The 72,089-nt window shown below is 42.1% G+C and overlaps 1 protein-coding gene across 4 annotated transcripts; it reads right to left on the reverse strand.

The window, feature by feature from the left end:
* Positions 1-4,799: 4,799 nt before the first annotated feature.
* LOC144264106 (kynurenine/alpha-aminoadipate aminotransferase, mitochondrial-like) lies at positions 4,800-44,164 on the reverse strand. 4 transcript variants are annotated; one of them, XM_077815462.1, is made up of 14 exons: positions 43,993-44,164; positions 40,526-40,594; positions 29,298-29,466; positions 21,680-21,812; positions 20,756-20,830; positions 19,203-19,409; positions 18,091-18,156; positions 16,599-16,681; positions 15,027-15,123; positions 13,907-13,968; positions 11,709-11,773; positions 8,331-8,437; positions 7,637-7,738; positions 4,800-6,305 (listed from the first exon to the last, which is right to left on the reverse strand). In XM_077815462.1, the coding sequence occupies exons 2-14, from the start codon at positions 40,590-40,592 to the stop codon at positions 6,264-6,266; spliced, it is 1,275 nt and encodes a 424-aa protein (XP_077671588.1). In that variant the 5' UTR covers positions 40,593-40,594; positions 43,993-44,164; the 3' UTR covers positions 4,800-6,263. The 4 variants fall into 4 exon arrangements, with proteins under 4 accessions (XP_077671588.1, XP_077671587.1, XP_077671590.1 ...); XM_077815461.1 differs by having other exon boundaries at positions 40,526-40,644; XM_077815464.1 differs by lacking the exon at positions 19,203-19,409 and having other exon boundaries at positions 40,526-40,644.
* Between the last annotated feature and the right edge of the window lie 27,925 nt (positions 44,165-72,089).

The raw sequence follows: 72,089 nt of genomic DNA on the forward strand, positions 1-72,089 counted from the left end.
AATAGATAGTTGCAAATTTTAGCTTGGCAGAAAAAAAATGAGAGAAAAAGAGGGCTGCAAGCCAGAATGCTGTCTGAATGTGAATACCTTCATATGAACAACAAATCAGATGAATTTGTTCACCTTGGGGCTGCTAAGCAGGGTAAACTGCAATTGCCTGATCTGTCTGCTCTTGAGAAGGGAAAGAAGCTCTCACACAGAAACTGGGATCTGAGCTACTGGTATTATATACTTGCTCAGATAACAGCAGCATCTAAGAAAAAAGATAATACTGGTATTTTGAAGGGTCACAACAAGTTTAACACAACTCTTCTTTCTCATGATTTCAGTCTTTTTGGTTCCATGTTTTGAGCCTATTGCTCATGCTAATATTCCAACTCAATTTAAAACCATAGTTCACCCAAATCGAATGTGGGTCTATGCTCCTACACTGCTCTCCCTCTATGAGCCAGTTGATGCACATTGCCACAGTTGAGAGAATTTTTTAAAAAAATCACTGCAGGTCACCTTGAATTATACCAACACTGAAGCAATCTACATCTTTGGAAGCTCATCTGGAATCTACTAACTCTGGGCTAGCTGACTAGGAGGCATTAGATCTCTAGAGCCAAACTTTAAAAACTCAGGCCTCTCTCTCTCTCTCAAAAGTGAGTGGACATGCAGACTAGTATTTGTATTCATGAAACAACCATTTGCATTTTCAAATTGGGTAAATATTCATACGCATAGATATTTGTGCACACAAACACACGCTTTTCATATGCAATATCTTTTGCACATGTCTGTTTTGGAGCTCAGGTTTTGAAAGTTTTTCCCTAAGAAGGGCTAAAAGGCTCTCTTGGTTTATCTTTTACAGCTGGAGAAAGGTTTGACCTAAAGTGATAGAAATAAAACACAGTTAATTGGGTACCAGGTGCAGTAAATAATTGTCTGCATAGGAAACTCCTTCATCTGGCCTTAGCTATGGTCCAATAATTTGCAATGACATCACTTGTTTGTTAAAGGGTATAAAAAAGTAAACTCTTAAAGGGTCATTGCTTATACCTGCCTGAACCATTTGGAGTTGGGGTCTAAGTACCTTTGGCTTTAGCCCATTTGTAAGTATCTTGATCAAATGCTTACAAAAGTTTTGTTATCATTTGGATGTAGTAAACTGCTTAATTATTTAGGCTTTTCTGTCATGTTTAGAGCAATTGTATAAATACCATTTGGCCTTTGGATTTAACAAAGAATTTATGGTTAAATTACCGTCCTAGTAATATCCTGCATAATAAATAATAATAATTCCAACAAGAGGCAATTCAGAATATTAGTACTTTTTTTGTTTCTTTTGAGGTATAACTTTGATCACTCAATCCTTCTCTGGGATACCTACGTATGGACCATGAAGGTGATAGCACATTAACCACAGAACTCTGCTTGAGCTGCCCATAGAAATCAGGAAGATGCTTTTTAAAAACAAAACTTTATTATCTGGTTTGGCCCTACATGTTAAAGAGTATAAAACAATTAAATAAAAAACCATTGAAAAGAGCATTGTGTTAATAACAAACAAAATGGCACTTATTGTATCAGAATGCTTCATAGTATGGCTCTATGTTCTAGAAACTGGTTACTGCTACATCAAGGCTGAGCTGGCAAAAGTGGGATACTACAGTCATTTAAAGATAGTTAAAAAAGTATCACACCATCAAATGATTTTTAACTAGCTTTATTGCAAATTAAAAAATATTTTGATTCAAATGATGCAGTCTGGACCTTTTGAAATATTCAAAACAATGAAAGTGATTTTTGCTTTTATTACCCATGACTAGACTGTTTTTTTTTGTCTAATATAACAGGACAAACTCAGCAACCTCTCCTTGAGGCCCCACTGACAACCACTCCCAAAGATACCCTAAATGCTACTTTACATAACCATCACCTTCTGATAAGCTTAGCGGACACTGTCCAGCTTCCTTCATGTATAATTTTTAAAGTAAATTTTAAATTTACCAATTTTTATCTAAAATAAATACATTTTCTCATTTTAGTACCTTAAATTTTCCCTGTACTACTTTTTGCTTCATGATAAGAAATATCTTGACAGACAGTGAGGTAATCTAACTGCAAATCTTTAGTTATCTAAAGCTGAGGTCTGTGGGCTTCTGGTGGTATGTGGCCCAACTGCTGGTTGTGTGCGGCTCAGACTTGAAAGGTGCTGAACACTCTGGGCCAATACAGCAGAGCACTTCAGTTATTTCACTGAAAATCAGTGGTCTAAGTCAAGTCATAATGCTGCTGGCTCTCTTCCAGCTGCTAAGAGACAATTAGCAATACATGAAATACCTTTGCAATATTACTTTTTCATGTAAGCAATATATGAAGCTGCTGTAGAGATTTGATGTAATAGCAAATGGGAGGGAAGACAGGCTGAACAATTGTGTAGATGGTGTGAAGGCCAAGAGACAATCTTTCTGTTAAAAAGGCCAGCCACACTGCAAAAAAGTTTGAGATCCCCTGATTTAAAGGGACTGTGTGAATCACAGAATATTGATATAAAGAAAAGTTACATTGGCATAACTACAACTCTCAGGGGTGTGAAAAATCCACACCGTTGACAGACATAGTTAAGCCATCCTATCCTCCAATGTAGACAGCTCTAGTCAATGGAGGAATTCTTCCGTCGACCCAGCTACTGCCTCTCTGAGTTAGCCCTGTCCCCTCGTCAAGGGATTCTAAAGAGATTAGGGCTCAAAGGATGGCAGGCTACAGCCTTGTTAGGAAGCTCTCAGCCTTGTATAGCAGGCCGCTGTGCTTAGCACACAGCCCCCCAAACAGACCAGACAATAAACTTCCATCAGGAATCCAGCCCAGTTTCATCTCTCAGAGACCAGAAACCCTAAGATCTCCCTGGTATAGTAACCACCTCCTAACCTTTGAAATCAGCCAGTTCCCATCTGACATCCATTTGGAAATTAGTTAGTTTCCAGAGAGTTAAAGCACCACAACAGGGTCTCTTAATTGCCAGGATATCTGTTCACCAGTGTGTATTGACCTAGTGCTAATAAGATTTACTTGCACCAATGGAGAGGAGAATATACAGAACCCCACAGCAGGTACAGCTTTGCATGCTACAGTGTTCCTTATACAGCATTCTTAAGCTGACCTTACCCAGGAGAGAGTATTAGACATGGACTCGCCCATCAACATCCAGTGAAAGAAATGTTGGTGCCAATGGCTTAAAAAGTAAAGAGTAACTTAGCAATGTGCCAATTTGGTACCAAAAAAACATCACTAGTCTACTTTCATCAGCTGAAGAAACAACAGATACTACATGACAATGATCACTTCTACAGAACGCCAAAAGCCTGTCACTGGAAGGGATCTTCCAAAGGAAAGTGAGTGGCAAGCCAATATCAATGATTTTTAATTCGATATTGGCTGAAAAATAAGCCAGATAATTGTTTATCAGTGGTTGATAGATTAGCAAATTTAACATTATACACCAAGAATGTCAATACGCTACAAAGAGAGAGCTCTATAGCTCTGCATCCTATAAGTCAGCTTTTAAAATGTCTAATCTTTAGATAAAAGATGCTACGTGACCGTCAGTCTTTAGCATAGTTATTATTCAGTTGTCAAAGCACTCCATTTTTACCCCTTGTGCTTCAAACTGAGCAGAAACGAAACACTTTCTGATTTGCACCTGTAAAGAATTTCTTTCAGGGCTTCTGGAATAATAAATACCTCACTGGTCCCAGAGGACACTGAGGATGTTACCGCACAAAAGTCTTAGCTGCTGAAGAAAGAAAACATGCAAGATACAAAACTCAGTCAGACATAGTGAATGATTCTATCAGACCTGATCATTTAGACATGTGCTGTAATGCTGGACTGATTTCAAATTTAGGGCCATTGTGACGGGTTTGGTCACAGAGATCCCCTTGGGACTGTCACCTAACGTGCTGAAATTGCCTCTGAGCCCATTTTCCCTGCCAGCTTGGGACTCCAGAACCCTGTCTCGTTGACCCAGACAGGCTAGCCTGCTGCAGCACAGACCCAGGGTCTGGGCCATGCCCCCAAAGCTGCAGACTTTAACCAAAAACAGCTCAGCAGGTTACCTCTCCAGCACTCAGACACCCAGTTCCCAGTGGGATCCAAACCCCAAATAAATCTGTTTTACTCTGTATAAAACTTATACAGGGTAAATTCGTAAATTGTTCACCCTCTGTATCACCGATAGAGAAATATGCACAGCTGTTTGCTCCCCCAGATATTAATCACTTACTCTGGGCTTGTTAATAAACGAAAGTGATTTTATTAAGTATAAGAAGTAGGATTTCTGTGGTTTCAAGTAATAACAGACAGAACAAAGGGTTAACAAGCCCATAGATAAAAGGAAAGGAGTGGACACCTGACAAAAAGAGCCAATGGAAGGGCTAGAACTTTCTAAAATTGGGAAAAGACTTCCCTTTGTCTGTGTGTGTGGTGTTCTCCTGGAAAGAGGGGAACAGGGAGCAGTTATGCTGTGAGAAGCTAAAGGCCAGATATGAAAATCATCAGATCATGTCTAGAACTACTTATTTAAACCCAGATATGTAAGTAGATCAGAAATGTCTAGAAAGACGTGATTAGGTTTATTTCTTTTATTTTGTAAGGCTTGTGGACTGCTCTGTGCTAAGCCCAAATGCTTTTGTTTGCTTGTAACCTTTAAACTGGACCTCAAGGAGGTTATTCTTGATGTTTAATTTTTGTAGGTAGGTTTTTTAAATCTAGCAAAAGCCTAGTTTCTTTTTTCTTTCTTTTTGTTTTTAATAAAATTTACCTTTTTTAAGAACAGGATTGGATTTTTGGTGTTCTAAGAGGTTTGTGCACATGTTGTTTAATTAGCTGGTGGCTACAACTGATTTCCTTTGTTTTCTTTCTCAGCTCTTCCCTGGACGGGGGGTGAAAGGGCTTAAGGGTATCCCAAGTGCTTCTTCCTGGGTCCAAAAGGGTTTTCTGCACTTAGGTGGTGGCAGTATCTACCCATCCAAGGTTAGAGAGAAGCTGTAACCTTGGGAGTTTAATACAAGCCTGGAGTGGCCAGTATAAATTTTAAAATCCTTGCAGGCCCCTACCTTCTGCACTTGAAGTGCCAGAGTGGGGAATCAGCCTTGACACAGCCCCTGCCCCAAAGAGCTTACAGTCTAAAGCCATGTCTACACTACCACTTATGTTGGCAAAAACATTACTCAGGTGGTTCAGATCAAATTAAAGTGTCCCAAGGCAAAAAGTGCAAACTAATTTCCTTTTATTTGTAACCAGAGTCTAATTGCATTTGCTCAGGTTTAAGTTTTCAAAAGTGCCTAAGTCAATTTACTCTGACCAAACATTAGTTAAGTTTCATACTTTGATCTTCACACTTTTATAGCCAGAATCCACATAGAGAGACAAAAGGAAGTGCAAAAAATTAAAACATAATTTGCTAGTGCAATGTGATTTTAGGGTTTAGGAAGGGTTGGGTTAAGAGGGTCCTGAGCAATTCCAGTGAAACACTTCCTGATCAATACAGTTTTCCCAGTTTGAAGTGTGCACCTAAAAATAGCATATGTATGGTATATGGTTATGTGCGCAATAGCAATAGTGTAGTTGAAGTAAGAAGATAATTTACTGTACCAAGTATACCATTTTTAAAACTTAACTACTTTAATTCAAAGTCCTTTCCCAGCCAAATTTAGCAAGGATGGCATATGTCACTCATGTCTCATGCCATGTCAAAAGTTCTGTAGTTCATCCCTAAGTTATTTCAAAAGTTGCTTTTATTTGCTAAGTAGAAAAGGTATTCCCTCTGCCAATAATTCAAAATGACTGAATAGATTTTGTTCAAACCTTCTTTTAAAATTCACTTTTGGAAAAGATCTGGTGTGAGAAGATTCAGCACAATTTTGAGGAAGTTATAGGAAAATGAAAAGTGATTTATAATGGAATTCTCTTCTTACTTCAACTACATTATTGCTATTATGCACATAAGCATATACTATCGCTGCATTATAATTTGGAATAATAGTCTTTTTATATGATATTGCCTGTCATAAAAAGGAGTTAATAGGTTGAATGAAATCATTTCTAATTAAACTATAATTTTCTGCACTCCCTATCAAAAGGCAGGTTCTGAGGTCTTTTGGTGATCTTCTATCCATGCTTGCTCCTTAAATGTCATTATAAAATCATCTTTTAATAAAGGTGCAGATTTTTTGAAGGAGACTTTTAATTTGCTGGATGGTTTTCATTTGCTCTCTTCAGACAGCTTCTTTTATAAGCTCAGCCAGCCTCTGAAAAGCCTACAATGAAAGCAAGATGGTTAATGTTCACATCGCAGCATTAGATAAGCAGGCAATATGCTAAATCTTAAGTAGAATTTCTGAAACTGTTTTAACCACAGGTGAACCCAGCTGTGTAAAGTTTTAGTACTTTATTGTAAAGCTTCAGATTCCCTATTCAGTTTGATATTAATAGTGCGTTAAATGTTCAAGAAAGTGGGGAGAGCTTCCACTTAAATAATCTGGCATGTTCTTTCAACATAAAAAATTAGAAGAAAAGATGGAGTTTTTTTGAAACAGGACAAATATATTAATCGACAAGAGTACTGTTATGTCACAACACGGCATCTATAATCTAGTGGGCATTAATGGACCCTAGCAGAAGGATTCTCATAACTGCAACAGTAATACAGAGGGGTACAATCTCATACAGGAGAGAGAAAAGGAGGAAGAGAGGTGTTATAAATCAAAGTCATGTGCAATCCCAGCAAGATGCAATTTGACTAGAGACAATATGATTGTGAAATTCTTTAGGTAATGATGAAAGGGGTGACCAACAAAGGAGAAGCATAACTAGACATCAGCTACACACCTTAACGACTGAAATAAAGTAAGACCAAAGACATAGGAAAATTCCCAAGGCATTGAAACAATGGAATGCTATACTCTGGGCAGCTAATTGCTCCCCGCTCCCTCTATACAATGATGTGTGCTCAATCACAAATACAACCATTATATCCAAGATGTTCTTAAATAACATAGATTAGTTCCGAAATCGTGAAGTATAGAGAGACTGTACTGCAGGAGAGACCACCTCCAATGTGCAACTGACTACTCAGGAGAAAGTGAATGTGAGAATAATGGGGAGGCCTGATACTGGTCATCCTGAGCTTGTTTAATAAGGAATCAGTACACAGAAAACAGTGGAGTAAAGCGAATTAGATTTGAGGATGGAAAACTTTGGGAAATAAGACAGGTGGTTGCTCCTGCTCACACTAAATGAGTTGCTACACTTGCACTGACTTTAGTGACTGCTGGATCAGCGAGTGAGATCTGATGGGAATAAATGAAATTGAAGAAGGTAGGTGCATCTTAAGAGACACTAAAGATTCAGCACACTACTATTCTTCTAGATAAGAATATGTGCAAGGAACAGGTAAGGGAGTTTCAGAAGTACTGCTCAAACAGTACTTACCCAAACAAAAGCCTACTGGAAATGGAAGAGAGGGAGATAACTATACAATCCAGAGAGCTGGTTAACACTTGTAGGGAAAAAGTAAGGGAGCAAAACAACAATTACTACATGAGGAGTAGTCTTTTCAGGAATGTACAGCAAATCGTACTGCACTCACCTGATCCATTTGGGCTGGAGAAGACAGAGAGAAAGAAGCTCTGACATAAGAACTAGGAACGGAGCTATCAATGTTAAATGCTCCCCCAGGAACCAGTAACACCTAAAAGAAATAATTAGCCACTTAGTTACAAATTTCTTCTTAATTTAAAAATAAAAATTAAATAGCTCATTGATGAATAATGGTCTCACAAAGAGGCTTAATCCATTCCTTCCTTCCAAAAAAGGAAGGCAGACTACAAAAACTGGAATCAGATATTTCACAACAAAAAGACAGAACCTAGTTATTTGTAATTTAAGGCAGGTTCTATCTTATCATTCTCGTGTTTTATAAGTATCAGAGAAGTAAATCTCTAGGTTCCTTTCTGACTGATAGCTGATGTCTTTGCGTAACACTTGTCTGTACAAATTGTTGAATAAACCACAATCAATTTTCTCTTATTAAAATGGAAACAATGGATAGTTAGGCTAGCTCTCTCTGTATCTGTTTTGGGGCAGAATTAAACAAACATATTAAAGATGTAGATTAACCATGCAGATATTTCATTAGTAAGGAGAGTTATCTGAATATGTTACTATATGCCTGTTCAAAATCTGCAGTCCTAATGAAGGCACAGTTGGAGTTGCACTCAAATAGTAGTTTATTTAACCCTTCCCTCCCACTACATTTTAAGATCAGCAGACATTTTTCATACTTCTTTCTGCAAAGCTTTTTCCATGATCAGCTGTTGTGTGTCAGAAACTCCCTTAATTTTAATCCATAGAAACATGCCAGCAGCAGGAGCATGCCAGTCTGCCAGACCTGGAGAGAGAAAACAGAAAACTTAAAGATACGCTCTGTCCTTTCTGCAATAGGTACACCAAAGACACAAAGATAGGGTAAAATCCTGCCACCAATGAAGTCAGTGGGAGTTTTGCCATTGACGTCAATGGAGCCAAGATTTCACCTGCAGAATTTAAGGTCCGGCCTGACAAAATCAATACAGATGTAATTCAGTAATGTTGACACCACTTTGTTTTATGGTATTTTTGAAAATGGATGCTCTGGGTTCTCTCACAGTTGGATTACAGACAGCCCAACAGGTGCACTACAGGTACAATGGTAGGCTGATTTCTGAAAAAGCAGCTAAACACATTGTGCTGTAATAAAACATCCTTTTTAAATGCCAGCTCCTTTAGTACCATAATTACCATAAATGCAATCTTAATGTGTTGCATAATATAGACATGGTTAGAGAAAGAATATTTGTTTCATTTTTATTTAAAATGTTATGTTTTTCTACATAAGAAAAGAAGGGATCGAAGGCTAGGAAGAGCACAGAAAGGAATCTTACTGCTTTAGTAGGCAGTGTTACTGTACGCGTTCCCTTGTACCTCGAGGCAATCATTGATCAGTTTTTGGCTGGACAATAATCCAAACACTCCTGGTTTTTTTGGCTCCAGTTTTATAATGTGTACATTGTATGAATATACTGGGTTGTTTGTTTCACTTGCCATTTGCCCCTGTTCCTATTAGGTACATTTGATCATTACCAGCAACTTAATTATAAACTACTCTATAGAATAAAGACCTCTCACAGAATACTCCAAAGCCTCAACTTGCTAGTTATGTCAATCTTCATAAAATAAGAAGCCAGTTACTTCAGCCAGAGGAAGATTTTCATGGCTTTAGCCTTTTCTGCTAAATGGCTTTACCAGATTTATTTTTCTTCTTTAGTTTGGCTGGATAGGTGAAGGTCTTTTTCCATTAGACACTCCAACAGCCCTCATCACCATGTATCAGAGCAGCTCCCAAAATTAACAATGAAAACTAACAAAATTCTCTTTCCTTTCCACGTACAGTAGCAACTTGAAAGGTAGCAGAATTGCAAAAGGTTTTTTTTGTTTAGTTTTCTCCTTTTCTCTTGCCCTCACTTCCCTCTATGACTAAACTGTGAGAAGAGTTGGTCAACTAAAAGGGGTTGCATTTGGTTCCGAGTGCAGTGAGGCCCATTGTCACTCTTCGCTCCTGGGGGAGTGAGTTCCATGGGCCGAGAAGAGGGATGTTCCAGTACTCAGGGTGTTAGCTTGGGACTTGGCTGGGAGACCCATGTCTACGCTAGAGACCTTACAGAGGCACAGCTCTCCTGATGCAGCTGTGTTGCTGTAAGATCTCTCGTGTAGCTGCTCTATGCCAACGGGAGAGAGCTCTCCCATCGACATCATTAAACCACCTCCAATGAGCAGTGGTAGCTGTGCACACTACCACTTATGCTGGTGAAACTTATGTCACTCAAGGGGGTGTTTGTTTTCACACCCCTGAGCAACATGAATTTTGCCAACGTAAGTGGTAATGTAGACATGGCCTAAAACAGGCTTCCTGTGTTCCCTTGGGCAAGTCACCTAGGTTACATCTACACTGCAGTAAAAGATGTATTCTTAACTTGGCTTAAAGCAGCAAGGAAGACACATCAATTTGGCTTTTAACTCAGGTTAGCAGTTTTTTTTTTCAATCCCAGGCTTCCCTATAGGCTTTAGCTTGATCTGTTAATCTGAGCTAAAAGCCAAACTGCTGTGTTTTCATGGGTATTTTAAGTCAAGTTAATAACCTATTATTTATTTATTGCAGTGTAGACTCTCCCAAGTCTCTCTGAGCCTCAGTTCCCCATCCTGTAAAAGCGGGATAATAATGCTTCCTTACCTCACAGGGGAGGGTAAAGATGGGTGAAGCTCTCAGATACTATAATAATAGGGGCCATATAAATACCACAGATAGATGGGTTAGGTCCAGCTCCTGTGAAAGTTTCAGCTCCTGCTCTCACAAGTCCCTGCTGGCTGACAGGTTCATGGTTCCAGTGGAACAAAGCTGCTGCTGGAGATCTTGGTTGTGAAGGGAGAAGCAATCTCTTAGATAGCTATGGCCAATGCCATGCTGGGCTCTGAATATCAGGACTGAGGTACTGATATTGACTGTGTTATTGTATCTCTCTCTAAATACATCAGAGGGATAAATACCAGGGAGGGATAGGAGTTAAGTTCAGTGCCAGTGTGGACACAAGAACAAATGGCTATAAAGCGGCCACCAACAAGGTCAGGTTTTTTGCCCTCACTGCTCCCCTTGGAAGGCTGTTCCAAAACTTCACTCCTCTGATGGTTAGAAACTTTTGTCTAATTTCAAGCCTAACTGGCTTCAAGACCGAGCCTGATAGATGGAGGGAGTGACTGCAAGTAGCAAAAATCCCCAACTGCTGAAGATGGGACACTAGATGGGGAGGGCTCTGAGTTACCACAGAGAATTCTTTCCCAGGTATCTTCCTGGTGGGTCTTTCCCACATGCTCAGGGTCTAACTGATCACCATATTTGGAGTTGGGAAGGAATTTTCCCCCAGGTCAGATTGGCTGAGACCCTGGAGTTTTTTTGCCTTCCTCTGCAGCCTGGGGCACAGATCACTTGCAGGTTTAAACTAGAGTAAATGGTGGATTCTCTGTAACTTGAAGTTTTTAAACCATGATTTGAGGACTTCAGTAACTTGGTCATGGGTCTATCTGAGGAGCGTATGGGTGAGGTTCTGTGGCCTACAATGCGTAGGAGGTCTAGATGATCACCGTTCTGACCTTAAAGTCTATGAGAATCATGTTACTCCTTTGCACTGTGATTAACTATCACAATCTGTTACAACCCTGAGAGCTCATCACGTACTATTTGTGCAAATTTTTTTAAAATGTTTGTCACTAAGGTACAGCTTTTTACATAGAAAGAGGTACTGTAAATAAAAGCGTACTGAACATACTGCACTGACATATGTGTTGTTTGCACGGCTACTTGCCACAGCAACCTGGGGAGGCTTTCCTCTGAGCACTCTCTCATTTCAAATAGTTTAGAAAATAGGAGAATCAGATAATCTTAGGTTTGGATATTCAATGTTCAAACAAAAGGGGAAAAAAACACCAAGAACACTTTTGAATTGTCCATGTTGCCTATTTATCACTTAATACTGCAGATATACCTTAGTGATTGTTCTTGAAAATGGAGTTGATTAACAGAAGTCAGAAAAACCAGCTTGAAAATATAAACTGTGTTTGCATTCACTAACCTTTTAACCACTTGTCTGCTGCAGCAAGCATTGCATCTTGCTGGGTCTTGTAGAACTCCACTACCCTGGAGACCAACAATTCAAAATTTTGTATAGATATAGAGAAAGATCGCCCTACCTCCCATCTGAGCTAAATCCACAAATGGTTAGGTATAAATAACTTTATATAACTGTCATATGCCTATTACAGAACTGTGCAGATTATGTTATGCTGCCCAGTGCTGTGAGACCTTCAGGTAACAGATCCTAATATTGTTCCAGTTCCCTGTGATGCTGGTAAACCAGGTGCCAGCTCTTGCCAAGTTTGTAGGTGTCAGCTGAGCACCGACAACCTCATAGCTGGAAACCAAACCCTTTTACCTGTTTGCTAGTTTTGTTCAAAATAGGTATTAGTCTTATAAGAATGTATTTAGTGTTTAGACTCTATGAAATGTCTGTAAGTGGCTGCATGCATTAATCTCAGTTGTGATATTCATATCCTATGCTATAAGGAAATAGGTAAGTTTGCTTTATAATTTTGAAAATGTTTGCTCTGAACTTGTGAACCTATGCATGGGAATCATCCCCCCCATACCCATACCCATTCAGGAGGCCTGTGAAGATTAAACTGGCCATTAAAGAACATCACAATACAAAGGATTTGGGGGTGGCTCTATCACACCTTGGAACTGCTACATGCAAAGGAGCTATCTCATGGGCTGGAAGGCTAAGTGTAAAAGATAAAAGAGGGTCACAAGAAAATTTTTCATTCTTTGCTGTTTGAACACACAGGGCCAGGGACATTAAACTCAGGCAGAGACCCCTTGGGGCTATCCCTGGGTCTGCCCTGAAAGACATTTTGAATTGACAGATTAGTACAGCTCTCAGAGTAACAGCCGTGTTAGTCTGTATTCGCAAAAAGAAAAGGAGTACTTGTGGCACCTTAGAGACTAACCAATTTATTTGAGCATTAGCTTTCATGAGCCACAGCTGTGAAGTGAGCTGTGGCTCACGAAAGCTCATGCTCAAATAAATTGGTTAGTCTCTAAGGTGCCACAAGTACTCCTTTTCTTAGTACAGCTCTGTGATCTTGAGGAACCATAGATGGCAACTCATTTGTGTATATGTTTGCTTGCTTTAACCTGTAAATAACTCTTATTTTTTTTCCCTAGTTAATGAACCTTTAGGATTGGCTATAGGTAAGGCAACCATTATGTCATGCAGGTTGCAGAAGTCACAGAATCTGTGACTTCTGGAGACCTCGGTGTCATTGGGGCACCACAGCAGCCCAGCCACGATAGTAGCAGTCGATCCTCTAGCAGCAGCCCATCTGCCCTGGGTGGAAGGGTGCCCCCGGAACTGACCAGCTGCCACTGGCAGGGCCCCCCCCAAGCTCCCCAATTGCTGCGGGCAGTGGAGGGACTCCGGCAGCTCTCAGCTGCCACAGGTGGTGGGATGCCCCCAGCTCCCAGCCTTGCAGGGCAGTGGGGGGACCCTGGAACTCCCCAACTGCCGTGGGCCCTGCCCCACCGCCCCCCCCCCAGCTCCGTGGGCGGACCCTAGCAGCAGCTTAGCCGCTGATGTCAGCAGGCTCCCTCTTAGCCCTGCAGGGTGGTGGGGGATCTCCCCCCAGCTCCCAGCCACTGGGCAGGGGGCCGCAGCTCCCAGCCGCTGCATGCAGCAGGGCAGTGTGCTGGAACCTCATTTTGTTAGGGATGTTTTTAGTAAAAGTCAAGGACAGGTCACAGTTTCTGTGAATTTTTGTTTACTGCCCTGACCTGTCCATGACAAAATTGTAGCCTTAGCTATAGGCATTGTTTTTGGTGTGAGATCTAAGGTACAAATTGATCTGAGGTAAGTGACTGGGAGCAACCTGAATATTTTGTGTGTTCGTGTGTGTGTCAGTGACCATTTAACACTACGTCCAGCTTGTTTGGGTGGCAAGATAGACTAGAGAGCCCGAAGGGACTGTCTGTGACCCCATGTTATAGTGATCCAGTTCACATTTGCTACTGGGTTGGTGAAATCTAATTATAGAACATACCACTAGTTTGGGGTGTCTGTGCTGTTTTTGACAGTCTGCTCTAAGGCAGGCACTCACGATTGTGAGTCCCTCCAGACAACGTGACATTCCCTTGAACATTATACTCAGAGACATGACAGTAATTAAAAGAGAACCAAACCCCCACAATATAGTATATAGAATATAAGTGCATTACCTGTCTACATGTTCCAGGAAACCCTTTTCTCCCCACTGCTGAAGAAGCTGTGCAATCATAAGCTACAGAAATAAAACCTACACAGTAAATCCCATTCTTTAAACAGGATAGTCAACCACCAAACAAAAGCTTTTAAAAAATTATATTGATATTAAACATCCTGCAAGGGCAGAGGTCACATCCTTGGACTCCTGGAGCCATCTCTTCCTTCACCTTCAAACCTCTTGATAATACAAAAAGTCCACCAGGAAACAGGCAAAGGGCCATTAGGAAGCTACAGCAGTCCCATGGGGAAATGGAAATATTAGGGAGTCTGAAGGAAAGAGGAATGGATAGGGGAAGACAAATATGGGAATTTGGGAAGGAAAGGGTGTGAAACATATACAGCTTTGAATTAAATACATGTTTATTTCCTTTATTAGTCTCCCCACTTTTATTCTATCTCCATGGTGAAATGGAGGAGCTGAATAGAGGGTTGGGAGTACTAATTTAAGCTCTGGACAGAACTTCAGAGCTGACTGTGATAGCGGGGAGGGCAGGGCTCAGGAATGGGTCAATGATGATCTAGTAGGTGGGGGAGGGAGGAGGATATATTTCATTCTACCCTAACTCACCCTTTGAGCACTGTCTGGAAGGGAAGGGGAAGTAGATAGCAGGCTACTTACACAGCACCAGCAGGTTTCACCAGCTCGCCACACTGCCCTACAAACACTGCACCAAATAAAAATTCCAAATCCTCTCCATTTATTCTGCTGCTCTTCAGGGTGGGATTTTCAAAGGAGCCTGAGGCCATAGAGCACACAACTCCCGTTGATCTGTAACTCTGTTAAGCCTCAATAACCTATTACATAAAAGTAAAGGGTGTCCTGTATATGGAGCCATGCTGTTTCATATCTAATAGAACACCCTCCAGACAAACCTTGGTCTTCCTCCTTGCGTTGTTCTTTCTTCCCTTGGAAAAATTTGTAGTATAAATTTTCCTGAAAAGCATGCTGAAAAAAATGGCTAGGGATTATAAAAGCCCTTTTGCCCCTCCTCCCAGTTACCATGTTTGAGAAACCATTTTATTTTTATAAACAATTCCGGCAACACCTTCCCAATTCTCGGAGATGGCACTTGCCTGCGTGAAAGTGCTGGTGTGCATTGTTGAGACCTGTATATGCAGAATCACTCGGTCAATAAGAGGTTTGGGGCCTGTTAAAAAGCCTATTCTCAACCTAGGGGAAAAGAAGAAGAACATTACTGCAGAAATATACAGTCCGCTAATCCTTGAATATGGCTATCGTCCAAACATCAACTATGGAAAACTGGAACCTTAATGGATCTGCTCCCTGTGTGTATTTAGAGTCACATCTGCTAATTCGAGTTGAACGGGAAGAGACTGGCTTAATAATCATGAGATTATTTTTTAAAAATGTTCTTTGGTTATTTCAATTTGCCTTGTAGTTTCTGCGCTTTTAGGGCATACATGGGTCATATTTTTAAATTTTTTTCTGCAATCGTAATGGCTAGGGAAAAAAAACAAGCCGAGATTCTCACATCACCACAAGTTTACAAGAGCGAGTCTATCAAATACCAAATCGCGTGAAGTTTGCAACACAGTGTTTACTATATTTACTTCCATTTAGTACTGCTAGTAAATAAAGAGAAGAGAATGAACAGGATTGTTTTTGTGTTCATGCACTAAAAGAAGCTTTATTCATATTGTCAAAAACTAAATGACTCCCTGCTTGACTCTGATTCCAGGTCGAATTTGCAGTTAGAGGAAAATAAATGGAGTAAGTTTACACATGTCTCTGAATGACAAAGATGGAGCTACATGATATCATTTTTTGTAGGGTCATTTTTCAAAGTGAAACCATATTTCCATCATATTACCTTCTTTCTTTATTTCACTAGATTCTCACGGAGAGCTCACAACTCACTAACTGCAAGGCGAGGATTCATGCTGCTTGCTAAGATTCATTAAAAGTAATGTACACTAGAGCCAGAAAATCAGGACGTGGAGAGCAGACTTGCAAGTCCTCAGCAAAAGATGGTGGCTGAAGGAAAGGTGTAAAGCTAGAAGAGAAGGTGCCCAGGGAAAGAGCCCTGTTATTCCTTGTGGACTGTAGGAGAGAGGCCGACAACAAGCCAAAAAAGTTCTGAAGGAATGGTCAGGTAGGGAGAGAAGCCAGTGTTATGAAAGCCAAGGGAGGCGAGAACATCAAGAACCAGAGAGGAGTCGTCTAATGCCCCCATCATGGCCCTCTAGTTTGGGAAAACTGAGGGCAGGTTGTGTGTAAGGACAGGCTGTCATAGGAGACAGAGGCTGCAGTGGCCATCAGAAGGGGAGTAGGCTCCGGTGACCATGTATTAATGACTCTGTGTTTGTACAGTGCCTAGCAGAGCAGGGTTCCACTCTCAGTTGGGCCCTAGGCCCTACCGCAATAAACATGATTAATAGGTGACTGCCAGGACATGGAGGGAGTGGGAAATGAGCAGGTTGTGAACAGTTGAAGATCTCAGTGCACTTTGCAACAGTGGGCAGCTCACTATTTGCATATTATAGATGGGAAAACCAAGGCACAGAGAGGCTGAGTAACTTGCCTAAAGTCACAAAGTGAAGGTGCAAATTCAGGACTAGAATCCCATGTCTCTTGACTCAGCAGCCTGTGCTAACCAGCAGGCAACAGTCTGAAACAGACCTTACCCAGAGGAGAGAATTTTAGAGAAAGAGTCAGTCCTGATAACTCGACCATCGACATCCATGGAGAGGAAGGTTGGAGCCCAAGGCTTGAAAGAAAAGAATGAGAGTTTAAAGTTCAAGTAGCTAATAAGGCTTACACTAAGATACACTTTACTTATTACTAACACAGACTTCAGTATTTCTTGACCCAAGGGCTGATGTATCATATGATAAAATCCTGGTTTTGGAGATGCACAACGAGTATCAAAGTCCAGTACCTGAGTGACAAATGATTCTATTTAGAGTAGCACCCTATTGTGGTGTGATGATAGTGTCACCTGAATGTCAGGAAAGAGTCAATCAGAAATTCCTTTACCTCTAACCCCATGTCTCTGCACACAAATGGTAGGTGCTGGAGTTTCTACCTGGAACTATGATAGGAGGTCAGAGCCAAATACCTAGCTCTCTGTAAAAATACTTTTACTGAGTGGAGGGGAAAATGTTCTTTAATGTTTTTCCTCAGAGGTGCTCCTCAGCTTGCAGTTTTCCTTTAGGAGAAACTGGAGGACATCCCTCAGAATTGGGGATTTGGTAATACCACCCTCCTGAGTTTAGCACATATTCTAATTCCCAGAGCAGAAGTTCGGCTACTATATTGACAATTTCTTCATGCTCACATGCTTATAAGAGTTCCACGCAGGCATTCAGTTCTGCTAGCCCAAGTAAACCAGACTTCTCCTCACCCCCAAAAAGGAAGGGGAGAACCTTGTTGCAGAAAGAAAAATATTAAGCTGTACTCATTCCATTGACGTACTCAGCAGCCATTAGCTACTAAGGGAGGGGTGTTACTCTCTGTAAAAGCTGATCTTAATCCTGAAGTTATGAACTTAAGTGAGGGCTAAGTCACTGCCCCCACCCAGATCCATGTAAGGAGGAGACTCTGCAAGTGTGGATCTGAGCACCCTCCCCCTCCCACTGGTGTGTAAGGGAGGGTGTCAGTTGCCTCTGTGGCACTATTCTCCCTATTCCTGAGACCAATCTCCATGGGTTGAGATCTGCACAAGGAGAAGGGGTGGAGGCAGGGTGGGCTGCATTGGATGAAGGCAGAGATTAGAAAGAAAAGGCAATACAGCCTGTATTACTTCTCCCATGCCTTGCATTCCACTCCCTCTGCAATGGAATGCCCTTTTAAGGGGTATATGTGTCAGTTCCTGAGGCAGCCCTGGCTCGGAGGCGTCCCTGCAAGCACAGCCCCAATGGAATCAATGGGAATTTTCCTCACTTAAAAACTGACGAATTTGACGCACTGGAATTGACAAGGACTGATGCAACATGATGGCTGAAGAGGCATGTAATTAAAAATGTCACGACTGAGTGTTTACTAGTAATGCTTTAATTTAATCGGACAGTCTACTAAGTACGAGTAGCATGTAGTTTGAGCCACAATTGTCCAAGCATTCATTCTCTTCTGAACCCAAAGGAATATTGATACCAATTAGTACAAATGACAACTTACTTTACCAAACTGAAGAAAATAATAAGGATCATCTTCTATTACGAGGAAATTATATTGTCTTGCAAGCTAAAAAAGAAATTAAAACCAAAAATGTACAGGTTTATTGAAATGTAATAAAAATAGTCCCTATATAATCCCAGTTATTTATATTCATTGCCCTGTACGCTGCATATTCCGCTGATTCAACACACAAACATCACATCAAGAGTCAACTTCAAATGCTAAATTTAGCAAGTCATGTAACTGTAAAAGTACGTCAACTGGTAAAATAGCAGCTGTCATTGGGCCAAATTTTGAAAAACTGAGGCCTGGGTTCCATGTGCAATAATGTGCCTATATTTGTGAGCATGGTTTGGACTGCTGCATATAGAAAAAGTATGTGCTTCTCACTTACCAGTTTGAATGGCAATTTTGGACACATTTGTATGCATGGACCTGAGATCTCATGCTTTTAATAAATGGCATTTTAAATATTTTCTCCAGCCAGGTGGTTACTTAGCATGTTAGCTTAACTGATTTCTATGTAATTTTCTTAATAAATAAATAAATAAATGCACTGAGTGCAAGGTTTATATCATACATTTTATTTCCTTGTTATAGAGAACTGCACTTCCAAAATGGGGAGTAGTAAAAATTGCCCTGCATCCCTATGGACACATGATCCTGACAGCTACCTTCATTGTGTTGTCAATGAGCACATCTGCCTCCTGTGTCCCTTGCAGTTCTAAGGGGTGGCTTCTACTTCTATCTCATTAAATAGAGTTGGTTTTTATCCTTGCCAGAACTTCTCTTTAGGCTTGTACCATGGCCCAGTGAGTAAACACAACACACAAATCAGCACAATGGTTGGTATAGCTACAAAGAACTATAATTTATCATACCTTACTCACTAGATCACCAAATCATGCAGGAAAACCAAGAACGGAGGACCTGGGAGAAGTGGCAGGGCAGACAAGAGGTTGATATAGTAATGGGGAATGAGATTTTTAGCAACATTTACTATTCAGTTGCTTACAAGATGTGCTGGTTTTGCAGTGGAATTCCTCAAACTGAAAACCCCACATTTGTCCGTTCCTAAATGAAAGCTGTTATGCCAGGCTCTCACTGCATACCTGATATATCTCCTTTTTGCGGTCAGTAGTCAATGAGGTTCCAGTGGGATTGCTACCATTTGGAATGGTGTACAGAAATTTGGGGATGTTGTTGTGCTTTCTGACATCTTCTGGGCTCCATCTGGAAAGAATTTCTTTCAGGGCTTTTGGAATAATACCATGTTGGTCACTGGGAACATTGATTATGTTGCAACCCAAAGGTCTTAGCTATTTATTTTGGGGGAGGGGGGAGGGAGAAACAAACAAAATAGGAGACAAATCTCAGTCACTGAGTCTATAATTCTGAAATTACGATTATGTCTCTGACGTTACAGAACTTCAGCAGTGCAGTATCTTCCCTTAAATCTAGATTGAACTAGATAGTTATAAACGAGTTGCATTGATTTCAAACTTGCTTAGCTCATGATTCAAGGGAAAGTGTCTCTGAACACGTTGTATAACCCTCAGAACGTAATTTGACCCAATCACCTTGTGCTCCCAATATTTAAAACCAGTTATATAAACTCTGATAAGGAACAAGATTGGTCCAAGATAAACTATTACTACATGCCTGCCTATCAGGCACATGGCATCACATCTGTGGAGCCCAGGAGTTCGTTGTGGATTGTATTACAGTGGGATCCCTCATATTTCCACACTCCAATGCAAAAATACAGATAAGCTTCAGGTCTCTCAACAGTGCAATTTCATTTTTTATGCATAATCAGAAATAGCCATGTGTGAAGTAATAGCAAAAATTAACAAAAGTCCCTGTAGTTTTATTTCTGTGGAATTTCTATCTTTGTACTACTTAGCCCTGTATTTATTATGTTATAAACAAACTGCTGCTGAAACGACAATACCCTCAATATATGGTCCCATTGCATAATCAAAAGGCATGTCAAAAATATAGTGTACCAAAAAATATTACCCAGGTGTCAGCCAAATATTGAGTAAGATAGGATTTATTCCAGCATTTCTCCCAATCTGTAACTATTAAGCATTAAAGGGCTGTATTTAATTGCACAGGGTGCATATTACTGCACAAAAACTAGTGTCATTTAAGAGTTATCTCTCTGACTTGCTCTCACTGTCTCATATCCTGGGAGCTCACCTGCATACATCTTCTAGGTCCGTCCCCATTTTATCCTATTATAGGCACAGAATACTAAATCGGGTCATTAAATCATTAAGAGACAGGCACACCCAGAACCTAAAATAGGAGGAATCTCACTGATCATGCACTTGCATTTAGACTGACTTTATCAGAAAGATCTCATCTCTACTGTGATTCTATATAGAAACCTAGGGTTAGGGTGAACTAGGCTCCAGAACAAAACATTGTGTACTGGGACAAACATTTGCAGAGTGTCTAAATTAGCATTTACAACTGTATTAGTTCACCAATGCCAACCAATTTAAGTCAGAAGAGGCTCAAAAACTCTAGTCTGGATGAGATCTTAGATGCATTTAGCAATAGTGAGGCAGCTCATATGTCTTAAGAATGTAGATTTGTGTCCCAAAGTGATGATCATTGTAACTTTCACAACTTTTCATACCAAAACACTACTCACAGCTGCTAGAGTCCCAGGATAGGTGGGTGCATCCAAAAGGATGTTGTCTCCAGGGTTAATAAGCATCTCAAACACCTACAAAATGGGAATCATTTACTTGACAAGACTGTATAATTTTACTGTACATTCTGCATACTGCTGCCTGCTCTAATGGAACTACACATCCTAATTACACATCAGTGTTTCCATCATCATTTAATTAAATGAAAACTCTGCTACATAAACAGTGAATGGATTTAAGTTCCACTTTGGAAGCCAAACAGAGAGATACAAGTCAGAGGAGAAGAATGCCAGTTTCACACAGGACAACTCTGTCTTCTGGGAAAAAAAAAATACTGACATTTAACACAATATTCTAACACAATACAAAAGTTTTTCAGTTATAGAAAGGGTCAACTGTGTGTGAGAGAGTGTGTGTGTGAGTGTGTGTGTGTGTGTGTGAGTGAGTGAGTGTGAGAGAGAGAGATCAGCCAATTGAAAACCAACTTACACAGAACAATATCTAACAAAAACATCTTATTGCACAATAAAAACTACAGTACAGCAACCGACTGATTTGATTGCACCACTACATTCCACTACAGGATTCTTAAAAGCATTTGCTATAGAATTATGAAAGTAAATGGAATAAAATGTCTTATGATATTCTCTCTCTTCGATAATAAAGATCCTAGACATTTGTGTCACCACGGAAGACCACTGGAGTCTGACAAAGTTTTGTCCCAACTTCCATTTACTTTCTCAGATATGGCATTTAATATATCATTTCATTTACAAGCCACTCTTACTAACTGTAATCAAAGAGTAGGCATGCCTTTCCTATGCAAGGAAATAAAATTCAAGTGATTGAAAGCAAACATCTATTTAAAGCAACAAGTAATTACATTTTACAGAAGCCACAATGTATTCTGCTTTTAGTCTTACTTTGCACAACCCTTCCTGGCTGCCAGTGGTCACACATATCTCCATTTGGCCCTGATCAGGACTGTACTTGGCAGTGGGAGGATTGTGGAGACTCTTCTGTAAATCCTTTAGCCAGGACAACAACTCAGGAATTCTGAAACACAGATTTTATTTCTCATCATTATTATCCTAATATTCTGTACTGCTCCTTTAAATCCCCCTCAAATCTATTGCCACCCAAATTGTCTGTTTCTCTTTCTCTGTTATTTAGCAATACAGGTAGGTATAGGCACTGGTTTAAAATAGTTTCTCTCAGAAAATGAAATGAGAGAAACATAATACTGCGTGTAGGTGTGTATTTAAGATAAAAAGTCCTTAGGGACCAGTGTCTATAATACAATAAACAGTTGACAGCCTCTGCAGAGAGATTATCAACAAAGGACTGAATGGGCACGGAGGCTGAATTTCTCTCTCATGCATCAAAGTGATCCTTTCAGATCCAGGTATGGCAGGTGTGACTTGTATGGCCTCTGTCTGTAGCTAGAGGTGTGTGAATAAATGACTTTTTTTGTTTTAGTTTGCTGGATGAACCAAAAAAGTTGAAAAAAAAATTTGTTTTGGCTCAAACAAATTTTCATTTTGTTTGAGTTTTTTTAATCCTTTCAAACTAAAACTGAAGCAACATTTGAAACAAAAAGTTGTTTCAAATCAAAACATTTCATTTAAAAGATGTCAGTGAAACATTTTGATTTTTTTCAGAATTTTTTGTTTTGGACTGAAACACTTAAGCAAATTCATAAGATGTTTTAGTTAACCTGAATCTATGCTTTAGGGGGAAAAAAAAAGTTTTGTTTGAAAATCTTTGCCCAGGTCTACCTGTAGCATACTTTATGCAAACTAAGGGCCAGATTTCTAAAGGCATTTAGGTGCCTAGTGGGATTTTTAAAAGCACCTAGATGCCTAATTCTCAGGGGCGCACCTAGGTAGTTTTGAAAATCCCACCAGGCACCTCTATGTATCTTACAGCACCTAAATACCTTTAAAAATGTGGCACTAACTCCCTATTGCATTCAATCAGGGCCGATACATAAATACAAAACTGGAGGGCCAGGGAGGAACAACACAAGTGGAAAAATAGCTTGGCATCTGAAAATAAATCAAAACAGTTAATGGATTTCAAGTTTCTATAAAAATCTGCTTTGCTGCTCAGCACAGCAATGTTCTGAAGAGGAACTTGCAAATCTTGTGATGGTAGATACCATTTCAGCAAAGTGACATCACACAGCAGCACAGGGACCCCAATATAAAGGATGGTACATGAGTTTTCATTCTGCTCTGAAAAAGGACTTCAATATTAGGCAAAATTAAAAAATCTAGTATTTCTAGAGCAGAACAATCTCATGACAGCAAAAACAGCTAAACAATATTCTTGAGCCAGGTGTAAAATTTCTTATTATGATGTACCCATAACTCTTAGTATCACAACTAGTCCCTTTTCAACAAGACAACTATCTCTTCAGTGGTAATCTCACAAATACTAGCTTTCTGTTTAACACTTTATACAGGGGGCACTGTCAATAGACCACTGTCATTGCAGAGCAGTGCATATTACATTACATAAATAAAGAACCAATACTGTTATTTTAACACCCCTACAGTGCATGCCACTAAAACAAGCCACGTTTTCTGCATGATGACATTTGAGTTTACTGTGATATCTGCAGTATTTCCTGTACTAACAGTGGCAAATATCAGAGTTAATTTAACTACCCCAGACAGTAAGTGGTGTTTTTTCAATGGTATAAACATGAGCCAAAGAAACCAGGATTCGGGGGGATATAAAGAAAATGCTTTGCAAGCTGTTTACTTTGGGCATGGCTACACTTACAGATGTAGAGCGCTTTGAGTTAAACCAGCCTTCGTAGAGTGCAGTAGGGAAAGCGCTCCAGTCTGTCCACACTGACAGCTTCAAGTGTACTGGTGTGGCCACATTTGCGGCACTTGCAGCGGCATTGGGAGCGGTGCATTATGGGCAGCTATCCCAGCATGCAAGTGGCTGCAACGTACTTTTCAAATGGGGGTGGGGTGGGGTGGAGTGTGACAGGAAGTGTGTTGTGTGTATGTGGGGGGGGGGGAGAGAGTGGGTTTTTGGGGGGCTGAGAGCATGTCAGCATGCTGTCCTGTAAGTTCAGACAGCAGCAGACCCCCCTCTCCTCCCCGTCTCTCTCTCTCTCTCTCACACAGCATTCCACACTAATGGTTGCTTTGTCTTGAAGCAGATAAGCAGCTGGCTGTCAGAAACGGAGCTTTCAAAAGGCATTTCCACATTCCTACGGATGATTCCAAACAATGACAAGAGTGGCCACTTGACTTAAAGGGATTATGGGATGTTTCCGGAGGCTGATCAGAGCGCAGTAAAGCAACATCTCGTTCACACTGGTGCTGCGGCACTCCAAAGAGGGTGCAGCAAACGTTATTCCACTCGCCGAGGTGGAGTACCAGCAGTGCTGTAGCTGTGGAGTCAGAGCGCTCTACGTGCCTTGCCAGTGTGGATGGGTAGTGAGCCCGGGGCTCCTTTATTGTGCTGTAACTCGCAAGTGTAGCCAAGCCCTTTGATATGCTGAATACCGTGCTGCAACACACTGGACACTCTCAGCCCTGGTCTACACTAGGACTTTAGGTCGAATTTAGCAGCGTTAAATCGATGTAAACCTGCACCTGTCCACACAATGAAGCCCTTTATTTCGACTTAAAGGGCTCTTAAAATCGATTTCCTTACTCCACCCCTGACAAGTGGATTAGTGCTTAAATCGACCTTGCCGGCTCGAATTTGGGGTACTGTGGACACAGTTCGATGGTATTGGCCTCCGGTACCTATCCCAGAGTGCTCCATTGTGACCGCTCTGGACAGCACTCTCAACTCAGATGCACTGGCCAGGTAGACAGGAAAAGAACCGCGAACTTTTGAATCTCATTTCCTGTTTGGCCAGCGTGGCAAGCTGCAGGTGACCATGCAGAGCTCATCAGCACAGGTGACCATGATGGAGTCCCAGAATCGCAAAAGAGCTCCAGCATGGACCGAACGGGAGGTACGGGATCTGATTGCTGTCTGGGGAGAGGAATCCGTGCTATCAGAACTCCGTTCCAGTTTTTGAAATGCCAAAACCTTTGTCAAAATCTCCCAGGGCATGAAGGACAGAGGCCATAACAGGGACCCGAAGCAGTGCCGCGTGAAACTGAAGGAGCTGAGGCAAGCCTACCAGAAAACCAGAGAGGCGAACGGCCGCTCCGGGTCAGAGCCCCAAACATGCCGCTTCTATGATGAGCTGCATGCCATTTTAGGGGGTTCAGCCACCACTAACCCAGCCGTGTTGTTTGACTCCTTCAATGGAGATGGAGGCAATACGGAAGCAGGTTTTGGGGACGAAGAAGATGATGATGATGATGAGGTTGTAGATAGCTCACAGCAAGCAAGCGGAGAAACCGGTTTTCCCGACAGCCAGGAACTGTTTCTCACCCTGGACCTGGAGCTAGTACCCAAGGCTGCCTCCTGGACCAGCAGTCGGAAAAGGGACCTCCGGTGAGTGTACCTTTTAAAATACTATACATGGTTTAAAAGCAAGCATGTGAAAGGATTCCTTTGCCCTAGCATTCGCGGTTCTCCTAAATGTACTCCTAAAGCCTTTGCAAAAGGTTTCTGGGGAGGGCAGCCTTATTGCGTCCTTCATGGTAGGACACTTTACCACCCCAGGCCAGTAACACGTACTCGGGAATCATTGTAGAACAAAGCATTGCAGTGTATGTTTGCTGGCATTCAAACAACATCCGTTCTTTATCTCTCTGTGTTATCCTCAGGAGAGTGAGATATAATTCATGGTCACCTGGTTGAAATAGAGTGCTTTTCTTCAGGGGACACTCAGAGGAGCCCATTCCTGCTGGGCTATTTGCCTGTGGCTAAACAGAAATGTTCCCCGCTGTTAGCCACAGGGAGGGGGGAAGGTTGAGGGGGTAGCCACGCGGTGGGGGGAGGCAAAATGCGACCTTGTAACGAAAGCACATGTGCTATGTATGTAATGTTAACAGCAAGGATTACCCTGAAAGAGTGTAGCCACTGTTTTATAAAATGTGTCTTTTTAAATACCGCTGTCCCTTTTTTTTTTCTCCACCAGCTGCATGTGTTTCAATGATCACAGGATCTTCTCCTTCCCAGAGGCTAGTGAAGCTTAGAAAGAAAAAAACCGCACTCGCGATGAAATGTTCTCCGAGCTCATGCTGTCCTCCCACACTGACAGAGCACAGACGAATGCGTGGAGGCAAATAATGTCAGAGTGCAGGAAAGCACAAAATGACCGGGAGGAGAGGTGGCGGGCTGAAGAGAGTAAGTGGCGGGCTGAAGAGAGGGCTGAAGCTCAAATGTGGCGGCAGCGTGATGAGAGGAGGCAGGATTCAATGCTGAGGCTGCTGGAGGACCAAACCAGTATGCTCCAGTGTATGGTTGAGCTGCAGGAAAGGCAGCTGGAGCACAGACTGCCACTGCAGCCCCTCTGTAACCAACCGCCCTCCTCCCCAAGTTCCATAGCCTCCACACCCAGACGCCCAAGAACGCGGGGGGGGGGGCGCCCTCCGGCCAACCAGCCACCCCACCACAGAGGATTGCCCAAAAAAAAAGAAGGCTGGCATTCAATAAATTTTAAAGTTGTAAACTTGTAAAGTGCTGTGTGGCATTTTCCTTCCCTCCTCCACCACCCCTCCTGGGCTACCTTGGTAGTCATCCCCCTATTTGTGTGATGAATGAATAAAGAATGCATGAATGTGAAGCAACAATGACTTTATTGCCTCTGCAAGCGGTGATTGAAGGGAGGAGGGGCGGGTGGTTAGCTTACAGGGAAGTAGAGTGAACCAAGGGGCGGGGGGTTTCATCAAGGAGAAACAAACAGAACTTTCACACCGTAGCCTGGCCAGTCATGAAACTGGTTTTCAAAGCTTCTCTGATGCGTACCGCGCCCTCCTGTGCTCTTCTAACCGCCCTGGTGTCTGGCTGCGCGTAACCAGCAGCCAAGTGATTTGCCTCAACCTCCCACCCCGCCATAAACGTCTCCCCCTTACTCTCACAGATATGGTGGAGCACACAGCAAGCAGTAATAACAGTGGGAATATTGGTTTCGCTGAGGTCTAAGCGAGTCAGTAAACTGCGCCAGCGCGCCTTTAAACGTCCAAATGCACATTCTACCACCATTCTGCACTTGCTCAGCCTGTAGTTGAACAGCTCCTGACTACTGTCCAGGCTGCCTGTGTACGGCTTCATGAGCCATGGCATTAAGGGGTAGGCTGGGTCCCCAAGGATACATATAGGCATTTCAACATCCCCAACAGTTATTTTCTGGTCTGGAAATAAAGTCCCTTTCTGCAGCTTTTGAAACAGACCAGAGTTCCTGAAGATGCGAGCGTCATGTACCTTTCCCGGCCATCCCACGTTGATGTTGGTGAAACGTCCCTTGTGATCCACCAGTGCTTGCAGCACTATCAAAAAGTACCCCTTGCGGTTTATGTACTCGGCGGCTCGGTGCTCCGGTGCCAAGATAGGGATATGGGTTCCATCTATTGTCCCACCACAGTTAGGGAATCCCATTGCAGCAAAGCCATCCACTATGACCTGCACATTTCCCAGGGTCACTACCGTTGATATCAGCAGATCTTTGATTGCGTGGGCTACTTGCATCACAGCAGCCCCCACAGTAGATTTGCCCACTCCAAATTGATTCCCAACTGCCCGGTAGCTGTCTGGCGTTGCAAGCTTCCACAGGGCTATCGCCACTCGCTTCTCAACTGTGAGGGCTGCTCTCATCTTGGTATTCATGCGCCTCAGGGCAGGGGAAAGCAAGTTACAAAGTTCCATGAAAGTGCCCTTACGCATGCGAAAGTTTCGCAGCCACTGGGAATCGTCCCAGACCTGCAACACTATGCGGTCCCACCAGTCTGTGCTTGTTTCCCGAGCCCAGAATCGGCGTTCCACAGCATGAACCTGCCCCATTAGCACCATGATGCATGCATTGGCAGGGCCCATGCTTTCAGAGAAATCTGTGTCCATGTCCTGATCACTCACGTGACCGCGCTGACGTCGCCTCCTCGCCCGGTATCGCTTTGCCAGGTTCCGGTGCTGCATATACTGCTGGATAATGCGTGTGGTGTTTAATGTGCTCCTAATTGCCAAAGTGAGCTGAGCGGCCTCCATGCTTGCCTTGGTATGGCGTCCGCACAGAAAAAAGGCGCGGAACGATTGTCTGCCGTTGCTCTGACGGAGGCGGGGGCGACTGACGACACGGCTTACAAGGTTGGCTTCAGGGAGCTAAAATCAACAAAGGGGGTGCCTTTACATCAAGGAGTATTTCAGGCAGGACTTCACGGAGGGTTCCAATAAGAAATGGTGCACCTAAGTTATTGTTCTTATTGGAACAAGGAGGTTAGCCTGGCCTCTGATTGATACATGGATAGATTTACCTCGCTGCACCTTCTCTGTGAGTGACTGCAGTGTGACCTAGAGGAATGAGTCCCCTAGACAGGGGAGGAGGCAAATGAGTACAAAACAAATCTGGTCTATTTCTTGTTTTGATCCACTCCATCTATCATTTACATCTTTGGCTGGCAGCAGACGGTGCAGAAGGACTGCATGCCATCCACATCTCATGGCTGCTCGGCAGAAGATGGTACAATACGACTGCTAGCAATCCGTATCGCCTGCCTGCTCACCATAAGAAGGTTCAATAGGACTGACTGCAGGACTAAAGAGAATGACCTGGTCAAGTCACTCCAAATTTAGTCCCTGCGCCCATGTCTGCCCAGGCGCTCCCAGCCGACGTGGCCAGGAGCACCTCGGACATGACGATGACGGCTACCAGTCGTATTGCACCGTCTGCTGCCACAAGGCAAGGGGTTGCTGCTACTGTGTAGCAAAGCCGTACCGCGTCTGCCAGCACCCAGGAGACATAGGGTGACGGTTACCTGAGCGGGCTCCATGCTTGCCGTGGTATGGCGTCTGCACAGGTAACTCAGGAAAAAAGGCACGAAACGATTGTCTGCCCTTGCTTTCACGGAGGGAGGGAGGGAACGGGGGCCTGACGATATGTACCCAGAACCACCCGCAACAATGTTTTAGCCCCATCAGGCATTGGGATCTCAACCCAGAATTCCAATGGGCAGCGGAGACTGCGAGAACTGTGGGATAGCTATCCACAGTGCAACGCTCCGGAAGTCGACTCTAGCCTCGGTACTGTGGAAGCACTCCGCCGAGTTAATGCACTTAATGCACTTAGAGCATTTTCTGTGGGGACTCGAATATATAAAACCGATTTCTAAAAAACCAACTTCTATAAATTCGACCTTATTCCATAGTGTAGACATACCCTCACAGTTACTGACCCTGGACTCTGGCCTCTCCAATATTATTTGATGTTAATCAATAAACATCGGTACTTGTCAATGCATTCCTCCACGCACAAATCATTAGTCACTTACCACTTTTAAAAAAACATATACAGATGGGGAAAATTAAAAGCAATTAATAAAACATGTTTGTAAAGATCAACTATTAAAGCAGCAACTGTTATTTATTGTTATTCTTGTAAAGTGTCTTGATAAGTACCCTGCTGAGGGAGAGTACTGGAGGGCTCTCTTCATCAAATCCTCCCCAATATCCACAGCTGTTCCATCTCTCGTGGTAATAGTGGCCATCTTAAATGGGAAAGTGTTGGGGTTCGGTACTCCTCCAGCCAAGGAGATTAGTGAAGGGGGAGACTTCTGCATCATTTCAGCTACAGTGAAAGATGAGGAAGAAAACCTCCATTACACATTAGCCTATTCAAGATATAACATTTCCCCTTCCCCCATCCATCCCTTCATTTCCTATATAATATTTAAAGGGGACCTGCAGAGGAAAAGTTAATGCAGATTTGTGCCTGTTTGTACCCTTTGTTGGATAATGCAGTCTTTTTAGATATCAGGCATGCCAACATTTATCATTTATTTTCTTGGCTGACTCAAAAATACATTGTGAGCTTTCTTGGCATTAACTGAACAGGCATGGATGGTGAATCTTTAACAAAGATAGCTTTCCTTCCAGCTGTTTGAATTACATAGGTGTAAAATGAAAAGTTTTAAATAGTCTGAGTAAAAATCACTTCCGCCTCCTATTAATCAGGTTTTAATTCTTTGATATCTGTGATATCTCAATCCTGCTAATTCTCTAGTTTTCAGTAGTGTAATCCAGCAGCATGGGGTATGCAAGACCAGAATTTTTACTGGAAAAATTGCAGGGAAAGCCACCTCCTCTTAAAATAAATAAATAAATAGTTTTTTTACTCCAGTCTGGATTGCTTTTCTAGTCATTAGAACAAGCTGTTTTTGTAACTATAATTAGTTTTTAAACTTTGAACACTGTCAAGGTTCCTTCCCCACTCTGAACTCTAGCGTACAGATATGGGGACCTGTATGAAAACCTCCTAAGCTTACTTTTACCAGCTTAGGTTAAAACTTCCCCAAGGTACAAACTATTTTACCCTTGGACTTCCACTGCCACCACCAAACTTTATCTGGGTTCCTGAAAAAACGTAGTTTGGAAACGTAGTTTGGAAACAAAATCCTCCCAACCCTTGCACCCCACTTCCTGGGGAAGATTTGGTAAAAATCCTCACCAATTTGCATAGGTGACCAGGGACCCAAACCCTTGGATCTTAGAACAATGAAAAAGCATTCAGTTTCCTTACAAGAAGATTTTTAATAGAAGTAAAAAGGAATCACCTCTGTAAAATCAGGATGGTAGATACCTTACAAGGTAATTAGATTCAAAACACAGAGAATCCCTCTAGGCAAAACCTTAAGTTACAAAAAAGACACACAGACAGGAATATTCATTCTATTCAGCACAGCTATTTTCTCAGCCATTTAAAGAAATCATAATCTAACACATACCTATCTAGATTACTTACTAAGTTCTAAGACTCCATTCCGGCAAAAGCATCACACAGTCAGACACAGACCCTTTGTTTTTCTCCCTCCTCCCAGCTTTTGAAAGTCTCTTGTCTCCTCATTGGTCATTTTGGTCAGGTGCCAGCCAGGTTACCTTTAGCTTCTTAACCCTTTACAGGTGAGAGGATTTTTCCTCTCGCCAGGAGGGATTTTAAAGGGGTTTACCCTTCCCTTTATATTTATGACAAACACCTAATATCTTAATGCTCTACTTTGTGGGGGGAAAAGTTGACAACTCTTATTTTTGAAAGCAACACATTTAGTTTGTTTGTTTAATGTTTTCAAGACATACCACATAATGCTTCTGTTTATAAATTCAGAAGTTACCAAAATACCACTTGAAGCAGGTTTCTAAAGAGCAGCTAGAAAAACAAAGAAGATCTAAATTTTACCCAAGTGCATGCACGTAATGCCCACTGAAGTGAAATGGCAACTGCCAGCCTACACCCCAGGGAAGAATTTGGCCCACAGTGAGGAGGTGATGGGACGTAGGCTAAAAGCAGTTACAAAAGGTGTATGTTTTTAGGCCCTTATTTTGAAACTGGCTCCATGTAGGCCTCAGCTGGAGGTACAGAAGCATTTTTTCCTGCCATATGGAACAATCAGCTATCAACAATAGCATGTATAACAGTGGTTCTCAACCCTTCCAGACTACTGTACCTCTTTAAGAACATAAAAATGGCCATACTGGGTCAGACCAAAGGTCCATTCAGCCCAGTATCCTGTCTACCGACAGTGGCCAATGCCAGGTTTCCCCGAGGGAGTGAACCTAACAGGTAATGATCAAGTGATCTCTCTCCTGCCATCCATCTCCACCCTCTGACAAACGGAGGCCAGGGACACCATTCCTTACCCATCCCAGCTAATAGCCATTAATGGACTTAACCTCCATGAATTTATCCAGTTCTCTTTTAAATCCTGTTATAGTCCTAGCCTTCACAGCCTCTTCAGGCAAGGAGTTCCACAGGTTGACTGTGGGCTGTGTGAAGAAGAACTTCCTTTTACTTGTTTTAAACCTGCTGCCCATTAATTTCATTTGGGGGCCCCTACTTATATTTCGGGAACAAGTAAATAACTTTTCCTTATTCACTTTCTCCACATCACTCATGATTTTATATACCTCTATCATATCCCCCCTTAGTCTCCTCTTTTCCAAGCTGAAAAGCCCTAGCCTCTTTAATCTCTCCTCATATGGGACCCGTTCCAAACTCCTAATCATTTTAGTTGCCCTTTTCTGAACCTTTTCTAATGCCAGTATATCTTTTTTGAGATGAGGGGACCACATCTGTACACAGTATTCAAGATGTGGGCATACCATGGATTTATATAAGGTCAATAAGATATTCTCTGTCTTATTCTCTATCCCTGTTTTAATGATTCCTAACATCCCGTTTGCCTTTTTTAACTGCTGCTGCACACTGTGTGGATGTCTTTAGAGAACTCTCCACAATGACTCCAAGATATTTTTCCTGATTAGTTGTAGCTAAAGTAGCCGCCATCATATTGTATGAATAGTTGGGGTTATTTTTTCCAATGTGCATTACTTTACATTTATTCACATTAAATTTCATTTGCCATTTTGTTGCCCAATCACTTAGTTTTGTGAGATCTTTTTGAAATTTCTTCACAGTATGCTTTGGTCTTAACTATCTTGAGCAGTTTAGTATCATCTGCAAACTTTGCCACCTCACTGTTTACCCCTTTCTCCAGATCATTTATAAATAAGTTGAATAGAATTGGTCCTAGGACTGACCCTTGGGGAACACCACTAGTTACCCCTCTCCATTTTGAAAGTACCATTTACTCCTACCCTTTGTTCCCTGTCTTTTAACCAGTTCTCAGTCCATGAAAGGATCTTCCCTCTTATCCCATGACAACTTAATTTACGTAAGAGCCTTTGGTGAGGGACCTTGTCAAAGGCTTTCTGGAAATCTAAGAACATTATGCCCACTGGATCCCCCTTGTCCACAAGTTTGTTGACCCTTCAAAGAACTCTAATAGATTAGTAAGACATGATTTCCCTTTACAGAAACTATGTTGACTTTTGCCCAACAATTTATATTCTTCTACGCATCTGACAATTTTATTCTTTACTATTGTTTCAACTAATTTGCCTGGTACTGACGTTAGACTTACTGGTCTGTAATTGCCAGGATCACCTCTAGAGCCCTTTTAAAATATTGGCGTTACATTAGCTATCTTCCAGTCATTGGGTACAGAAGCGGATTTAAAGGACAGGTTACAAACCATAGTTAATAGTTCTGCAATTTCACATTTGAGTTCTTTCAGAACTTTTGGGTGAATGCCATCTGGTCGTGGTGACTTGTTACTGTTAAGTTTCTCAATTAATTCCAAAACCTCCTCTAGTGACACTTCAATCTGTGATAATTCAGGAGTCAGATTTGTCTTGCGTACCCCCAATCTCACCTCACTTAAAAACTACTTGCTTACAAAAATAGACATAAAAATACAAAAGTGTCACAGCACATTATTACTGAAAAATTGCTGACTAAAATTTCATACAGACAAAATGAGAAAGTCATAGAATCATAGGAGATTAGGGTTGGAAGAGACCTCAAGAGGTCATCTAGTCCAACCCGTGCTCAAAGCAGGACCAACACCAACTAAATCATCCCAGCCAGGGCTTTGTCATGCCAGGCCTTAAAAACCTCTGAGGATGGAGATTCCACCACCTCCCTAGGTAACCCATTTCAGTGCTTCACCACCCTCCTAGAGAAATAGTGTTTCCTAAAATCCAACCTAGACTTCCCACACTGCAGCTTGAGACCACTACTCCTTGTTCTGTCATCTGCCACCACTGAGGACAGATGAGCTTCATCCTCTTTGGAACCTCGCTTCAGGTAGTTGAAGGCTGCTGTCAAATCCCCCTGTCCCCCACTCTTCTTTTCTGCAGACTAAACAAGCCCAGTTCCCTCAGCCTCATCCGTGCTGAATAGAGGGGAATAATCTCTTCCCTCAATCTGCTGGCAATGCTCCTACTAATGCAGCCCAATATGCCGTTAGCCTTCTTGGCAACAAGGGCACACTGTTGACTCATATTCAGCTTCTCATCCACTGTAATCCCCAGGTCCTTTTCTGCAGAACAGCTGCTTAGCCAGTCAGTCCCCAGCCTGTAGCAGTGCATGGGATTCTTCTGTCCTAAGTGCAGGACTCTGAACTTGTCCTTGTTGAACCTCATCAAATTTCTTTTGGCCCAATCCTTCAATTTGTCTAGGTCACTCTGGACCCTATCCCTACCCTCCAGCATATTTCCCTCTCCCCCCTGTTTAGTCATCTGCGAACTTGCTGAGGGTGCAATCCATCCCATCACCCAGATCATTAATAAATATGTTGAACAAAACCAACCCCTGGGGCGCTCCACTTGATACTGGCTGCCAACTGGACATCGAGCCGTTGATCACTTGTTGAGCCCGACAATCTAGCCAGCTTTCTATCCACCTTATATCCATTCATCCAATCCATACTTTTTTAACTTGCTGGCAAGAATACTGTGGGAGACTGTATCAAAAGCTTTGCTAAAGTCAAGATATATCACATCCACTGCTTTCCCTATATCCACAGAGCCAGTTATCTCATCACAGAAGGCAATCAGGTTGGTCAGGCATGACTTGCCCTTGGTGAATCTATGCTGACTGTTCCTGATGACCTTCCTTTCCTCCAAGTGCTTCAAAATGGTTTCCTTGAGGACCTGCTCCATGATTTTTCCAGGGGACTGAGGTGAGGCTGACTGGTCTGTAGTTCCCTGGGTTCTCCTTCTTTCCTTTATAAAAGATGGGCACTGTATTTGCCTTTTTCCAGTTGTCCTGGACCTCCCCAATTGCCATGAGTTTTCAAAGATAATGGCCAATGGCTCTGCAATCACATCAGCCAATTCCCTCAGCACCCTTGGATGCATTAGATCTGGACCCATGGACTTGTGCACGTCCAGCTTTTCTAAATAGTTCTTAATCTGTTCTTTCATCCCTGAGGCCTGCTCACCTCCTCCCCATACTGTGTTGCCCAGGACAGCAATGTGGGAACTGACCTTGTCTGTGAAGACAGAGGCAAAAAAAGCACTGAGTACTTCAGCTTTTTCCATATCATCTGTCACTAGGTTGCCTCCCCCATTCATTAAGGGACCCACACTTTCCATAACCTTTTTCTTGTTGCTAACATACCTGTAGAAAACCTTCTTGTTACCCTTCACACCCCTTGCTAGCTGCAACTCCAGTTGTGTTTTGGCCTTTCTGATTACACCCTTGCATGCTCAAGTCTGTATTGACTTCACTAGTGCTTTTTATGTAGCCTGTTATAAAACTAGGCAAATATCTAGATGAGTTGATGTACCCTCTGGAAACCTCTGTGTACCCTCAGGGGTTCGCATACCCCTGGTTGAGAACCATTGGTGTACAGTATGAATCTAGAGCTAGCTGTACAGAGTGGGGCAAGTAAGAAGCAGTGATGGAGTGAAACAGCCAAGGAAGTTGATAGGTACAGGAGCTACTCAGCATATCAATATGGCTGGTAAGGTCAAGAGTAATATACTAGAGTGAACGGTGGATTCTTTGTAACTTGAAGCCTTTACATCATGAGTAGTATACGACTCAACAGTATTCATCACCATTTATTTTTTGACAGGTTTCCACGCTCCCTCTGGGGTTTATGTCCCGCCCTCCAACCCTGTTTCTGTTGGCACCGAAGTTTGGTGCTGTTAGCCATTTTGAAAAAAAAAATTCGTGTGTCGTGTGTGTTTGTGCTTGGATACATTTAGAGAAAAAGGTTGAAAAAATAGAGTGAGAGAGTTTAAAGATGAAAAAAGAAAGTTTGGGTAAGGTTTAGAGGAAAAAAAGGAAAGAAAAGTTTTCTGGGGAGGCAGAGAGAGAATTGTAAAGGTCTAGTTTGGCATGTTATTCAAGAATAGAAAAATGTGAAATAAATATAAAAGGTTATTAACTATCACGGTAGGTTAAGAAAAGAGCTAAATAATATTAAAGCTAGGTTTAAAAAGGAAATTTACTAAGTCAGAGCCTGTTTAGTAAGCACCTGGCCAAAAACTATAAAGGGGGGGCTAAGAAAAAAGCATTTAAACTACTCACTCTCAGGTTAGGTTAAGAAAAGAGCCTTTAAAACATTAAATTAAAAACTAGGTTTAAAAAGGGAATTTACTAATTCCCTGTTTAGTAAGCACATGGTAAAAAAGTGAATAGAAAAACATTTAAATTCAAGGGTAGGTTAAGAAAAAACATTTAAACTATTCAATATCAGGGTAGGTTAAGAAAAGAGCTTTTAAAAACATTAAATAATATTAAAAGCTAGGTTTAAGAAAAACACACACAGCAAAAAAAGAGGGAATTTACTAAGGCAGATCCCGTTTAGTAAGCACATGGTAAAAAAGTTAATAGAAAAGCATTCAAACAATTAAATACAAGGGTAGGTTAAGAAAAAAGCATTTAAAAAGAGTTAAATAAAAGAAACATATAAAGAGAGGTTAAAAGAGAGAACAGGACAAGAAAAGGGAAAAGAAAGCCCCTTTGCAAAGGGCAAAGATAGACAGCACGTGGTTGAATCAGAGAGAGAGAGAGAGACCGCTTTTACCCTTCCAGTCTTTCTGCCGAATGAACCAACTTCCCAGATTTACTGCCCCTCAGACCTGTTATCACCGCCTTTGGATTGGACCAATCAGATGTTGTTCTACAGCAGCGTCATAGAATTCGAATGAATTAATCCTATAGTCCCAAGATTTTAAACAAGAGCCAACTCCCTTCTCTCCTCCTCCCGCCCCCCTTTAACTGCCTTATTCTTATCTAAAAATACAAATCCCCAAGCGTTTTTCCTGCAATGTAGACCTTTTACATAGAGGCTTCAATAAAAGTTAAAACCATAATCTTTTAGTAACAAACAATTTTTAGAAGTTTTTCCCTACGTGTTAGACTAACATGGGCTATTTTTTAGTAAGCACAACTTGAAGCTGCAGCAAAGCTCCTGTCAGCAAAAACAGCGACTGTGAGTCAGTGGATCAGAGATAAGAAGTCTGCTTCTTTCCCAAACTTTTTAACAAATGCAAGTAAAAGTTACATAAGCTATTTTTTTCTTGTGTTTTTGTATAAATCCAAACTTTAAAAAGGAATCTTGTTTTTTGATTAAAACACATATGTAAACTCCCCTCCATTGCCAGTTTTCATATTCTTACCCAGTTGTTTTGGTACTTTAAAAACACTATTTTTAAAAGGACAGCTAGTATCTTAAGCCTTTTTAGTTCACTAAACTTCTACAAAATATCCCTAAAAGGGGTCTTGATTTGTTACAGCTCAGTCAATACTGCTTTTTCATAATAAACTTTAAACAAACCATAATGCTTCAAATAGGCCTCACTGCATAGAGAATATCCTTTAAAAAGGTCATGTTATTTTACATCTCAGTCAATTCTGTATTTTCATGTTAAATGTTAAAAATATTTATATAATGAAACACTGCATGTTTAGCAAGTGTTAAAGGTATGGGGGAAAAGTCAAGGGGTGAGGGTATTCTTCAGATAGGCTATCTCTAAGCTTCGCGCAGTCACAAAGCAGTGTTTTTTGTCTTTTACAATCAGTAAATGGAATAAAATACTTCTTATAACTTTCATAAAGTATCTTTCAATGCAATCTCACCATTTTTTAAAACTTTAACAGCATTTAAAAAGTTAGGAAAGAAGTCTGTGTAAAAAATAATCAAGCAAACTGAAGGACTGACCCCCTAGAACCTTGCTAAGGCAGACTATAGTGCATGGAGCACTGGCTAGCCTAATTAGTCTTATCTGCTTTTAAAATTTAGAGAAAGCTCCAGCCTGTGTTGTATTATTTTAATAAAATCTATGGACCCAAAACGAACACAGGAGCTTGTACCTGTGTCTCAGCACACAGGCTGCAAACATTTAAAAACAAAGACATTCTGATAATGCAACAGAAAAATTCATACTTAAATCTAAAAGCCCTAGGAAAATAAAAGCTTATTATAACTTTCACATGGATTTGTTAAAAAGTGGGGAGGAAAATAAACTTCTCTCTGATCCACTGGATTACAGAACAAGTGGAATATAAACTAGCTGTTACTAAGGATCTGTGGTTTTCACTCTGGGATGTTTTCTGCATGCTCATTTTTTTTTTAATTGAAACACACATGTAAAAATGTTAAATAAAGGGCTCTGTCTTCATATAGGCTTGTCTTTTAAAGTATTTATTCCTTTACAAAACTTAATATAACTTTCACTTGTATTTGTTAAAAAGCAGGCAAAGAAGCAGCCTTCTTATCTCTGATCTACTGGCTGGCTGTTTTTGCTGACAGCTGCTTTTCTGCAAAAGCCTGCTGTTTCGAACTGTCCTTACTAAAAAAAAATGACTAGTGCTAGCCTAAAACCTAGGGGAAAACTTTTTTATCACCATACAGTACTTTTATAAACTGGTTTTCTGTGTTTTTTAACCCTTAACTGTTTCTGCACTCACATGTTATTGAAACACTTATGCTTAAGGGGCTAAACGAAGGCATGTGTGTCTTCGTATAGGCTTGTCTTTTCAGGTGTTTATACCCTTACAAGACTTTCACCTCTCTTTTTTAAAAAGTGGGGAAAGAAACAAACTTCTTCTCTCTGATCCAGAGGTTGACAAAATAAGGGGAATATAAACTGTCTGTTATTAAGAACCTGGGGTTTTAAACCTGGGATGCTTCTGCATGCTCTTTATTATTGAAACACTCCTGTAAATAAAGGGTTGTTTCTTCAGATAGGTTTGTCTTTTCAAGTAAATATAAAGCAGAGCTTTATTCCTTTACAAAACTTAATGTAACTTTAACTTGTGTTTGTTAAAAAGCAGGTGAAGAAGCAACCTTCTTCTCTCTGATCACAGAGGCTGTTTTTGCTAACAATGGCTTTGCTGCAAAATCCTGTTGTTTCATACTGTGCTTACTAAAAAATAACCCATGTTAGTCTAAAACCTAGGGAAAACGTTTTTATCACTATAATTTACTTTTATAAACAGGTTCTCTGGGTTTTTAACCCTGGAATGTTTCTACATGCTCACTTTTTATTGAAACATATGCAAAAGTGCTAAATGAAGGGATGTGTCTTCATAAAGGCTTGTCTTTTCAAGTGTTTATTCCTTTACAAGACTTAATATAACTTTCACCTCTATTTGTTAAAAAGTGGGGGAAGAAACAAACTTCTTCTCTCTAATCCACTGGTTTACAAAATAAGGGGAATATAAACTGGTTGTTACTAAGGACCTGTGGTTTTCAACCTGGGGTGTTTCTGCATGCTCTGTGATATGCAGGAGATCAGACTAGATGATCATGATGGTCACTTCTGGCCTTAAGCCTTAGTCTTCTTCAAGTGACAGGCAAGGGCAATCAGAAGTGCGAGGAAAGATGAGACTGACCTTCAGGAGGACTTCCTCTTCAATTCAATAATAGTTAATTATTGAATCGAAGAGGAAGTCCTCCTGAAGGTCAGTCTCATCTTTCCTAATAGTCAAATGGTCCTGTACAACTAATAAAAATTCGGCAACAAAAATCACAGTTTAATGGCCACAACTCCAGAAGCAGGGGTATTAGCAGAAATATTTTTTGGCATGAATTTAAAAGAATTAAACAGTGTTACTATTTTCATTTCTTTTCTCTGTGTGGGGTGGTTTCCATTGGGTACAAAGTGTATTCATTTTATGGAACAAAGGCAAACTATCTCAGCTACCTCTGCCTTTACCCATTGAAAGCAAATAAGACAAACAGCATATTTGTTAGCTATATATGTATTAGGTTATACTTGCCCACAGTTTTCTTGTAAGACTGCTCCGCTATTTATCTGCAGCGTCATGGCTGAGTTCAGAAGACAGGGCAATACGGTTTAGGAGCTTGTCATAAATATAAAGGGAAGGGTAAACCCCTTTGAAATCCCTCCTGGCCAGGGGAAAGCTCCTCTCACCTGTAAAGGGTTAAGAAGCTAAAGGTAACCTCGCTGGCACCTGACCAAAATGACCAATGAGGAGACAAGATACTTTCAAAAGCTGGGAGGAGGGAGAGAAACAAAGGGTCTGTGTCTGTCTGTATGCTGGGTCTTTGTCGGGGATAGCCCAGGAATGGAGTCTTAGAACTTTTAGTAAGTAATCTAGCTACGTATGTGTTAGATTATGATTTCTTTAAATGGCTGAGAAAAGAATTGTGCTGAATAGAATAACTATTTCTGTCTGTGTATTTTTTTTGTAACGTAAGGTTTTGCCTAGAGGGGTTCTCTATGTTTTTAATCTAATTACCCTGTAAGATATCTACCATCCTGATTTTACAGGGGGGATTTCTTTATTTCTATCTACTTCTATTTTTGTTAAAAAAGTCTTCTTGTAAGAAAACTGAATGCTTTTTCATTGTTCTCAGATCCAAGGGTTTGGGTCTGTGGTCACCTATGCAAATTGGTGAGGCTTTTTATCCAACATTCCCCAGGAAAGGGGGGGTGCAAGTGTTGGGAGGATTGTTCATTGTTCTTAAGATCCAAGGGTCTGGGTCTGTAGTCACCTAGGCAAATTGGTGAGGCTTTTTACCAAACCTTGTCCAGGAAGTGGGGTGCAAGGTTTTGGGAAGAATTTTGGGGGGAAGGACGCGTCCAAACAGCTCTTCCCCAGTAACCAGTATTAGTTTGGTGGTGGTAGCGGCCAGTCCAAGGACAACGGGGGGAATATTTTGTACCTTGGGGAAGTTTTGACCTAAGCTGGTGAAGATAAGCTTAGGAGGTTTTTCATGCAGGTCCCCACATCTGTACCCTAGAGTTCAGAGTGGGGGAGGAACCTTGACAGAGCTGTTAGTGAGGGGTGACCAGTGTGTACTCACTCAGAACTCTTATTGGAGATGCCTTTCTTGCTGCACTTACTGCAGTGATGAAATGAGAGTAATTCATGTCTATAAGACAAGCAGCAATTCAGTTCATTAGTTAAATGGGACACAACGGGCTAGAAAAAGGAAGGAAAAAGGAAACATCACTTTTCAACATGGTTCATGACATTGGATTGTAAACACATTAAAATATCCATCAGTAAAAAACTTTTCCAACATACAATCTGTTTAACTCGGCCTTTTAGTAAGATAATTAAAATGGAGGAATACACATTGTTAAGCTCACAATTTAATCTAATTAAAATGAATTCCCTTCATATTGATTCAAAATAGCTTTTTAAAAATGTTCTTAATGAATGTTTAGATGACACTTATTTTGGGGAGCCCATTCACAAAACAATGTATAGTGGTTTTGTGCTCTCTCTCTCTCGCTCTCACTCTTTTTGTTTCTGCTGTAGTAGTTAACCAGCACTGTTTTGAGAGTCATATACATTTTTGGGGAACATCAACAATTCTGATGCACACACACATAAAAAAGGAAGTAAGTAGCAGCTCTATATTGGGTTCATTTAAAAGACACGGAGGGAAAGGGAAAAATAAAATTGTCAAATGAAAATGGACAAAAAACAAACTTCACAGTAGAGAATGAAATGCTGTATTTCTAAGATAGCATACCAAACAATGAAGAAAAGAATTTATAAAGCATTTCAGGTTATTACATTAAATAATTATAGTATATACATTCCAGTTGTTCTGGGATTTATTCCTCTGTGGTCCAGTCCAGCACCCAATAATGTCATCAGAAGGACTCTCATTGATTTCAGTTAGATTTGGATCAAGTTCTTGGATTTTAAGATTAGTATAAATAGCCATGCCACATTTATCAGGAGAATTTGGAGGTGTATGAAGGAATGAGATGAACTGAATGCTTCACTTATGTCACTTGTCCCAAAAAGCAAAAGTTACTGTAAATTAAAGACAAATTATGAGTGTAGAAGAGTGACAGATCTGAACCAACCATCAGCTCTTTCTAATGAGAATCCAGCTTTGTTTTGTTAGCTGAATTAAGTATAGCATTTAAGTTCTCTAACTTATGCAAGCCGTCACAATATGGCACAACACTTGTCTGACTAGGAGACAGAGATGTGGTTTAAATAATGCATAATTATGAATGTCTTCCAAAATGTTTCAAACTGATTTTTCCTTTGCCTCCAAAAGGACCTTACTACAGTAAACAATTTCCATCAGATGTAAAAAGCTGGAAGGAGACAGGGAGGGAGAGAGAGAGACACCCACCCATTCAGAATAGCCAATAGCCCAGTGATTAGGAAGCTCTTTCTCCCACTCTCCCTAGTTGTGAACAATTTGAAAAGGTTTTAGTTTCTTTCCAATGCAGAAAGAAAACAAATTTCAAAACCTAAACATTTTTTATGGTTAGGAAATAGTTATCAGTTCACAGAGAACAAGAGTAACTAAAGTCAATTAGTAATGATGGTGAAGAAAAAATTCACCTACTGGGCAAAAAATATGAAAATTATTTCAAAGTTTGGAGCAATCAAGTGCACATGGCTATATTTATGTTTTATAGATTACTAACACATAGCAATCAATGTTGCTTTAGTGAATGTATTCCTGTTTGTAATGTTATTTCTGTTATTTGTATTTATATGAACAACCCAATTAAAATATCCTTTCATTCTCAAACTGCAGGGTCTCCTACTGCAGTAGAAGAAAACCTCCTGTATGCGCCCTGTACTTCTGCATACCAAAGCTCCCCAATGTAGCAATAGGCAGACTGAACTGTGTCTAGAGCTTAAGGAAAATATTATTATGGATGGGCCCAGTCTTACAACTTGCTGGGTCCTAATCTGGATAGGGGGTTGGGTCCGGGGGTGGGCGGTTAGGGGTGGGGGGTTCCAGGAGTGGGTGATCAGGAGACAAGGAGCATGGGGGGGTTGGATGGGTCAGGAGTTCTGAGGGGGGCAGATAGGGTGCAGGGGCCAGGCTGTTTGCAGAGGCACACAGCCTTCCCTACCCAGCCCTCCACACCATTTCGCAACCCGGATGTGGCCCTCAGGCCAAAAAGTTTGCCCACCCCTCTGCTAGACCATCACAGGACCAGAATGACTGTTGGCAGAGGGCTTCTGGAAAGGAAAGCGATGCAATCCATCTTCAACAGGTTGACGTTTTTGTTTTTTGAAAGCTGCTAGGACAATTGACATTCTTTTAGGATTCATTGAAAAAACCCACCTCCAAACTTGATATCAAAAGCATGGACCTAATTCTGCTCTCACTTCCACCAGTTTTCCAATAGGGTCATTTGTATTGTTTTCAGTGAGACTATTCCTAGTTACACTAGTGTGAGACCAGAATCAGTTGCTGTATGTTCTAGAAAATATTTCAAATAGAAATGTATGTGGCTAGGGAAATACTCTTCCTGCAGGACCTAGAATTCATCTTTTCCCCAGGACAAAAACATCACTTTTGAAATACTAGTCCAAATGTATCTGTTGACTATTCAGTGTTGCACCAGAAAAGAATACAGCTCACTGTACACAAGGAAGCAAGGTAGAACTCAGAAGTGACGTTAACGTTACTTGTTACTATCTAACTGCAGGCAACTGCAGAAGCAAATGTAAGTAATACCCTGTTACTGACACACCTCGTAAGTCAACAGGTAGGTGAATTTGGATGGTGACGGTCCCACCAAATGCACGTTCTGAAGTTACTATAAACTGTTCAAATTTCCTTCTTTTGGATTAAAATTTGATCAATATCCTGGACTGATCCTAGTTCCACTCTCCTTCTCTGCAATGCATTTTGGGATTCAAGGATGATGGGGGCATCTTTTTAAAGGAAAGAGATACTGTTCCTTAAAATTATGGGCATATTACACATTTCTGAGCTTGTAGCTGATTTTCTATCGTGCAATGCAAGGCAGACGTTTTCGCTCTGAAACTGAGCAGCAAGGAGCCGCTAACTCTTTACATTTCTCTCTGCGGGGACTAAGCCCTGCCTGCAAAGGATTTCAGTGCTCTGGAAGCCGGTTGTAACAAGCGGGGGGGAGGGGAGCAAAGCAGGCAAGGCCGGCTCCCTTCCCGCCGCGGCGGCAATTTGGGGAGGCAAAATGGGTGGAGCCGCCCTGAAAGCAGGCGGTGCTTACTGGGCGGGAGACTTCGCTCCGGCGCGCCCCCGGAGCAGGCCGTGGCGGGTCAGGCTGGGGGCGCGCTCAGTGGCTGGTTCGGAGAAGAACCTCCCCCGCCCTGCTGCGTACGGAGGCTCCCGCCGCGCTCACCCTCGGCCTGCTGCCCGCGTCTGGCCCGCCAGCAGCGCGAGCCTTTGCCCCGGCAGGACTAAGCGTCTGCTGTGGCCGCGGGCCGGCGTGTAACGTTGCAGCGGGACGCGGAGGGCAGCAGCCACTGCCCCGTCCCCACTAGCCCCGCGGCAGACACGCGCACGCTGACCTTCCTCCCGCCGCCAGCCAGAGGCAGGAGCCACCCGCTCTCCCGGGCAGCTGGGATCCCCGCTCCGCGCCGGGGCTCGGACCTGGATACGCTCGGTGCAAGGCCGGCTTCCGCCGTGCTCGTGTGCAACCTGTAACGCGCCCTGGTGGGCATGTGCTGCTGGCGGCACGTGAGCGCTGGGAAAGTGAAGCCCCGCTGAAGTCACTGCCCCCTGCTAAACGCCCACAAAGCTGTTGGCTGCCGGGACTGGGAACGGGGTGGGAGGGAGCAGGGAGGTAGCCGTGAAAGAGCAAAGGGAGAGGTCAGAATTCCGGCCACGATTAAATAATAAAAGACTAAAATTAGGTCCCTAGCTATTTAGGCACCCTACTAAGAGGCCAGCTCTTCCCCCCTCAAAACTCCAGAGGCTCCAGTATCTCCTGTTGAGGGGTGCTCAGCACTTTGACAAACAGCTCACTTATTTAGTTGCCTAATTACGGGCATCAAATAAATAAGTCAGCACCTAAGTCTCAGTTTTGGACACTGGGGTCTCTAAGTCACTTGAAACAGGGACTTAGGCTAAGTTAATTTAGGTGCTCTTGAAAACTTCACCCACAGCAATAAGGAGTCAGGTGGCAACTTAAAGCCTAAGATTTATTTGGGCATAAGCTTTAGTGGGTAAAGAACCACTTTTTCAGATGCATGGAGTGAAAATTACAGATGGCAGCATTACATACTGACACATGAAGAGAAGGGAGTTACCTTACAAGTGGAGAACCAGTGTTGTCAGGGCAAGTTCCATCAGGGTGGATGTAGTCCACTTCCAATAATTGATGAGGAGGTGTTAATTCCAGGAGAGGCAAAGCTGCTTTTTTAGTGAGCCAGCCACTCCCAGACCCTATTCAAGCCCAAATTAATGGTGTTAAATTTGCAAATGAATTTTAGTTCAGCATTTTCTCTTTGAAGTCTGTTTCTGCAGTGTGTGGGTTTTTTTTTTTTCTTTGGTTCAAGTATGGCTACCTTTAAATGTGTTAGAGAATATCCAGGAAGATTGAAGTGTTCTCCTACTGGCTTTTGTATGTTACCATTCCTGATGTCTGATTTGTGTCCATTTATTCTTTTATGTAGAGACTGTCCGGTTTGGCCAATGTACATGGCAGAGGGGCATTGCTGGAACACAATCGCGTATATAACGTTAGTAGACGTGCAGGTGAATGAGCCCCTGATGGCGTGGCTCATGTGGTTGGGTTCTCTGATGGTGTCGCTAGAGTAGATATGGGGACAGAGTGGGCAATGGGGTTTGCTACAGGGATTGGTTCCTGGGTTAGTGTTTCTGTGGTGTGGTGTGCAGTTGCTGGTGAGTATTTGCTTCAGGTTGGGGAGCTGTCTGTAAGCAAGGACTGGCCTGCCTCCCAATGTCTGTGAGAGAGGGACTGTTTTCCAGGATAGATTGTAGATCGCTGATGTGCTGGAGAGGTTTTAGCTGGGGGCTGTATGTGATGGCCTTTGGTGTTTTGCTATTTTCTTTGTTGGACCTGTCCTGTAGCAGGTGACTTCTGGGTACCCATCTTGCTTTGTCAATCTGTTTCCTCATTTCCCCAGGTGGGTACTGTAGTTTTAAGAATGCTTGATAAAGATCTTGTAGGTGTTTGTCTCCGTCTGAGGGATTGGAGCAAATTCGGTTGTATCTTAGGGGTTGGCTGTAGACAATGGATCGTGTGATGTGTCCTGGATGAAACTCCCATAGTGTAACTTTAGTTGCCTGTTTTTGAAAATCTTGGGTCTGAGTTTGGGTTTATGGAGGTGCTGAGAGGGGAAGAGAGATCTTCTTGGACAAGAGAGTGGGGAAGTGTGCTACCTGAGCGGTGATGGGTAGAAGAGACCACACCCACACTGAGGTGGGGAAAGAGAGACAGAAGCTGTATTGTGTAGCAGGTCCAGCCTTGTTGTGCTTCTGCTCGGCATTCTAGATTCAGTCTGGGACCTACATCATTCAGCATTTAAAACTGATGTGATAGAAAATGATGTGATAGAAAGTAATTGCCTTGAGTTTATTCTTAAAATATTTATTTTCATTTCATTCTTTAGATATTGGCAGGCACAGGGATAAAGCAAGGGCCTTGAGCTGAAGCACTTACATTATAATTTACACGTAATACCAAAGTAAATATATCCCCTCATACAGGAGGTGGGAAGAAGAGAGCATTGGGGGGGAAGATTAAAGTGCTTAAAATTCGTTTGTCCTGCAGGGTAAAATGATTTGAGTTGTGTTATTAAATCCTACACAGGTTTTTAGTAATGTGGAACTGTGAACGGGTTCCCCCTTCAGTTCCTGGGAGGACTGGCTGGCTCTCTCTGTAAATTAAGCAATACACACAGTCCACCAAGTGCCTTTGTTCCAGTGTGATGTACCGGGAGCATAAGTAGTAACAGTAGTTCCATGGAGCCCCCTTCCTGTTCCCTAACTCAGCCTTTCATGCTGCTTGCTTTCTTCTCAGCTACCCAGCTGTTGAACTAATTACCTCATCCCTTCTACCCTTCCAAATCACAACTACGCGAATTGCATCCAGTGCCCTGGGTGAGCTAAGTGAGCAGGATGCTGGCTTTTAAAGGGCTCATTTTATAGCTGCCAACAGCACTCACAAGGGCAAAGGAGTGCAGAACACTACTGTAGTACTAACTGGAATAGGTTGCCTGTTAGCAAGGATATGATGAAAGAAAAGGTTGCAATGCACATGTTTAGGTGCTTTGCTCAATCTGGGCCCAAGTGTACAGGGGGAGGTAGTATAGAGCACAGCACTGAAAAAGGTGTAGCATCAAAGTGTGAACGGATGTATGGGGCATGTAGTTGAGTGGAATGCAGGGTACATTATACAGAAAATGGATAGAGTAGAAATGATAAAAGGGGGCCTGAGCTGTGGTGGAGCCACCTGAGTCATGGCCCTACTACTACTAAGCACAGGCAGGGGTGGCTAGAACTAGAGGGGACTCGGCTACCTCAAATCTGAGCCACTCTGCCACCTGTGTACACAGCCCAGGTGAAGCCCCATTCTGGTGGTACCAGGACTTGCTTGGCACTGGGCCACCTGGCTGCCCAGAGCCCAGAGTCCCCAGAGCCCAGCAGTGGCAATGAGGCAAGTCTGAGGGGCCCCAGCATGGTGCTGCAGGCAGAATCTGTCCCACGTGCGTCCAGTGACTCAACCCTGGTACAGCAGTGGTGAGTCCATTCCTGGTACAGCAGTGGTGAGAGGGAAGGGGAGGGGGAATGGATGGCAGGGGGTGGGGTTGGAGAAAACTACGGGCACCGCCACACACAGCTCCCCTTGCTCCCAGCCCTCCAACCCATCCCTCCCACCGCTCCTATAAGCCTCTCTTCACTGCCCCTCACACAGCCCCCACTCCTCCTTGCAGTGACCCTTTTCCAAGCAGCACCATCCTCTCCTGACCCTTTCATTACACATCCCCTTCTTATCTAGGTTACACAACTATAGCACTTCACAGCCATTCTGGAATTCTTTGAATTGACACTCTAGCCCTGGCAGCGAGTGAACTTCCAGGGGCTCCCTCCACGGATTGAACCTGACCACTTGAACAAGTGTTAAAGGCTGTCAAGGTTCCTCCCCCACTCTGAACTCTAGGGTACAGATGTGGGGACCTGCATGAAAAACCTCCTAAGCTTCTCTTTACCAGCTTAGGTCAAAACTTCCCCAAGGTACAAAATATTCCACCCTTTGTCCTTGAATTGGCCGCTACCACCACCAAACTAATACTGGTTACTGGGGAAGAGCTGTTTGGACGCGTCTTTCCCCCCAAAATACTTCCCAAAACCTTGCATCCCACTTCCTGGACAAGGTTTGGTAAAAAGCCTCACCAATTTGCCTAGGTGACTACAGACCCAGACCCTTGGATCTTAAGAACAATGAACAATCCTCCCAACACTTGCACCCCCCCTTTCCTGGGAAATGTTGGATAAAAAGCCTCACCAATTTGCATAGGTGACCACAGACCCAAACCCTTGGATCTGAGAACAATGAAAAAGCATTCAGTTTTCTTACAAGAAGACTTTTAATAAAAATAGAAGTAAATAGAAATAAAGAAATCCCCCCTGTAAAATCAGGATGGTAGATACCTTACAGGGTAATTAGATTCAAAACACAGAGAACCCCTCTAGGCAAAACCTTAAGTTACAAAAAAGATACACAGACAGAAATAGTTATTCTATTCAGCACAGTTCTTTTCTCAGCCATTTAAAGAAATCATAATCTAACACATACCTAGCTAGATTACTTACTAGAAGTTCTAAGACTCCATTCCTGGGCTATCCCCGGCAAAGACAGAATATAGACAGACACACAGACCCTTTGTTTCTCTCCCTCCTCCCAGCTTTTGAAAGTATCTTGTCCCCTCATTGGTCATTTTGGTCAGGTGCCAGCGAGGTTACCTTTAGCTTCTTAACCCTTTACAGGTGAGAGGAGCTTTCCCCTGGCCAGGAGGGATTTCAAAGGGGTTTACCCTTCCCTTTATATTTATGAAAGGCACATCGCCTTGTCTACATTAGGCAGTTAACATGTTACCTAGACCAGGATTTGGAAGGTATTGAGGCCTGAGGGTGAAGTTCAGAGTTCAGCAAAGATCAGCAAACCAGGGGAGATTATTACCAGGATGCCTTTTTGGCAGTTGCTTTTTTAGGGGACTTCATCATGAACAGCTGTTGTACAGTTATAGCTTCATGTCTGCCAAGTATTTCTGTGAAATTAATGCATGCAAAATGGAAAAAGTTTTTCCCAGACCTTTTTAATGTAGGTTGGAGCAGAAAGAGTTGTTAGTTTGATGTGACTGTTAGCAACGTTGTAATAAAAATCAAAATTTACCATTGACTTTAATGGGGCCAGGATTTCACCTGAAGTATGTTTAGGGAAATAATGGCTAAAAAGTAATGATGCTGAGACATGAGAGATTGTGGAGTCCCAAATCAGAATTGGTCTAGAGGTGTATAGAATTTATGGAACTCTAGACTCATGTACATATTCAGGCCTCAACGGATGTGGGTTGGATTTCAAAATAGTAGTTAAATCTGTCATCCTGTGTATAATCTTATTTCCAAACCTTTTGTGGTGTTGTCCAAGGCACAATCTGAAACCCAATGGAGTCAGTGGAAAGACTCCCTCCGATGGGATTTACAAAGCCCCCACTGAGGCAGGGAAAGGCTGGAGCAGTACTGGGCCAGCTCTGTTCCTCTGTGATAGGGTTCCCGGGTTGCAACCTGCACTGTGAGACCGCTGAGCCCTCTGTCCCACCAGCCTGGGATATCCCTCTCACACTGTGGTGTGGTTGCTAAGTCACAAACCTCTGGCAGGTACTGCACTTTCACAGACCTCCACAGGCAGGGACACACCCAACTGTGTTACATGCTTTGCCAACCACTCATGAGCCAACAAAAGAGAGGCTCCAGCCAATTCCCTACAGCTCCCCATTTTATACCAATAAAATAAAAACCAGCAGGATCTTATTAAAGGGGAAAAGGCAAAATGCCACATTTATTGTGAATACAGAAAGAATCATAGTAAGCAGTTAGTTATAGCTATAACATTCCATTCAATTTCATATTTATTCACACACACACACACACACAGAGGTTCTGCAAGGTTGTTATTATAGTTACCAGCCTTAGAGTTGTTCATGCCAAGCCACTGGCCAGGTGGCCGGGACATGAGGAGGGAGCAGGGCCTTATCAGATGCTCATCTGATGCTCCTGGAAGTTGGTTTGCAGGATCAGACCCCAAAGCTGTCACTTTCTAGAGTCCATTTTTATAGGAATTTCTTCCTATGCCAGTCTATGGGAATTGCTTCATCATGCTGTTGCTTAATCAATCAGCAGGTAGCACATTCCTGACAGCTCCGTGCTGCCAGATGTTATCTTGTTCTTTGGTTCTCCCATTCTTGAGGCTGTTGGGTGGATTCCAGTCTGCCCTCCGGGAGTCCTCTGGTTATTTCCACTTGACACCTTCTTCAGCCGATGGACACTGGATTCTTAGGCTGGCCCTTCCCTGATCATTCAGTTATTATCTACACCAATCATCCATCCACATACATCCTCTATCTCTATTTTAATCACAATTGTTAACAAAGCGAGATGAATACAACAAAAGGGTGGGGAGTCTCTGGGTGCTGTTTCTGTTGTTACAGAGTATTGCTTTGAGTCTCTCTGTGTGTGAGTAGTTGTTGTTACAAAGAATTACTTTGAGAACAGACTCTGTCTTAGAATATGCTAAAACAATTAGCAGCTTGCAAGTTTCACACAGAGAGGGAGAGAAACAGTACCAAAAACCAAGAGACCTCTAAATTAGTAATACCCTGGAATTTAACCTATGGGGAATCAAACTCATTTGTGATTTTAATACAGAACTTCTTTAATATGATCCAACACCCAGTGCTGCACCCCAGAACTGTATGGTCACACTGGTCAGGCTTCTGACCAGGACAAAAGTTCATTACCCAGTCTACCCCTCCCTCAGTGTGGAAGGGGCACACGCACATGCATCCGATGAAGTGAGCTGTAGTTCACGAAAGCTTATGCTCAAATAAATTGGTTAGTCTCTAAGGTGCCACAAGTACTCCTTTTCTTTTTGCGAATACAGACTAACACGGCTGCTACTCTGACACTTGGTCTTTGTACACTGAGCTGAGATTTCCCAAGCACTTCAACTAAAACACACTGTTTTAGGTAAATACAAAACAGATATCATAACTACAGAAAGATAGGTTTTTAAGTGATTATAAGCAGCAGGTGCACAGATCAAAGTTGGTTACCTAAGAAATAAAATAAATTCACAGTCTGAGTTCTACAAACTGAACAGGATTTGAATCAAGCAATGTCTCGCTCTGACAGATGGTACAAGCAGGCTACAGATCTTCAATACACAGGCTTGGGCTCTTTTCCAGCGTGGGACCACCATCCTCAGTTCAAAGTATTTGTCCTCCAGATGTTTCTTTGAGGTGTTGAATTTGGGGGGAAGACAGGAGAGGCCCAGTGATAGTTTCTTCTAGCTGGCTGGAAAGATCTATGCTTGTGATGTGGGGTCTGCCCACATCAAACAGTATCCATTGTCTAGGTGCTCTCTGAGAACTCTTCTTGGATGGCTTCTGGGAAAGTGGATTCCCTTTAATGGGCCATCAGCATATCTGGCTACTCCATATTTCAGTAACACACGCATAGCATAACTTCACATACAATGATAGCACATATGAGCCAACAGGATGATGATGTTCAACAGATCAAAACTTTTAAAATGATACCTCATAACGCATACTTTGGACAAAACCGATCATAATTATGACAGTGGTGAATATGGGGGTTCCAGGATGCTGCTTAGTAGTACAGAGTGCCATACCCTCAGGTGCTGCTGAGCATGCTCCTGGGAAAAGGAACATTCTAAAAAGAGCTCCAGCAGCCCTGGCAGGGGGAGGAGAGAAGCAATTTCCAGAATGAGTGCTTCCCTGCGACAGGAGCAGAAGTGGCTCTTACTGCGGTGATCCAGCTGTCAGTCTTTCTCCCTCCCCACAACCTCAAGAGAGGGAGAACCATGGGGACATGAGAGGGTTGTCTACATCAGCCCTGAGACTCTGGGGGCTTGGTGAAAAGGACTAAATACCTTGTGAGGCATCAAATATTGGCCATGCCCCAAGCTGAAACATTGTGTGGGGTGGAAAGTGTCCCAGGGCAAGCTGAACAGGAGATGGGCCAAGAACAGGCCAACTTTCAGGGTCCTGGGCTGGGACCCCGTGGAGTGGGAGGGCCCAGAAGCCCCTGTCCAGCCCAGATTCCTCTTTGCCTAGCCCTGGGATGGGCAGGACTAGGGTTTTACCAATTCACAAGCTGACTGAGTAGAATCCCCTCTCTATGGGGTCCTGGACACATTGGGTGAAAAGTGAGACCAGGGCAACAGGCCCTGAGCACTACACCTGCTCACCAAAGTGGCAACCCTGCTGCACTGATTTCAGTGGGCTGTATTGGGGCCCTTAGTAGATTTCAGTGCAGTATTATTAGAAACAAACTAAAAGAAATTGGAGAATATAGCTTATTTGATGCTTATTCAAACTGCATTCATATGTTGAACCTTGGATCTTTTAGCAGTTCACTCATCACCAGTTGCATACTGTCAAAGTCAGATTCAGGACTCACATAATTTTTCAGAAAGAAAAGGAGTACTTGTGGCACCTTAGAGACTAACCAATTTATCTGAGCATGAGCTTTCGTGAGCTACAGCTCACTTCATCAGATGCATACCGTGGAAACTGCAGCAGACTTTATATATACACAGAGAATATGAAACAATACCTCCTCCCACCCCACTGTCCTGCTGGTAATAGCTTATCTAAAGTAATCTTCAGGTTAGGCCATTTCCAGCACAAATCCAGGTTTTCTCACCCTCCACCCCCGCACACAAATTCACTCTCCTGCTGGTGATAGCCCATCCAAAGTGACAACTCTTTACACAATGTGTATGATAATGAAGTTAGGCCATTTCCTGCACAAATCCAGGTTCTCTCACTCCCTCACCCCCCTCCAAAAACCCACCCCCATACACACACAAACTCACTCTCCTGCTGGTAATAGCTCATCCAAACTGACCACTCTCCAAGTTTAAATCCAAGTTAAACCAGAACTACCTGCATGCCTCCAGCTTTCACCCTGACCACACCACACGATCCATCGTCTACAGCCAAGCTCTGCGATACAACCGCATTTGCTCCAACCCCTCAGACAGAGACAAACACCTACAAGATCTCTGTCAAGCTTTCTTACAACTACAATACCCACCTGCGGAAGTAAAGAAACAGATTGATAGAGCCGGAAGAGTTCCCAGAAGTTACCTACTACAGGACAGGCCTAACAAAGAAAATAACAGAACGCCACTAGCCGTCACCTTCAGCCCCCAACTAAAACCCCTCCAACGCATTATTAAGGATCTACAACCTATCCTAAAGGATGACCCAACACTCTCACAAATCTTGGGAGACAGGCCAGTCCTTGCCTACAGACAGCCCCGCAACCTGAAGCAAATACTCACCAACAACCACATACCACACAACAGAACCACTAACCCAGGAACTTATCCTTGCAACAAAGCCCGTTGCCAATTGTGCCCACATATCTATTCAGGGGACACCATCACAGGGCCTAATAACATCAGCCACACTATCAGAGGCTCGTTCACCTGCACATCCACCAATGTGATTTATGCCATCATGTGCCAGCAATGCCCCTCTGCCATGTACATTGGTCAAACTGGACAGTCTCTACGTAAAAGAATAAATGGACACAAATCAGATGTCAAGAATTATAACATTCATAAACCAGTCGGAGAACACTTCAATCTCTCTGGTCACGCAATCACAGACATGAAGGTCGCTATCTTAAAACAAAAAAACTTCAAATCCAGACTCCAGCGAGAAACTGCTGAATTGGAATTCATTTGCAAATTGGATACTATTAATTTAGGCTTAAATAGAGACTGGGAGTGGCTAAGTCATTATGCAAGGTAGCCTATTTCCTCTTGTTTTTTCCTACCCCCCCCCCCCCCAGATGTTCTGGTTTAACTTGGATTTAAACTTGGAGAGTGGTCAGTTTGGATGAGCTATTACCAGCAGGAGAGTGAGTTTGTGTGTGTATGGGGGTGGGTTTTTGGAGGGGGGTGAGGGAGTGAGAGAACCTGGATTTGTGCAGGAAATGGCCTAACTTCATTATCATACACATTGTGTAAAGAGTTGTCACTTTGGATGGGCTATCACCAGCAGGAGAGTGAATTTGTGTGCGGGGGTGGAGGGTGAGAAAACCTGGATTTGTGCTGGAAATGGCCTAACCTGAAGATTACTTTAGATAAGCTATTACCAGCAGGACAGTGGGGTGGGAGGAGGTATTGTTTCATATTCTCTGTGTATATATAAAGTCTGCTGCAGTTTCCACGGTATGCATCTGATGAAGTGAGCTGTAGCTCACGAAAGCTCATGCTCAAATAAATTGGTTAGTCTCTAAGGTGCCACAAGTACTCCTTTTCTTTTTGCGAATACAGACTAACACGGCTGTTACTCTGAAACCTGTCATAATTTTTCAGACCACTCTGTTTATTAGCAAAGCGCTTTGCCAGTGCACCTAGATATGTGAGCCCCGTGCAAAAACTCAAGCTAACTTATTTATACAGATAAGCCAAAGCCAATTTAACATAAGAGACAAAACGAAGCAGAAACTGACAAATATACATACATATCTTATTTGCATACTAACGTTTACCAATCTCCTAGCTCAGTAGGAGCTCTAAGTTAATTAGTTTGAGGACCCATTGTCTCACACTCCTTAATGTTTCTCTTCCTGACAACTATATTTCAACAAACCCTTCAAGTAGCATTTCTTTAATGAATTATAATTTCAATACTTTCACAATACCCTATAAACCACAAATCAAAATGAATGTCCTGTTTACACGTTATGTAAGACTAGTCACTTCTCAGCTTTTCTGGTGTTTTTTTGTGTTGCTATATAGGGTGTATGCTATTTACAGTAAGACTTGTGAAATTCATTAAGAAATTTTGCTCTGAATGTGTAATATTCACATAATTTTAAGGAGCAGTATCTCTTTCCTTTAAAAACATTCCCCCATCATCCTTGAATCTCGAAACAGATGGACTATGTTACAGGTCCAGTCTCATTTTTTTCTTTTTAAATTCAAACAATCCTATATTAAGAGTGCAAAGAGGCTAGAAAGCCGTGCACTTCAGGGTGTCGTCCTCCCCACCCCTTTGGATTTAAAGATTGGTTTGGTATTTTTTCCTTCAAAAAAGAAGCTGCCCTTGCTGTGAGACTGTGCCAAGATTCAATCCACAATATTTTTGTGATTATTTAAGGTTGTTACAACACTTTTGTAATGTGACCTGAACCATTGTCATTTCTATATCTTAAGGCACATAAATAGATCCTAAGAAAGAGCTGTCAATGGGCAGATTGAGGACACTGAATGTCCTCCAAACTAAATGCCATTCCATAGGCAATATTAGACTATCATTAAAGGACCTAGTCTAGCATGCACTGTGGTGTGCCACAAGAAGTGTTAAAATTCACTGGAATTATTTGATGGTATGTGTGCTAAGCAGTATAGATGTTGCCTGTAGAAAAGAGGCAAGATTAGAGACATCTGTGTACTAATGTTAACTGTTTGACCACTAGATGGCAGCTGTGCACTTCATTTAGTTCAATTTCATGATCACTAAATGAAAAATTCCTGCTAAAATCAAGTCTGCTTATTCCGTTAGATTGTAATTGCTTTACTACAGGCAGTTTATGAAACTAGAAGTGAGGTGGCAAAGTTTGCAGATGATACTAAATTGCTCAAGATAGTTAAGACCAAAGCAGACTGTGAAGAACTTCCAAAAAGATCTCACAAAACTAAGCGATTGGGCAACAAAATGGCAAATGAAATTTAATGTGGATAAATGTAAAGTAATGCACATTGGAAAAAATAACCCCAACTATACATACAATATGACGGGGCTAATTTAGCTACAATTAATCAGGGAAAAGGTCTTGGAGTCATCGTGGAGAGTTCTCTGAAGACATCCACACAGTGTGCAGCAGCAGTCAAAAAAGCAAATGGGATGTTAGCATTCATTAAAAAATGGATAGAGAATAAGACGGAAAATATCTTATTGCCCTTATGTAAATCCATGGTACACCCACATCTTGAATACTGTGTACAGATGAGGTCCCCTCATCTCAAAAAAGATATACTGGCATTAGAAAAGGTTCAGAAAAGGGCAACTAAAATGATTAGGGGTTTGGAACGGATCCCATATGAGGAGAGATTAAAGAGGCTAGGACTTTTGAGCTTGGAAAAGAGGAGACTAAGGGGGGATAGGATAGAGGTATATAATCATGAGTGGTGTGGAGAAAGTGAGTAAGGAAAAGTTATTTACTTGTTCCCATAATATAAGAAGTAGGGGCCCCCAAATGAAATTAATGGGCAGCAGGTTTAAAACAAGTAAAAGGAAGTTCTTCACACAGCCCACAGTCAACCTGTGGAACTCCTTGCCTGAGGAGGTTGTGAAGGCTAGGACTATAACAGGATTTAAAAGAGAACTGGATAAATTCATGGAGGTTAAGTCCATTAATGGCTATTAGCTGGGATGGGTAAGGACTGGTGTCCCTAGCCTCTGTTTGTCAGAGGGTGGAGATGGATGGTAGGAGAGTGATCACTTGATCATTACCTGTTAGGTTCACTCCCTCTGGGGCACCTGGCATTGGCCACTGTCGGTAGACAGGATAGTGGGCTAGATGGACCTTTGGTCTGACCCAGTATGGCCATTCTTATGTCCTGCCTGGGCTATTCTTCTGCTTGCATTTTTATCTTAAGGATTAATTCCAGTTGTGCCAGTGCTTAGTAGCAGTTGGAACAACTAGAAGTTTAAAAGGTGATGGTATCAGAGCAGCGATACAGATGAAAGTGGAAGTATGACACAGACTTGATCAGATCTTAAGAAATGGACAGGAATAAAATCAGCCATGTTAAACATCTCACAGCCTTCCTTCCATCCTGACCTCATGCTGCCCTCTATCTGCATGGAAGGTCCTAAATTAGGCAAACTATCAAATGTGCAGCAGCAAAATAGATCTAGCAGACTCTGAAGAACATAAGCTCTACCTAGCAATTCTGAGTGGGGTTTGGTCCAGTGCAGGGATGGGGTCTCATAGATCTGCTGGCTAACTCTGGCCAATTCTACCAAGAGTCTAAAGCCACTAGAGTTCTGACTGCATTCGTAGTGAGTCCGTGGGTGACACACGACAGTTGAATCCGTCACATTTGTTTTCTCTGCTTGTAAGTTATATGTGTTGTCTCTTAAGAATGTAAGCTTTTCAAGGAAGGAACCACCTCTCTCTTTGTACAGTACCTATACACTGAGGCCCTTAAGTTGGTTAGAACCAATAGATGCTACCATAATAAAAACAATAATAGTTCAAGTCAAATATAATGAGAATTACTGAAAATCTTGTTCATCATATTAAAAAGTTCTACCAATCCCAAAGGATTGGACACATTGTCCACCCGGTCAATGAATATTTCAGACTTTTCCCAAATATATGCTTACAGCCAATTCTTATGAACTAAACTAAGATTTATTTAAAAATAAGAGTATTGGTTAAAAGATCATCATACATACAGATATGAGTAGAGTTCTTAGATCACTTTCATAGTAGAGATCTTTCAGAATTAGTTCCATAGGTTATAGTCCAATGTCCAATATCAGGGAACTGGAGACTTCAGTCTTGTGACTCAAACTCCCCCCTTCAAAGTTTAAGCAGATCTGAGATAACAGGATCAGGGTCCAAGAGTTTTTATAGTTCTCTGGCAGCTTCTTGACAGCAGGCATTCCTTGGGTGAAGCATCGTGGCTTTGAAGCAGAACCTCCTATTTCCTATGTACCATTTATAGGTAGTTTCAGGAGTGCCAAGTATGGCAGTACACTCCATACCTGCAAGAGATTTCTAGCTGGTACAGGGTACCAGAAAGACTTTGGGCCCTTGGACGGCCCCATGCTGGCAGCTGTACCCCCTGCCCCCACACAGCTGCGTAGCCCTGCCGGAGGACACGGCTGCGGGGGGGGGGCAGGACCGCACTCTGCTCCTTTTCCTGCTGCTGCATTCATTCTTAACACCACAATACATATGCTAACAACTTTAAACAAAGGTTTTGTTTAAGGTTATTATCATAAGTTTGTTTTACGTTGGTCAGGACCATGTCAAAGGTACAGGAGTTGGTCATTAGTGTCCTCCACTCCTGAACAGTGCTAAGAAGAAGCTGACTGAAATCAGTATGGGTAAAGAACTAAAGGACCTAAGTGGCCTGGTTGACTGGATAAATGAAAGATACACTTTTGGGCAGCAGCTCTTGCAGTTTTGCAGGCTGGGCAGACTCTGTCCCTCCAGATCTGGCTACATGCCCTGGGGGTTTATTGTTTTCTATTCCACATGTGACACCTCTGCAGCTATGGTTTCCGGATGTGACCTTCATGTTCTGGAATAATGCGTGATGATGAACCTGGCATTACAAGAGGAATCTAATACCAAACAATAAAACAGGGAAAAAATGTAGGTCTCTGTCTAGAATAACATTCAAGGGAGTTCAATCTAATTATGCAACAAGAAAACTCAGCTAACCAGTAGTGAAAGAAATAAATTTCCCCTTGTAACGCTGGGAGCTATGTTAGTCCAAATATAGGACTGAAGCACCGGGGGAATTATCATTGTATATAAGCCAGTGTCTAGGAACAATGCACTATACCTGGCTGAAAGAGAACTCAAAGATCAAGGAAGATTCTCCTATAAATCTTTTCTCTTTACATTTCCTCTCCTGTTCTCCATTCATATCTTCCTTCCTTTTTCAGTATCTTTGTGTGCAGTAGATGTGATGGTTTTAGGTTTTGTGTGTATTGTATCTTTCAATTTCTAGGAATTTTTCACCTCTGCAGAGCTCATTGCCTGTTTTGTTCCCAGTGTTGCTTGGTGCCCATAAACCAGGAGACATACAGACTTTGTTCTCTCATGAAGATTTTCTTTTTGTTTTCCTTTGTCAAAAATAACTCATTTGAGGTTGACAAAATGTATGCTTTATTCTTTGTATATGGAAGCATAATATCTCCTTTTATAGTGGAAACAGAGTGAGATTTGAACAAAGATCCAACAGATGAAAAATCAGTTGCCTCTGTGTTTAAGTATTAACCTGAATGTGTGCCAGTATGCCCTCACTGACTAGACTCAAAGGTGCAGACACACCTGAACAGGAAAAAATTAACCTTGCTCTTTTAGGCTAAACCAAGTCATGTCACTGGCTCCATCTCTGTTGTTACATAACAGATGATAAAACTCCAGTGGGGCATGGTGTTAGCACAAAGGGTCTTAGGAATGTGGTGCGATTTTTCAGAATCTCTTTTGGGAATAGTCATGTATGTGAAATAGCTGGTACTTATGATTATGCTGTTTCTATGCATGTATCATCTTGGTATCTCAAGTTATGAATATTAACTGTGTTTAGTAATTTTATTAAGATAATGAAGTAAAAAGAAAACAGTACAGAGTTTAAGCATAGAAGTTTCTGGTTATCCGGGAATAAGGTACAGATTGTCAAGGGGTGCAAAATTTGGTTTAGGAACGGGTGGCATACGGAATACATAATCTGCAATCTCCCTGATTGGGAGTAAAAGGTTAACGGGTCAAAGTATAGACATTGAGATATGGGGGTATGTTGTTCATATAATGGCTATGTTCAGGTGTGGAGTATAATGAGTGGATAGGATGATGAGGATGGATTTACCCTCATTTGGTGAGATTTAATGTTCAGTTTGTTTGTTTCCGGTTCATATGGTCCAATGGAAAAAGTCTGTTGGTCCCTTTCTCATAGTTGATGCACGATGTCGTTCTGGCTCACACCTCCTGTGGTAATGCCCACAAGGTATTTAGCCAGCACATGAAGGGACAAGTCAAGTTGAATGGCCCATTAAGGAACACTTAGCTCACAATGGATCCTGGAAAACGCCTGTCTCCACTTAATGGACTCTTCCTGTGAACTTTCTAACTAATGCATGGGTGGTGGTGATGGACATGTAACTTGCCCATGTGACTGAAAACACCATCTTTCACAGTGAGAACAGTTTTCTCTTCACTTGGCAGAAGGCGGGGGCCCAGGGGTGGGGCAGTGAGGAGTCCCATGGAGGGTCAGGTGGGGAGGTCAATGTCCCTTCTGGAAAGAACCAAGAATAGAACCTAGAAATCCTGAATGCCAGTTCTAGATTTTTTTCTCAAAATATAATCTTATTCCAAACTGTACGGATTCCAAAGTTGCCAGTACAACTAAATATTGTGTATAGACTTTTTTTTTCATAAACTCTGGTTAGCAGAATTGCTCTGAGAGAAAGACGGAACAGACACTTCTCAAATCACATTTTTGTCTAGGCTGCTGAAGCCAAAATTGGACGGAGCAAGGATCAATAATATATCCAGTTAGTACCCTAAATATAATCCTAATATAAATGAAATCTCCTGACGATCTTTAGATAAATGCTGTTCCACAGAACCTAAGCCCTGTCATTTGGTTGCATATTGTAGGAGAACAAGAGATGCCATGCAAACTCTAATCTGTAAATCTTCTGGGATATGGGTGCTCACTAATTTGATTTCAACAGGTGCCATTCCCAGGGCTCAGCCCTTGCAGAGTTAATTCTGGTTGGGTACACCAATATTTCTTTCCCACTAGCTGTTCTTATTCCCATGCTGTTCTTAATTTCTGTTTCCAGAGGGTTCATATAGATGTGTTAAGGTCTGAACCACACAAGTGCTAAGAGAAGTGCCTTGGGGTAGGAGTGGTCAGAGCCTGATTGAGACCCAAGTGTAGGTAGGAGCACTTAAAAGTAAATACACTACTTGTCAGTTCATAATGGTCAATGCCCTGAGAAAAGGCATGTTCAGGCATGAATTTGAGAATAGACATGCTGTTATATTCCTTCACTTACTCTTAAGCTTGCCTATTCCAGACACCATCAGACACTTTGCCTCAGCATGTATGTACCCTCATGCACTTTGCAGATTGGAGAAAAGAAAATTCTTTAAAGTTTACCTTTTTGATTTATCATTCAGCCTCTCACCATGACAAAAATTTATCTTGACTTTAGCATCAGCTTTCTTTCATATACCTGAAATTATTTTAAATTTTTTCAGCACGTGCCAGTGTGAACTGTAAGATTAATGCAGATGTCTAATTTGGGGACAACATTCTTCTGTTGCTGGCACAGAGTGCCCAAGGCGAGCAACAACAGGGTTCGTTGCTCAGTATGCATTGCCCAATAATCACAACAAGATGGAGAAGCGGAAAAGTTTATTTGAAGCTTCAAATGGTACAGGGAGACATCAATCTCAAATCCTGCACACAGAGTAGGAAGTTACACAGACTTTTATACATCCTTTTTTTCAGCATACTTATCCAACAGCAAGCTGCCCTAAGTATCCATATAGCCAGCCAATCCAGTATACCAGCTAATTCCTTTTTCTTTGTACCATCTGTTAAACTATATATGGAGTTGCTTTGTTCAGCATTGTTTTGCCATATCTGCCCTGTCTGGCCTTGTTCTGTTTCAGACAGTCTGCGCTTGCAACATATTGTTGCAGAATCCTCAGCATGATTGCTGCGAGTGCCTCTAGGTGGGGGGGCCAAGGTCACTTAGGCCTAGTGCGAGGGGGCTTCATCGACACTCGTGGTCTTCCATCCCCTCGAGTTACCTAGTGGCCATGCCCATTATCCCCAACACTTCCTTTCTGTATAATCTAATCTGCTGCAAATTGAACTTTCAATTTGACAGTTTCAGTGTTGAACTGATGTTATACATCGGTCGTATTTTACCTTGTCCTCTGATCTTTTAAACTTCTTAATGCTGAGAGCTGGATTTCCTTAGCACACATCCCATGTCCATCTGTGGTGGAAAGGAATTGATTGTGGCTTTCTGGGAGCAAATTTCTGTATGCAACATGAATCTGTTATCAACACATTATAAACCCCATACTTTCAGTCCTTGGCATGGACATGCTCTCCAATTATTTCATATTATGCCCTGAGGAAAATAAGATAAGTTGTGATTCCAGATATCTACTGCAACTTCTCTGGAGCTTCATTTCTCATCTGCCAAATTTGTACCTATTAGATGAAAGATCATTTGAAAACCTTCATCTTCAGGGACATTTTAGTGGTCTTCTGCATATAACCTGGATCCCTCTACCTATTCTACCTCTCAAGAAGAATCTCAAAGGCTTCTATTGAAAACACCCAATATTACCTTTGAAATCCCCTTACGGTAGGTCATCAATTATTTGTTGATAACCTATAGTCCACAAAAGAGCCTGACAACAATAATTGTATTCAGAAAACTTATTAATAGTCAACAGTCCTAGCTTAGTACCACATTTAGATTGTTCAAGGACCTGAAGCACAAGAAAAATCTTCGGAGGGCCGTAAAGAAAAAGATCTCTTTTCAAAAGGCTGCATGTTTCAACAAGGAAAGACTATCTTAAGTTGTTGGCCTCAGCATTAAGAATATAGTATTGGAAGGGACCTCCTGAGTCACTAAGTCCATTTTCTTGCCTCTTGTACTCCTGTTGGAAGGCACTGGAGGAGACTGTTTCCACTCACATCCTAGAGTAAAGCCATTCCACTTAAAAATTCAGAGTTAGGTTTGAAGCTGAATATTGACATTCTGGTGCAGAATTGAAGTGACTTCACTGGCAAGTCTCCTGCATATTGACATACATGGACACCGTATGAGAGAGTGTTCTTTTCATTTCTCTATCAGGATTCCTTTACTTCTGCTTCAAGTCCTTAAATATTCCAGGTGTGTCATAAGATGTTATGTAGGTTTCAGAGTGATAAATAATTATGTAAATTTATCCTTCAGTGTCTAGCAGAGTAATGGCTAAGGATATAGGATTTTAAGGGTGAATTTTGCTCAAAAATATGTAAACACAATGAAGCATATTACACTTTCTGAATATATTACCAGTAGCACAGGTGCTGACTTTCCCGCTGTGGGTGCTCCATCCTCGCTGTGCCCCACCCCACCATGTGCTTGCTCCTCTCCTCCTCAACCCAAATGCGTCCTGCCAGCTGCTCGTTGCTCCACTGGCCAGCCCTGGGGACTCTGGAACCAATGTGGCTGGTGGGTGCTGAGTACCTGCTATTTTTTGTGAGTGCTTGAGCCCTGGAGCACCCACAGCGTCAGCGCCTATGACCAATAGGATTGTTAGACTTCTGTATGCTAATTAGCGTGTACCTGAAATTTAGGAACCTGGTTAATGTAGTAATGTATATGCAGATCTGTAAGGGAACCTTAAACTCTGGAGTCAGAAGAGCGTCTGTAAGAGACAAGACTCCTCAAAAAAATTTTCAAAGCCTTGGGGTCAGAATCTGAGAAAAGAGAGATGTACTTGCTGTACCAGCCTTTGCATCTGTTGCTGTCTTTCGGGTTCAAGATAAAATATACTACCTTTTAGAACCTATATCATGGTTACTGAAGCCAAGATAATAGTAACTTAAGAGGCCAAAGATTGTGACGCTGAAAAGAGGAGTAAAAATCTAGCTAGGCTGTGAAATCAAAAGATAAGTATCACTGGGTGAGCTGGTCCTTTCAGGTGTCTGAGGTTCAGCACGTTTCTTCAGGTGAAGGCAGTTAATACAGGGGGTTGCACATGAGGGCAGTTTGAGTTCAGTCAGAGGAGTCACAAAGGAATGTAGACCTGGGAGTGAAAGTACTGTTAAAGAATGGAATGATCTGTGAGGAGGTCTAGACTGAATAACTTTCAGAGGTCCTAGGCAGAAGACTTAGGAGAAATACCTGTGGAGAGCAGGGACCTCCTAAAAGGAATGCCTCAGCAGGGAGAGCTGAGAACACTGTACAAAAGGTGGTGAGCTAGCTAGGAAGACTGGGTAGGAGATTTGTACATATCTTGAAGGTTAGTTATCAAACTTCCCAAAAGGAGAGTTGACACTGCAAGGTTTTCCCCACAATAGCATTGACTCTCTGGAGAAGAGAAACCAAGGCAATGGCAGAGCGTGATGTTGTATTTGGTAAGATCCTGCTACAGTAATCATTAAGCTACTGAAGAATCTAAATCCTAGCTGGTGGGTAACTTCAGGTAGCCTAAAAAGAAGGTTGACTTTTTGAGAAAGTGGGGCTTTGAAGTGAAAAAGCCATAGTAGGTGAAACTGCACATGAAGTAGGAAAGAGAAATGGAGCTGGTATCATGGTAACACAAATCAGGAGCCTAAACGATGCAAGTAAAAAGCTTTTCGACAAAGTCTCTATCAACTCAAGAAATTCCATGGAACCACTGTGATGGTCCAGTTGGTGTTCAGGGCTGCAGTCCGACCAGTGAGAGGTTGTGTCACCACTTGCTTTGTAACCCAGGGTGCCTTAATGCTTTGCTGCTGGAGCTCCTAGCCTGGGCTGCTCACAACCAGCCTGCAAGCATGCATGTCACACTCTGAGTGTCTGCCTGGACCAGGGCTTCTCAAGCTGGGGTTGGGACCCCTCAGGGGGTCATGGGGGGGGGGTTCATGAGCTGTCAGCCTCCACCCCAAACCCTGCTTTGCCTCCAGCATTTGTAATGGTGTTATGCATTAAAAACACTTTTTAATATATTTAAGGGGGGGGGGAAGGGATGCATTCAGAGGCTTGCTGTGTGAAAGGGGTCACCAGAACAAAAGTTTGAGAACCACTGGCCTAGACAGCCCTGGTCCCAAATTTCTCCCAAACTGTGTGCTCTGCAATGCCCAGCCCTCTGCTGGACAGTTCAGAGAAATATTAATTAGTTTAGTCCTCTAAAAAGACACACATGACCAGTTATTAACTCAACTGGAGTAAAAATACCCTTACTATAAACCAACTCAGCACCGTGTTTAAATGGAAGAATAAAACCAATATACTAACAATATGACATAGGCGAAGTGATGCCATGTAAAATAAAGTTAGCAAGAGTTACAAGTGAAAACCTATGTCTACAAGTCTCTTTAAAACTTAATCTAGCAAGTACTCCTCTTTACCTCTGTCTAGAGCTCTGTATTCTTCTTGCCGCTTGCTTGTCTCTTCACATCTTAGCATTCATGAGTTTTTGCTTTACAGTTCTTCTCTTTTCCACTGCTGGCCAAATAGTATCACCAATCCATTCTTCCCTTTTAGGTTTTGGTGATAGAACTGTCTCTTCACTTTCTAGACAGTATGCTCCGATTTCCCACAGAGTATCAACCTCTTGGTTTTCTTCAGTTAATGCTATTAGAACACTGAACTTATTCTTTACTCCAGGCTGAAAAGCATTTTTTGTGTTTGTCTTTTAATTGTGCACTGGTGATGTGCAGTTGTCTTTTCATCTTCAGCTTGATCTTCAATTTAGTGATACGAAAGTTACGGTCGCTGCTCATATCTGCTCTTCTATATGTACATACATTGGATGTTCTTGGATTACTTCTGCATTTCATCTGGTTCTTTGTAGTACCATTTGGGGAGTTCCGTGTCACTTCATATCCTTCTGAGGGAATATTGTTCCACCTATCATGAGGCTGTTCACACTGTAAATTTCTACTAATAGTTAACCATTTTGGTCCATGTCCAAACTCTGCTGCACTTGCCCATAACTTTATCCCCTCATTGTTATTTCCAACCTCCTGTGTTCAAAATTACCCATAGTCTCGATCATATTTTGGGACCTTGCTTAATACATCCTGTAACAAATCATAAAGCATCATTTTCCTCATCTGTCTTTTCATTGGTTGGTATGTACCATTGTATGATTGCTTGCTTTCAGACTAGTCTTCAAACTAACAAGCTCTAATAATTATTTCTTTGAGTGTTTCCTACTCAATCAGTGCCTGCTCTGTTTCATTTGACATTGGAATTTCGGAGCCAGCCTCTTGTCTACCATCCACATTCCTGGAGAAGAAGCTGCTCTTATTTGTTTCTCTAACATAGTTGGAATCTGTTGATCTACATTTATTGATTGAAAGGATATCAATATAATATCTATCCATTTCTTTAATTGTTTTAGTAGCTTTGTACATTGCTCTCACATTGCAAAATCTGTGGGGGGGTTTTAATTCTTGATCTGACCTTGAGCAAGGGACTTTTCAGGACATGGGTTTCCTTACACATTTGACCAATTGCCTCTCATGTTCTTCACATGAAGCTGCTCTCTTGTTAGCTTGTTGAATACCAATAGGGCTCCTGGTGTCCATTTCTGTAATAAGCTTGTCTTTATGTGGTGGGAGTACCAGCTCTGTGCACAATCTTAGGTCCATGGCTCCTTATTAATTGTTCAGAACTGTTCATATGTGGACATTTCCCCCCATCCATTAGTTGGTGGACATGCTTGGTAGCTACAGTTGCCCCAAGGATGTTACCTAATTGCTGTTGTGGATATATCCCAAGTCAGCCTGATCCAGCAAGGTGTTGAGCATCTTCCACTCACCCACTGTAATCTCCAGGAGTAATGGGTGCCCTGGAGACCTTGAATCTAGCATCTCCCTTCTTCAAGTACATCCAAATACAGGTGTCTCCACTTTAGTTTGGTAACCCTTCCCTCCTCCTCCTCCCCCGCCCCCCAAGGCCTATGAGTTTCCTGTCACTCTGTATAGCTTCTTCTCCATTTCAGTTGAATTGTGATTTCCGGTATCCTTATGTGTTGTATTGCGTTTTTCAGGACTGGTGTCTGAGACAACTTCCACATCTGTTTCCCTTCTGCCTTATCTGGGACAGGATTCAAAATTCTCAGACACCGCATCAACCAAGTTCATTTGTATGATCGGGTGGTTTACAAAAACATTAGCTTTCTGCATTTTTTCATACCTCACTAAATTTAGAACACGATAAACAGTTCTGCAAGCAGCAATAATCTATGAACTTGTACCATTCTGTCAACACATTCAGAGGAAGCAATCACACTTTCACTAAGAATGATGAAGTTGACTGTATCATATAGTCTATGAACAGCACTCTAATGATAGCTTAGCATTCTTCAAATACTCTGTGCTCTGCAGTTGCTATTGTTTCTCTCCCTGTTTGTTTACATTCATGTTAAAAGGTAATAAATTTAAAATGAATGAAAAGGAAGGGCTTTTTAAAGCTCAGTGGTTAACCTATGGAACTTCAGTGATATATAATTAGGAAGGTTAAAAAGGCAGATATTGATACAAATAAGACTTCAGTTGCATAAGTGTATGCAGAAATTAAAATGGTTCTCAGGGCAGGATAACTAGATGGCACAGTGAAGCATCTTACCTTCCTGTATTGCATTGTGTGGGTTTTTTCCAGCTTCTTTGGAGCCTTGGGTGTAAGCCACTCCTGAAGGCAGAACACCAGATGAGGTGAGCCACTGACATGTTGTGGCCTGAAGCTTTTTGTGTGTTGAATATCTACACAGAGGGGTAGTGTACAGATAAAAAGTATAAATCTATAAACACACGAACAGTAGAATACAGAGGAGGATGGAAGGAGAGAAAGAGGTGCAACAAATGCCTAAAGACCAAGTTACCTTTTAAACTTTATTAGTAATACCTTACACTACCCTTTGCACAAAACAGAAAGGAAAGAAAAATACAGAACTCCCAAGAGCATTAATACAGCTTGTTATAGAATGTTTCCATTTCACTGACACTTCTTAAACACTAGAACGTAGTGAAGTGTTTAATGTGTCCTTCGTAATAATTTTTAATTGTGGGCCAAACTGACTTCAAAGGGCCTACTCATGGTATAAGGGATGTGACGGGGCAAGGCCAGATGGCTATAGAAAAGTAGTGGGAGATCGATATATTAGCTCCAGGCTAAACAAATCCCTGGTACCAGGTTAAGTGAAATGGAAGCTGCTCCAGGTCAATTAAGACACCTGGGGCCAATTAAGAACTTTCCAGAAGGCAGGGAGAATGCTAGGTTGATTGGGACACCTGAAGCCAATGAGGGGCTGGCTGAAACTAGTTAAAAGCCTCTCAGTCAGTCAGGTGGGTGTGCATGTCAGGAGCTGTGGGAGGAAGTTGCGCTGTTGGAGAGGCTGAGTAGTACACACCATATCAGGCACAAGGAAGGAGGCCCTGAGGTAAGGGTGAAGTGGAGCTTGAGGAAGTGAGGGCTGCTGTGGGGGAAGTAGCCCAGGGAATTGTACATGTCATGTTTCTAAAAGGTCAGCTACCATAGCTGATACTATTAGGGTCCCTGGGCAGGAGCCCGGAGTAGAGGGTGGGCCTGGGCTCTCCCTCCCCCCCCACCTTTGGCCCCTGATTAATCACTGGGACTGGGAGACAACAGAGACTGTGCAAGGAAGGATAACTTCTTCTCACCTCCCATGCTGGCTTAGGATGAAAATGGCTCAGTAGACTGTGACCCTTGTCTCTCGAGAAAGAAGGGTTATGTGGAGGGTCACAGTGAGCCTCTGAGGCTAGCGAAATCCACCAGGAAACGTGGGACCCACGGAGGCAGGGACAGAGCTTTGTCACAGGGGTTAAGGCCAGACTGATACTCTTACATGGGATATGTTTGGGTTTTTTATTTATCCTATCTCCCCCCACCCCCACCCCCTCCCCCGGACATGTATGGGTTTTTCCCTCTCTTCCACAACATACTGAAAAGTCTTTTTTGTTTGTTGAGAACCTATAATGGTGCAGTGTCGAAATACAAGGCAAAACAAAAATGCTTTCTAAGAGTTAGATTGTGACCCCCCTTCTCCCACTTGTGAGCAGTTATGTACACTAACAACCATATTAATTAGTGAACTTTTAGAACAACTCTTCAGTTAAGATTCCTCATCTGCTACAATAGGGAATTGGAAACTTCTCCTTTAAGAGTTTCTTCCCTCATATTCCTAGGGAAATGGCAAGGGCTGAATCCCATGTTTTAAATTTGTTACCTTTGACATTCTCTCACTTTCGGGGAGTGTGTGTTCGTTTTAACACTTGAAGACTTTATTTACATTTTAATGGTGGGAATTATACCTGTGTTTAATGGGGGAATTTGCTAGAGAAGCTGTGTAAAACTGACAGGATTCATTCTCCTATCTTAAAAGAACTTCATGTGGCCTCACAATTATTTGCTGATACACCTGACTAGTAAATAACTAACTTAGTGGATGCTTAAGAAATTAAGGGTGAAGTCCTGGCCCTATTGAAGTCAATGGGAGTTTTGCATTGACTTGATTGGGGCTGGGTTTTCACCTCAGGTTTTCAAAGACTTTCTTTTGGGAGAGAAAGCTAGAGGAATATCCTAGCAGTCCTCTATCATTAATTATCATATATATTTTGCATTATCAATAAAATCAAGAGACTGACTTAAGAATGGATATAGTAACAAGATTCTCCAGTTCAGCACATCAGCAGACCAAGCCGAAGATCAAGGGTGTCCATACCTAAAGCAATGAGGTTTTGGTTCAGTGAGCACTACCTCTATTAACTCATGTAGCATTCCCTACTGACCATTAGACAGAATGGGACAAATATAAACAGTCAAGTATAGCAGACTATTACAGAACAAGCCTCGGGTTCAAGGGTGGAATCTATGATTCTTGATTTCTGTTTCCACTTCTAACAGACCTACAATGTATCCTTGGGTAAGGCACTGATGGGTAGAATTTTCAAAAGTGCCTAAGTCCCATTTTTCCTAAGTGACTTTGGCATTTAGGAGCCCTTTCAATGGGACCTCAGCTCCTGACTTAAGCACTTTTGAAAATGGGATGTTTGCACTTCAGTTGTCCCTCCTGTAAAGTGAGTATATTTCTACCTACCAAAGGTAAACAATGTTCTACCAGATGCCACAGAGTCTGAACTGCCCACACTGCTTTTCTCAGGAACAGTGATTAACACGTTGAGTAGAGTGACTGTAGAGTAAATGTGCACGTCACAGGGGAAAGGGGGCTATCCACACTTAATTAACCATAATTAAGCCATAATTAACCATAATTAACTGCTTGCCAGCCAAAGGGGGAAAGGGCTAATGGGAACAGGTGTCAGCATGGTGGGCATCAGGGCCTTGGAATAAAAAGTCATTGGAAGATGTGATAAGAACCACCGAGAACAGTTTAGGCTCCCATGTTACCCCAAAATATGGTCTATGGCATCCCTATAATGGCCTGCCTATACCAGTAAACCAACTGTCATTTTTTTTGTCTGCTTTAGTAGGTAACAGGAGGTGGCCAGTCCTAAAGGAATTGCCAGGGTTTTATTAGAGAGTTTCCCTCCAACTTGTGGAAAACTCCCCAGAACAGACTAACTCTTAACCCTTGGGAGGACACGGATACAGCCTTCTGCTCAAAGGATTGACCCTCAGGCAGTAATTCTTCAAAAACAAATAACCTTTATTTAGCACAATATTTCTGAATACAATAAATCTAAAACACATTAAAATATTATGAAAACACAGCAGCTTTACAACATATATTAAAAAATTAAACCACACATTTTCTTAGGCATGAAATTCTATTTGCGTAGACGTATGTTCAAGTACCCAAAATTGCAATATCCTACAATTAGAAAATAGCTTTAAGTGGTTTCATTCTGTAAGCAGTGGCCAGTCACAAACAGGATGCTTACAGCAAGTTCTTAAACATTAAAGACTGTGCCGATAATAACAAACACACACATACACAATCATCCAGCTTTATGATCCCATGCAGACACAATCACTCATTCCAGCTTAGGGTTTTTCTTGAAATCACCATGCTTGCTTTTCCTGTAGTATTTATATTCTGTTGCCAGCTGTTTGGTTGCCTTCTTCAGTGATTTCATTCTGCTCTTTTTGTTGGCTTCTTCTTGATCATCTTTGTCCTCTCTCACACCAGTACTTTCCACTGGCACTCACTGATGAACTAACTAAAGCATGTCAGCTCTTCACCTTGTATAGAGATTTTGATCTCATCTGATTGGTTGTTTCTTCAAGCCCTATCATCAGCCAATCAGCTTCAAGCCCTCTATCTGTCAATCAAAGCTGGATATGATTGAAAACCCGTTTAGAAGCCAGACCTGTTTGAAGGCCTATGTTCTGTCTAAGTGACCCCTCCCTTCAGGTTTTGGAGTGACCTTTATTTCATCCAACCTGCCTGCTTGCCATTGGCCAGATCATTCTAAAGTCTCCATTTTGTTTTTCCAGCTATGATTTCTTGCAACCATCATCTTGTTTTCCCTAGCCTTAACTGCTTAAAACCATCTTTATTAACTATTTAAATCCTTATAATTACCAACGAATTATACTTATATGTTCCTTAACATTGTGCTTCACTGTCAGCACTCCAATGTAACTGATTCAAGCAAGCCCAAATATTCATGTTTCCCTGTTTCAGCTAATGGTGACATATCAGCACTCTTCATGCTGAACAGCACGTTCAGTACTTTTTAATGCTGGACAGTGTTTCTGGTGCTGTTTCCACACAGAGTGGCTGAAAAATCTCTTGCATCACCCATGGGAGCCTCTGAAGGAGAGAGGTCCCTGGGAGAAGCTGCCAATGTCCCCTGGGAGGGGAGACAGTGGGAACCTGCTAGGGAAAAGCACCTCTGGGGAGAAGGAATTGAGAAGGAGCAAAGTAGTCTGCAGTACTAGGAGTAGATGCAGAGAGCAGGGAACTTCAGCCAATAAATGGTAGACTGACAGGGACTCCAGGAAAGCAGCTTGGCAGTTGGCACTCTAGGAAAGAGCAGAGAAAGAGCCTAAGGTAGCTCAGAAGGGGCTGGGAACTGGCTCCAGAAGGTGGGCTGAACTTTAAGTATGACCTGAGCAGAGGGGACCACTGCAGAACCAGATTAGTAGACAAAAGGGGTACTGGAGAGGAAAACCCTGGCAACACCACAATCTGAAACTAGGGGGTGCTATGGTAGTTAGTGGGACTGCTTACAGCACATGTCAATTTTGATAGCTATGTTTGAATGCCTTTATTTTTTTAAATTGAAGATATCAGCGTTAAGGTCGGTTTAAATGCTCTTTTGAGACTAGAAGAGGAAACTGTTAGCTTACCATTTAAGATCAATATTTAGCAAGTTGAATTCTAGAACATTCTCTCTAAATATGGAAAGCATTATCCACAGAATTACATTTGACACTATTTCTTTTGCTTATTTCTGGAATCTGTATGTTATTATAGAAGTGATATTTTCATTAATGGCTTTTGGCATGTTACATGGTGACAAGCTTGTAAGGAAGAAATTGTTGCTGATCTCTAAGAGATGAGGGACAGTGCATGGTTTAAATGCTTTAGTAGCCATCTTTAGTTACTTAATTTGTCAGGATTACCAGGCCATGTGTTTTACTCTAACATGGTTGTGTTATTCCTGCTATTTTCTGTTGTGTGGCTGGGGTGGCAGAATGGAACACTGTATGTTTAACGCTTATAAAGCGTCCCATGCTGTGACCTTAACTGTCACACAGTAGTTGCATTCATAAGGCTGTGGGCTTCCAGTGGCCAAAATCAAATCTGCTCTTTGCATGTACATGATCTTTGCAGTTTTGTTTCTATTAATAGTAATTCTTGTAGCAATAGAAGTTTTAGGACCAACTTAAATGATTATTAATGT

The sequence above is a fragment of the Eretmochelys imbricata genome, chromosome 4 (genome assembly GCF_965152235.1).
Source record: "Eretmochelys imbricata isolate rEreImb1 chromosome 4, rEreImb1.hap1, whole genome shotgun sequence".
NCBI classification, from domain to species: Eukaryota; Metazoa; Chordata; order Testudines; family Cheloniidae; genus Eretmochelys; species Eretmochelys imbricata.

What these genes read in the sequence shown, in the direction of transcription:
- LOC144264106 (XM_077815462.1), bottom strand. Translation starts at nt 40,592, where the DNA reads ATGAATTACTCTCATTTCATCACTGCAGTAAGTGCAGCAAGAAAGGCA. An exon ending in ATCTCCAATAAGAGTTCTGA is followed by an intron (nt 29,467 to 40,525) that starts GTGAGTACACAC and finishes CTTTCACTGTAG; the next exon opens with CTGAAATGATGCAGAAGTCT. An exon ending in TTCCTGGAACATGTAGACAG is followed by an intron (nt 11,774 to 13,906) that starts GTAATGCACTTA and finishes GTTGGTCTCCAG; the next exon opens with GGTAGTGGAGTTCTACAAGA.